General features: G+C 40.0%; 4 protein-coding genes and 1 pseudogene across 5 annotated transcripts; 3 read left to right on the plus strand and 2 right to left on the minus strand.

Annotated features, from left to right (window-relative positions):
* The first annotated feature begins 771 nt into the window (after positions 1-771).
* Positions 772-2,566, plus strand: LOC140942017 (uncharacterized). The gene is made up of 2 exons (XM_073391011.1): positions 772-784; positions 1,101-2,566. Exons 1-2 carry the CDS (start codon positions 772-774, stop codon positions 2,564-2,566), a joined length of 1,479 nt encoding a protein of 492 aa, XP_073247112.1.
* A 6,835-nt stretch (positions 2,567-9,401) lies between these two features.
* On the plus strand, positions 9,402-16,245 carry LOC140941079 (tryptophanase-like). Of its 2 annotated transcripts, none has more exons than XM_073390040.1 (4): positions 9,402-9,463; positions 12,597-13,746; positions 14,568-14,712; positions 15,214-16,245. In XM_073390040.1, the coding sequence occupies exons 2-4, from the start codon at positions 12,609-12,611 to the stop codon at positions 15,434-15,436; spliced, it is 1,506 nt and encodes a 501-aa protein (XP_073246141.1). In that variant the 5' UTR covers positions 9,402-9,463; positions 12,597-12,608; the 3' UTR covers positions 15,437-16,245. The 2 variants fall into 2 exon arrangements, with proteins under 2 accessions (XP_073246141.1, XP_073246143.1); XM_073390042.1 differs by lacking the exon at positions 9,402-9,463 and adding an exon at positions 10,022-10,080.
* Positions 16,246-18,604: 2,359 nt separating this feature from the next.
* LOC140941757 (tryptophanase-like) lies at positions 18,605-24,461 on the minus strand. Its single transcript, XM_073390774.1, has 3 exons — positions 24,457-24,461; positions 20,228-21,541; positions 18,605-19,329 (listed from the first exon to the last, which is right to left on the minus strand). The coding sequence occupies exons 2-3, from the start codon at positions 21,535-21,537 to the stop codon at positions 19,098-19,100; spliced, it is 1,542 nt and encodes a 513-aa protein (XP_073246875.1). The 5' UTR covers positions 21,538-21,541; positions 24,457-24,461; the 3' UTR covers positions 18,605-19,097.
* Positions 24,462-40,656: 16,195 nt separating this feature from the next.
* Positions 40,657-44,192, plus strand: LOC140942018 (uncharacterized; annotated as a pseudogene).
* Positions 44,193-46,810: 2,618 nt separating this feature from the next.
* Positions 46,811-60,703, minus strand: LOC140941306 (tryptophanase-like). The gene is made up of 3 exons (XM_073390288.1): positions 60,528-60,703; positions 48,755-50,113; positions 46,811-47,746 (listed from the first exon to the last, which is right to left on the minus strand). Exons 2-3 carry the CDS (start codon positions 50,086-50,088, stop codon positions 47,515-47,517), a joined length of 1,566 nt encoding a protein of 521 aa, XP_073246389.1. The 5' UTR covers positions 50,089-50,113; positions 60,528-60,703; the 3' UTR covers positions 46,811-47,514.
* Positions 60,704-60,976: the final 273 nt, after the last annotated feature.

The following is a 60,976-nucleotide window of genomic DNA, read 5'->3' on the forward strand; positions in this document are numbered from 1 at the left end:
ACCAGAATGCAGCCATATGAACAAGTCCTACCCAGTCTCCAGAGGAAATATAATGAGCCATATACCAAACCACACCATAACAGACACCAACAGCTTGACGCTATCCATCACCTTGCCTTTCCATGCACAGTTTTCCATCAGAGATGCTTGACATTGAGTTCAGTCATGAATGTAGATCATTCTCGTTATTGTTCAGCTGATATTAGTAACCTCCAAGTCCAGCGTCTATGCAGTCCATTTTCTATACCAGCTGCCAGGAGTTCAATGTTGAATGTACCACTTATTTCCTTATTGTTGCAATGCTGCCGTCTAGTTCAAAATCCATTTACCAAGAGCTATACCTTTGTTGTACCACCAATAACAGGACCATGTTGTATCCTCTAATATGACACTATTGTTGTTGCCTTCGTTACTTGGTTTACCACCATCACATTCCCTTTCTGCCTGAGAAAAGAAACATAACTCATTTTGATTCACTAAATATATGATTTTTTTACGTATTTATTATTAGATAAACCTGACTACTGAAAGCTCACTCAAATCAGAGGTGTACCAAGCTTTTCAACTAGTTGTAGGCCTACAGTGTCCTCACCAACACCTTAAGCTTTTTAGCTCACCCCCAAAATGCATAATTTATTACAAGAGAGAGTGATCAAACCACAAATTTGTAGGCCAACAGGTTTATAGGCTGGCTACACCCCTGCAATTTTATCTTAAAAAACATCATGCAATACCAGTTTTTTTTTTGCAATAAAAAATGAACATCAAGAGATGGTGCATGCTTGTAAGAATCAAGAATTACTGGCCAGGTTCAGAAAATCACTCCTTCCCAGGGGTGTAGCTAGCTCAATGCATGGTATAAATGTGCATATCAAAATAGTTGAAGAGAAAATAAAACTATGCAAGGTTTCAACCCAGAGTCATTTCATAAGTAGGTTGAGTATGATCCTTTGGGTGAACATAGTTCTGAAAAGGACTGTTGTTGTTTTGGAAACTGTTAAGCTGTGATTGACATTTAATTAGCTTTCTGTCACTTTGTTCACAATGTAGAGTTTTATAAGTGGAAATTCTGCGTTTCACCCGAGTGGTGTTCGGTTTAGCCCCGTCCCCGGTCCAGCTAAACAGAGTTATCCAGCAACACCTTGAACTGTGGAGACCACGCCTCCCAGAAAGTATCAGAGAAGCATTAAAGAGCCTGTACATAGATGACTTTATCTCAGGTGACCCCACCGTGACAGACGCAAAGAAGTTGAAACGTGAAACGGCTGAAGTTTTTGTTGACGCAAGGTTTGAACTCCACAAATGGCACTCAAATGTACCAGACCTAGAGACGACTTCCAGCGATGACGAACCCACCTTTGCCAAGCAGCAACTTGAAAACAAATTGAATCAAGGGAAGAGTAAACTCCTTGGAATCCCATGGGACAAAGTCCAAGACACGTTAGGAGTAGTCTTTCCTGCTGAAACAGCTGAGTTGACGAAGCGTGGAGTTCTTGCAAATTTGGCCAAAGTCTACGACCCACTTGGATTGGTGTTGCCTGTAATGCTGGAGGGAAAATTGATCTACAGAGAAATTTGCAACCAAAAACTCGCTTGGGATGCTCTGTTGCCAGATGTTTGCGCAAATCAATGGAAAAACTGGGAACACAAATTGCCAAACAGGGTCACTCTGCCGCACAGTTTGGCAACCTATCAAGAACGGATCAAAGAAATGAAGTTACACACCTTCGGGGATGCCAGTGGACATGGCGTGAGTGCTGCGCTTTATGCTGTTACGCAAGAATCTGGCATTACACAAGGTCTGGTTGATGCCAAGTTTCGTCTTGCCAAACAACGGCTGACCATTCCCCATCTCAAACTGATATCAGGACACATGGCTGTCAATCTGGTGACAAACGTACACAAAGCATTGGAAGGGTTTCCGCTCACAACCGACATCCAGTGCTGGTTGGATAGCACAGTTGCATTACACTGGTTGCGTGACCAGGGTGAATATCGTCAGTTCGTCACAAATCACGTGCAAAAGATTCAAAGTCATCCAAACACTCAATGGCGTCACGTACCTTCTACTGAGAATCCTGCAGACCTCGGTAGCCGCGGTGGGAGTGTGACAGATGTACAGCTGTGGTGGAGAGGCCCAGAGTTGTTTGCAGACCTAACAAGCTGGCCAGAAGATATCGTGATGCAAGCGAGCCAACAAAGTGATGCAGAAAGGAAAGTTCAACGAGAGATCTTCGCAGCGGCAATCAAAATCAGTGATGACCTTGATCGTGTCCTAGAGAAGTTTGACCTGCACAAAGACCTCAGAGTTTGCAAATGGGCCTCACGTTTCATTCACAACTGCCAGCACCCTTTGGAGAAGATCCAAGGCCCCCTGTCGACACAGGAAATCACCTCAAGCAGACTCTTCTGGATTAAACGAGTGCAACAGCAAGTGATCAGTGACGACCACTTCCAAGAGGACAAGTTACAACTAAACCTACGGAGAAATGCCAATGGGGTGTTGAAATGCTGGGGACGCATTCAGGGAGAATACCCCATTTTCCTGCTGGATTCTGCCCTTTAAACCATCAAAGTAGTTCAGTGCGCCCATGTAACCACTTTGCACGGGGGAGTGGGACTTACAATGGCGATGGTTCGTGAAGTCCAATGGGTACCTCGCCTTTGCAAACTCACCAAACGAGTTCTTAGGAACTGTTGGGGCTGTAAAAGGTTTCAAGCCGTGGCTGCTTCTCGTCCACCAGCCGGACCCCTGCCAAGGGACAGAACTGAAGGAGACAATCCCTTCAGCATTATTGGAGTAGACTTCACCCGACCAGTAAAGTATCTGCAGTGGAAATCAAAGAAGGAAGAGAAGGTGTACATCGTGATATATTCTTGCAGCTAAACCGGTGCAGTATTCTTGAAATTGCTACCAAGCGTGGAAACGGGAGAATTTATCAAAAGCGTCAAACGCCTGATAGCGAGAAGAGGGAGGCCGACAAAGATTTACTCGGACAACGGGAGAAGGTTCATCGCCACAGCTAACTGATTGAAAAAAGTACGCAAAGATGAAAGGCTTAACACCTTTCTCGGCACTCACGAAATAACCTGGCAGTTTAATTTGAGCTGCGCCCCTTGGTGGGGCGGACAGTTCGAACGACTCATCGGAGTAATGAAGGGTGCCTTCTAGATACAAGACAGTGGGACAAGGTGAACTATCCTGGGAGAAGCTCAGAAGGGCGCTCCTGGACGTTGAGATAGTACTGAACAACCGCCCCCTCAGTTACGCAGAAGATGACATACAGGTACCCATGCTGATGCCGAAGGCCCTGTTGTTCATCAAGTCCAACATTTTGCCAGAACTGCAGTCATATCATCTGAAAGAAAAGGACCTCAGGAAATGAGCGAAATTCCTTCAAAGGAGTAAAGATGCAATTTGGCGCCGTTGGTCCTCTGAATATCTACGAGCACTACGAGAACGACACCGCCTGAAGTATGGAAATTCAAAGAATCCTCTGTCAGTAGGGGATGTGGTGATATTGAAGTCAGAAGAACAAAACCGAAACTACTGGCCACTTGGGATCATAGAGAAGCTAATTGTGGGGCGTGATGGCGTAGTTTGTGCAGCTAAGGTGCGAACTCGGAAGACCGTCCTAGAGAGAGCCATACAACATTTGTACCTTCTGGAATTGTCGTGCGACAGATCAAATGACACCATGCCTCTCAACCCTACCGCGCCACCATTCAGACCCAGACGGGATGCAGCAGAGCAGCATTGCTAATGATGACCAGTGACATTGAATTTGAGACACTCATATAGACTGAACTTTGAACCGAACATTTCATTTGTTGCGTTACTCGATCAATGTTGTTTAGCCTTTTTTTTCACTTTTCGTTAAAACTCAGTTTCCTCAAATATTACATATGCCACGTAAATGAGCCATATGGGGGGAGTGTGTTTTGGAAACTGTTAAGCCGTGATTGACATTTAATTAGCTTTCTGTCACTTTGTTCACAATGTAGAGTTTTATAATGGACATTTGATCTTTGGAATTTGATCTTGTTACGCAATCGATATTAGAACACGTTTTTACTTCGAGACTAGCTTTTTTCAGAACAACATCAGGACTAGTGTATATCTTTGAGTATTGTGAAATAAACGGGATTTTGACTGTGATTACTGAGTGTTGGAAGTTACCACACGAAGGCAATTTTCGACACTGAGATGAGTAGGGGTGACTGAGATGACTAGTGGTATGACTAGGATAACTAAAAGGACTGGGATGACAAAGAATAACAGGGATGACTGGGATCACTAGGATGGTTGGGATAAATGAGATGAATGGGATAACTGGGATGGCTAGGGATGAATAGGATGACAGGGAGGACTGGGACTCTGGGGTGACTACGGATGACTGCAAGTGAGTGGGAGGACTGGGATGATAATAATAATAATAAGAAGAAGAAGAAGAAGAAGAAGAAGAAGAAGAACATGTTTATAGCGCCTATTCAGTAATAGATCTAGGCGCTTGACTAAGGAGGTTAAAAAAACGACTGGGATGAGTAGGAATGACCGTGGTGACTAAGGATGACTATTAAGGATGGCTAGGATGACTGTAGATACAGGATGACTGGAGATGACTAGAAATGAATGGGATAACTAGGATGACTGGGATTAATGATATGACTGGGATGACTGAGATGACTAGAAATGACTGGGATGACTGGGATGACTAAGGATGAATAAGGATGACAGGGAGAACTGGGATGACTACCAATGACAACAAATGACAGGGAAGACTGGGATGACTAAGGATAACTGAAATGCCCACAATAACTGGGATGAAAAGAGATGACTGGGATCATTGGGATGACTAGGGAAGAATGGAATGACTCAGATAACTAAGGATGGCTGGGATGACTGGTATGACTAGGAGGACTGAGATGACTCAGAATAACTGGTATGACTAAGAACGAGTAGGGATGACGGGGGATAATAGGGTTCACTGGATGACTGAGATGATTGGGATGACCAGGGTTGACTGGCATGACTAGGATGACTGTGAATGACTAGGATTGAATGGGATGACTAGAGATAAGTGGGATGACAGGGATGCCCGGGTGCCAGGGATGACTGGGATGACTTGTTTGACCACTAACTAGGGATAACTGAGATGACAGGGATGACTGGGATGCTATAAAAGGGAACTACCCTTTCTTGGAGGACTAGGATTACTTGGATGACGTGGAGGAACTGAGACCTAAAATTCTACATAAGCAAGGAGACTATTGATATTGAATGTTAATATCTTAACTTTCAGGGCTCGAAATTAAAAAAATCCTCAGATCGCCTTTTGGCGACCAACTGGAGAAATATAGTCGCCAGATGTAAATTTTTAGTCGCCAGTTTGTATATGACGCAGCTCATAGTCAGGGCTTCTGATATTTCGCGACGTCAAAACACGCAAAATACCGCAAAATTCGGTAGAAATCTTAGCAAATACATGTCTGTACAACATATTTGAAACTTTTCTCAGCTATTGGGGCTATTTACTTGCCCGTAAACGTGTAAATTTATCTTGAAACTTAAACGTGCAAACAACGTCCCGAAACTCCGAAACTACTAGGCTTAGATTATGTTGCAAAAAATTGGGCACTAGCCATGATATTAAAGGCTTTGCCATTGCTTCTGTTCCGGAGCGTATTGTTGCTGAAAGAGCAAATGATGACCTCTGTTAGAAAAACATTAAAAACGCTGGTCTGGTCAGCGCAAAACCGATCAATCTCTAACGAAATTTTCCCTGAAAATAACCACAAAATCGGCCTTTTTTGACCAATTGATTTTCGGCTAAGTTTGACCCAAATCCTGCGAAATCGGTCGATTCTCCCGCGAATTTGCCCCTAAAAATCCCGCGAAATTTGACTTTTTTTCTGCGACCTATCAGAAGCCCTGCATAGTATGATGCGATCCATCAGATTTGAAAGTATCGTGGATAGAAGTCGGTATAAACTTGGAGGTAAACTGGCTCTGTTTATGCGATTTGGCACATTTTTTAGGATGAAAGCAAAGCAAGATAAGATGAAATGTTTGTTTTAACTTTACTCTTTTAATTTAAATCTAAATCATAGAGAAATCTAGTCGCCAGTTTGGCGACTAAACTAGAATTTTTAGTCGCCAAGGAGAAAATATTAGTCGCATTGGCGACCGTATCAGTCACAATTTCGAGCCCTGACTTTGGAGCCTACTCCACTAGTTTCCAGTCATCAACAGCTATAGTTGACTGGAGTTACCAAACGTTTAGCCATGAAAGACTTTATTTGTAAAGGCATGACCTGAGACAAGAGCCCTTGACATGTAAATGCCTTGTGCATTAACTCATGAACCATGACAAGCAAGCTAGATTTAATTTGATTGAGTCTCCCATAAACAGAAATGAGGGATTGCAATGTTCTCCGTGGAATCTAGAGGTGTGTATTGGACAACCAAAACTAAGGGAAGGATTCATAAGCCTATTACAAGGAAGAGAAGATAATGGCTAATACCTTCCTCAAACATTAGGGAGCTTTAGCAACGACAACAGCAACGTAACGTTAACGTAACGTAACGTTTTTTTCAGCAACGTTTGGAACATAAGTCACAGAGTCAAAAAAACTTTGCAATTTTGTGCCTAAAGCCTTGTAAAGTCATGTTAGAATTTTAATATATCGAATGTGGTCTATTAATCTTGTGCCCAGATTGAGGGGGGCATAAGGGAGTACAGATACTGCAAAACGGCACAGGAATATGTATAAACACCGCACAGAATAACATAACAAACCGCAAACTACTTGGTTTTTTAAAACCGCAATATGGCAACTAAAAATAAAAATTTCCGCAAAACAGCACCAAAAATCGAGCAAAACTGCATCACCGCAAACCCTTATGCTCCCCTCCAGATCTCCAGTTTTGCACAACAGACATCATGTACTGTGCATTACATCTACTATGTCATGTATTATCCCATCCTTATCAATTCTCAATGTTTGAAGACACGGAGATAATCCATATAATCCGGGACACTCCAGATTTTGCACAGTATCTCCCAGTCTACAGGTTAGAGTCTAGAGTCTCTATGCTAGAATTTCCAACAATAAAATTTCAAATATTTTGCTTTGTTTGAGCTGTTTAACTTTTGACATCAAACATTTCCTCATAAACTCTGGTACGCCATTGTAATAATTATAAGCAATAATGTGTATGGTGGGAAGTAAACCAATCAGGTGAAAGTTAATTAATGTTACAATGCCAACAACATCTTTTTCACGTGTTTTTTGGCATCACAGATTCCTGATGATTGGAGTCAACCAGGTTTATATGCATGAATGATGTCAGGTGTTGTACATTATGACGTAATCATTTGTGTGGGGTTGACATCCCTACATACTGTATTTTCAAAACATCATAATTCCCTTTCATTAAGTCTAATCTTTAATATTTTGACCTTAATGAATAGGAAAAACATGAAATAAAGAAGCACCTTTAAGTCAACGAGCTAAATAAAAACTATTTTGTATTAGGATATTAAAAAGTACCCTTTGTCTCCACAAACATTTGAGGAAAATATATCATTTTCGACCGAAGTTTAAGTAGGCGGCTTTTTGGAGGCAGCCTCTTACATTAATCTATATAAAATACCTGTATTACAGTACTACATACCTTTAAGACACCGCTGAAAACACTGAAAAAAAACAACCAAGCTTGGTTAACCACCTTTGGTCGCCATATTGAAAAATATCATTTGTTCCCAGGACTTTGTGTTTTCGCGGTACTCGCTCCTTTACGACTGGGAAGCAGGGGGAAACTGGGATCAAGACTCACACTAGTGAAACTCGGGGAGCTCAGGGGTTCCCATGGGGGAACGAAGCGATGGTCCCGCCTCTGTTTCTTTACGTGTATTTCGTTGACTCCGTTGACCGTCCACAAAATTTGGCGCTCCCCCGAAAAAAAATAGAATGACTGATACATGACGATCGCTTGTGCGTGAAACTCCGAGTTACAACTCCATTTTTTAAAAAAATTCCATCCGTTGTATTTGAATTACTGGTACCAGTGGTACATGTAGATTGCAAGTTAGGTACAACAATAGGAGTTATTATTGTTATTCACACATTAGAATGGCACTCTGAGCAATTGGAGCTCATTCTGTCTTGAACAATTCTACTTTTGCTCAAGGAACAGTGAGGGAACCTGTCAGTTCCCACAAAATATACTTTATGGCCAGTAGTTTGAACTTTTTACGGCCAGTTAAGTATGTCTTTCATTTACGTTAGTAGGGCAGCTGGTAGGGGATAAATGATTTATACTGACAGGATTAGGGGCTCACCTTATTGTCGGCCTATCGGTTAAAAAACAGAATGGACTGCTTTGTTTCAGGACTGGCGATTAGATTTGGATTTGGGTCCGTTAATCGGGACTTTCGAGAAACGGGTCCCAATCTCCAGCCTTTTAAAAGTATGTTGGAAAGCTCTTCTCAGAGAATTAGCAGAAGGGAAGCCAATAAAGTTTTCTACTGGATAGAAGATTCTAGTAAAACTAGTAATAACCAAAGGTTACAGAGTGCGGGCGACAACGAAACGCTTTTTCTCCATCGCTATGCTTCGCGTAAGTTTCACATGATAGATAGTCAAAACACGCGTGATCAGATTACGAGCGATAGAGGGTCCAAAAGCGTGTCATTAAATTGCGTTATCTGCATTCCATTCATTATTAGTTGAAGTCTAAATGAATGTTGGCAACATAAATGCGACGCATGCGCAATAACAACCTAGAGATTAGGTTTTTCGTTTGTCGCCCGCAATAAAAAATAATGCGTCGCACGTGGGCAAGGTGCTGGACATACTGTCATACGTGTGTTCCGCTAACAACCACACGTAAAGTTCTGAATGTAAGGGCATCCCTGAGAACCCGAACAAGAATATACCTTGCGTATCAGGCGCGTTTTTCAGGAAAAAGGGAGAAATCTCGCTCGAAGACGCAGGTGTGTGCGAGTGCATTGGAGAAAGGGCCTTGAGCCTATTTTCGCCTTCTCTCGTTACTCTCACTCGCTCTATAAAAACTAACGTCAAATAATCTAGCCAGCATCGCCACAATCATTATAGAGCTCAGTAGCTTTTAGCTTTTAAAATAGTGCTCAGTGTTTTTGTAACAAGGCCGAGCTAAAGTTGAGATCCATCTTAAATGAGGTGAGTAAAATGAAGAACTTTGCAAATACCAAAGCGTCAAGATTTGTCAACATGTTTAGCTGCTTACAAAAGCAATGATAATCATACATTTAAGAAAAAACAGAAACGATTCTTTTTCGTTTATTTTTTTACAGTCTTGACAGAAAATTTCCGGTAAAACAAAGATGCCCTTGTTAAAACATCAGTGGTACGAGAAGTCATCAGTGTTAATGTTAATGGTGAAGTTGACGTAAGCGAACACAGCATAAAAGATTTAGATGTGAGTAATCTTTTTCGTTAAGTTATGCTGGTAATTTAAGTTATATTCTATATCTGGTTCGCGCTATTTGTTGCATTCTTATATCAGTCCTATTTAATTTATATGGTTTTGCATAAAATTATGGAGAAAAAGCTCAATTAGGGGATACAATCCTTTTGGGTGACTTTAGCCTCAAGGAAATACATTCCTTTGTTACCCCTGATCTACCTGAGTTTCACTCGTGTGAGTCTTAATCCCAGTACGAGTTCGACTTTCACAATCAAACATTGCACATTCTGCTACGAAACACTGCAGTCATTTCCCGCTGACATATTTTGTGGGTGTCCTCTTTAGTTTTGCTGATCACGTTTTAAGTGATTTTACCATAATCATAAGTTATAAAAGTTAGTTCCTTGGCACTATTCTGTTAAACTCTATGAAGAAGCTAAACCTGTATCATCGATCAGACGAAACCGGTCGCAGAAATAAAACCAGTTAACGAGCCACTCGCGTTGCATCGTGCTGCTCACTAGTGTTCATTGTAAGAATTTTTTAAAATTTTGAAAACTTCAGCGATGTGGGAAGTTACTGCTAATGGTGAAGTTGACGTAGACGACCACAGCAAAGAAGATTTAGATGTAAGCAATCTTTTTAGTATAGTTAATGCTTTTTATTTTTTTTTTTTTGCGTTCTTTATTTTGTTCATGTGTTAGTTGCTGATTTCCCATCTCCTGTTTGACTTTTTACCGGAAAATGTCACTTCATTTGCGGAGCACGGAGGGAATTGCACAAATATTAAATATGCGTTATTGACCAAACGTCAGATGGCTGGATGTTGGCCAAGAATTTTGTGTTTTGATTACCAAGACGAAGTCGTGGTCATTAAATACGCATAAACCTTGGCCAATATACAGCATCTTGTCCGAACAAGCTTTATCGAAAAAGGAATTATTATATGGCCATAAAAATAACTTTCTCTTGCGGGGCCAACGCGAGAAATCCCGAGCGGGCAACACGGGCCCATCTTATCCACTCGGGTAGCCAATCAGAACGCAGGATTCGCTTTATTTTCCCGCTCACAGACTCAACCACACAATAGTAGGTGCCGTGACTACATGATTTAAGCGAAGGCCTGCCCGAGATTACTTTCTGTGGTACTATATTTATTTGTATGTATGTAAAGAAATTTAATGAGCAAAGTTTAGGTCACTTGTTTACTTACAAACTGAATAACAAATGATGCTTGACAAATATTTAAACTTGCTCGACGTGCCAATCCGGCACAATTAAAAAATATGATCAGAACAACAAGCAAATCACAAAATCAGTCAATGTTTACGAGGGAAATGTCGAGTATTTTCTCTTCCCCTACTCCAAATTCACTTATAATTTAAATAAGTGAAATAATATTGTGTTGTCGTTAACACTGTATCTTTTATTGCCCTTTTTCACTGTTCAAAGTTTGCTCAATGAATCCATCAACAAACGGTCAACAATAGCTCTAATTTACCAGGAGTAAAATTGAGACAAATATTTGGATTTTCAATTTGAAAGCAAGCAGACAATAGTGTTTTCCCTCTATGGGCTATTCCTGGCGTGCTACTGTGCGCGTAGTTATGAACAGTACAGACTTTTTTGACGAAGAATCATCTCTCTTCTTGTTCGAAGCAATGTTTTCTTAGTCAAAATAATATAATGGCTGCCCTCTGGAAAATTAAAAGCGATAACAGACAATTTTCTCGTAACCTGGTTTCACTTAATTGCTATGGAAAAACGGTCGAATTTTGGAAATAATTACGGTCCCGTCCCTGATTTGTGATATAAAGGAGGCTAAATAAAACAACAATTTACTGGCGCAACCTCAAAGTGTTTCTTCTCCTATTGCTGACTCGACCCATTTTTTGTAAATGAAAAAACAAAATATAAGAATTTTCTTTTGACTAATTCAAGAGAACGGATACCTTTCTATTGGAAAACAAACGTACTATACTTTAAATTTGGAATTAAACAGTAAAATTTCCTTTTGTTTATCATTTTGTAATGTTACCACATATCGTATGCATATCTACCGATATGCATATATTTTAGACAGTGGTTTACGTTCAAAGTTAAGAGCCTTCGTAATTTTATTCACTCCAATCTTAGTTTTCCGGTAAAGTAGTTAGTTAGTTTGTCCGTTCGTTCTTTTAGTCAAAGTTGTTGGCCATTTAAAACTATTTTCAGCAAGATCTCCACTGCTCCACAAATGACGATGTAAAGGTAACACATCGCCAAAGTGCAGGTTGTTCATCTTCCATTACTGCTTGAATTGAAATTTGTAAATGATGGTTTTTAAAGAGAGGGGAAAAACCAGAGTAGCTGGAGAAAAACCTCTCTGAGCAAAGGAGAGAACCAACAACAAACTCAACCCACATATGGCGCCGACGCCGGGATTTAAACCCAGGCCTTATTGGTGGGAAGGGACTGCTCTCTTCACTTCGCCACCATAGCTCCGAGCCTTACATACCATGCTATTTTTTTTGTTCTAAGCGCTCTTTCCTCCCTCTTCCTTCCTCAAAGAGAGAATCATACAGCAATGTTGATGACGCAATGACCCTATTCAATTTCTCGCCCTGGTAGGGGTTGGTTACTCTAAGTAACCAATCATGAGCAGTCGAATACATGCTTTCCACTTGTAGCAATCACGTGACTTTTTTAATGGAGGTGGAACAATCATCCGAGGTTCTAAGACTGGAAACTAAGTAGAGCTTCAAAGACATGCAGGCCTAATTTATAATGAAGTTAACTAAAATATTTATTTAACACAGTTAACAACAAGGAGCGCCGGCGTGGTCAGCGGTCAGTCGTTTGGCTCAAGAGCGGTCAGCATTGCTTGCATCACCTCTACGTGCTCAGTACAGCGTTTTCCTGACTGCCACTCTCTTCGTTTAGCCTTCTATTAGTTGTTTTTAAAAGCATTTTACTAACGCTGGGATTAAAAAGAGCGAGATAACGGTTTCAGGTCTTTTAGTCAAACCGAAAACCGTGACATCTAGACATTGTTACATTAAGAATTTCATTTATGAACCATATATTGTCTCCATCGCCCGCCAAAAATATTAAGCTCACTGATTATCACTTACAATATTTTGAGGTCTTATTTTTCTGCCTGTAGATCTTACCATTAATGGAGTGGGAACATCGTTTTCAAACATTTTTTGAGCCATTCCGGATAAAAACGGTTGAGAAAATCAAGCGCACAACCAGAGCTCAAAGAATTCAACGACTTCAAGAAGCGAACTACAATCCATTCTTGTTGAACTCGGAAGATATAACCATTGACTTGCTAACAGATTCGGGGACTGGTGCGATGAGTGCTGATCAATGGGCTGTCATAATGAAAGGCGATGAATCGTACGCTGGTTCTCCGAGCTACCGGAAGTTTGAGCAAGTTGTCAAAGACATTTGTGGCTTCCGGCACGTGATTCCCACGCATCAAGGCCGGGCTGCTGAGCGCATTTTGTTTCAGTGCAGTGTTGGGAAAGGTGATGTGGTGCCCAGCAACGCGCATTTTGACACCACACAAGCTAATGTTCTAAAACATGGAGGCAAGCCTGTGAATCTTCCAATTCCCGAGGCAATGGAACAAAACAAGAAGGCTCTTTTTAAGGGGAACATCGACCTTAGCAAACTGAAAGAGTTGTTGTCAGAGGAACAGAAAGGTAGGATCTCTATGGTGATGATCACTGTAACTAACAACGCCGTTGGTGGAGAACCAGTCAGTATGGAAAATATCAAACTGGTTTCCAAGCTCTGTCAACAACATGGAGTCCCATTCTTCCTGGACGCGTGCCGTTTCGCGGAGAACGCGTGGTTTATTAAAGCACGCGAGGAGGGCTACGCGCATCGAACGCCCCTTCAAATTGCGCGCGAGATGTTCTCGTACGCTGACGGCTGTACCATGTCTGCGAAAAAAGACGGTCTCGTAAATATCGGTGGATTCCTTGCAATGAACAACGAAGAACTCGCGGATAAGTGCCGCAGGGAACTAATCATATCCGAGGGGTTTCTAACCTATGGAGGACTCGCTGGAAGAGACCTTGAGGCCATGGCTGTTGGATTTCGCGAGGTGCTTAACGAGGACTATCTCAGATACCAAGTGGGTTTTGTCAAATTGCTGGCAGATATGTTGAAAGATCGCAACATCCCCGTGTTGACTCCCCCTGGGGGACATGCAGTTTACATCGATGCTGCCGCAATGTTATCTCACATCCCTAAAGAACAGTTTCCTGCTTGGGCCTTGGGATGTGCACTATATGTGGAAGGTATGATATCTTCTATACACTAAAAGTACAAAGGATATAGTTCGTCTAAACGCATAATGCGTCTTGTGCCCGTCTTTACACTCGTGACGTATAACAAAACGAACTACAAATGTTTGCCCAACTTCGCTCAGACGGATAATGGGACTTAAGTATAAAAACGGCCATTTAGTGGGTCGGTGGGCCCAGGAAAAGAAAAAAATAACGGTCATCATGGGAAGTCTATCTGTGCGTCAGTGGGCGCATGCGTATAAAAAACCACAAAAAAATGTCGATGGTTAGTAAACAGAAACAAAACTGAAGATCAAAGCAACATACATACGGGAGATAAGCAATTTTAAAAAGGAAGCCATCGACTGTGTAACTCTGGTTTATCTGTTTACACTGTTTAGAAATAATTGTTCAAAACAAAATTCAGCGTATTTCCTCGTTTTTGCAACACGCGAAGGCTTTATAATAATCAACTGCTGCTTTCAGTCCACGATCCTACCACTTAACGGAAGTTTATTACCTCAGCATGAATGGCAATGTAAATCAAGTCACCTGCTTCAAGACGATTTGAGAGAAAGGGTGCAGAGGATTCAGAGAAATGTGCGCACCTCTTGAAAATTCCTAGTTACACCCCTGGTTAAAAAGGATTGCAGGAAAATCCCGCTTAAAAAAGGGAATATTATTTTTTGGGAAAGAAAATTAACATACTAAGCTATGTTTGTTTTCAAACGAGCCCTATGATCCTATGATATAATTTGAAATGTAAACTAAGAGATTGGTTAATAAGCCTTTTAAATTTCATGTATATTTAAAAGAAGGTCTTTTCGTCATAGGTGGAATTCGTTGTGGTGAGTTAGGTGGGGTGATGCATGGGAAAGATCCTGAATTACCAGAGGATGGCAACGAATTTGAAGCAGACAGGGCGGAACTTCTCCGTCTTGCCATTCCACGCCGTACATATACAGAATCACACATGAAGTAAGTAATCAGATTTAATCGTTTTAATTCGGGAAGATTTTAAAAGATTTCACCTATTTTCGTTATCTACGAGTTTGAAACCTACAAATGGGTCAAAAAGGGCTGTTTATGACAATCAACGCCATATTTCAAGTCGTACCTTCTTTCCCTTTTTTCTCGGTCATGTCAGTAATACTTTTATGACTATTTTCATAACTGTTTAATTAATCCGTAATCATCAATCCATGTGTTGCTCATCAAAACTCCTACCAATGCTCGCCTTTAACCTCGTTGGAACTTTGGACAAAGAAGCTTTGGGGGTTTTATGTTTTCAAGGACTCCTGTCAAGGCGTTTCCACCGAACAGTTTATTTTCAGAACAATTTTCGTTTGAATTAAGAATATCTTTTTTCGTCTCACAAACCAGTCTGGTACATTCAAAATGGTACATAGCATTGGCGCTCCGAGGTCAGGGGCTCGAGGGATAACTCGATTGATATCTAAACGATTTATCACTTAACAGATATGTCGCTGAAGTCTTGGAGTATGTTAATACTAAGAAGAAGATGGTCAGCGGATATAAGATCACGTGGGCGCCTACTGTATTACGTCACTTCAGTGCTCATCTAGAACCCCTTCCCATTCCCGTTCAGGAGGAAAAGGATGGCGAAATTGACGAAATCGAGGACTTTGCACCACGCATGCGTGGAATGTCCTTCCGTCGACCATCATATCAGTTCGTATAGCACTTAGATAACAGCAGAAAGGAGAAAAATATGCAAATTTCCTGAAAAAGTTTCACCAAGAACGATAAAAGCTGCTTGAATTTTTTTTGCTTGTAAAAGGTTTCCCAAAGTTCCTCTAATTATCGTAGTTTTTTTGCAGAATGTTTGTAAAACTTAACAATTTGTACTGAGCCCCTTTTTCCTATCTGGCCTGGTTAAGACTGTTTTGTGTCTCACTGTCGACGCCACCTCTTGTTACACCTTGTTTGCACGCGAAATGACATCGACGTCTGTGAAACGAGCGCAGATATTCCACCATTCCATTCTGATGGCCCGGGGGGTACTCCGGATTTCAAATAACAGGGATGATCGAATGGGGGCCTAGGGCTTGAAACAAAACCCCCAAAAATCCCTGGACCAAACTTTAACCCCCAAAAAATCGCATGCCGAATTTCCCAGCCATAAAAATTTCCAGGGGAACTACGCAGCCCGGATACGAGGGAACCATCTCGAATCTTCAGATTGTTTTGAATACCCCAAAAAATCCCTACTTAAATCAAGCTACCCAAAAAATACTTGCCAAAATTTTCTTAAGCAAAAAATCCCGAAATCGAAAATTTCAAACCCCCCCAAAATCCTTCGATCTTCCCTGTCACTTGAAATCCTGAGTACCCCCTCCCCTCTCCCCCTGGGACTGATGGAGCGACATTACCCAGATCTGGGTAGTGCTTCTGAGTGGTCGTACTACATGGGAAATTTGCTTCAACCAATCAGAAGCTCTACTTAGATCTGGGTAGTTACACGTAATCAGTATGGAACTTCTGCACTCGTTTCTCAGTCGTCATTTCGCAGAGAAACCAGTGGTGGCGTCACAAAATGTCTGCTGTTTTCTCTGGTAAATATAAAACAACAACAACAACAACAACAGAAATCAGTTATTTTGTTTTCAACTTCTCAAAAAAAGACTTCAATCCCAATTACTGTCTGATTAACATTTTTAAAAGTTTTACTATTTCCTCAGATAACTCTACGACTTAAACTTGTAATTCGGTACTATTGATATTTACAGAAACACTTCCCTCTCTGTTTCTGATCTTTTTACTTTTCTTTAAAAAAATGTTGAGACTGAATCGAAAGCAACAGAGTTACTTCAGTTTTTTGGCTCAATGTAATTTGGGACCTCTTATTTATTTATTTATTTATTTATTTATTTATTTATTTATTTATGATGATTTATTTATGTAACTGCCAAGAGCAAATAAAGTTTATCTGAAATCTGCTATTTTAGATTGAAAATAGCTGTTTAAACAAAAACAGGTGTTTAGCAAGTGCAGAGTGCAAGAAATCAGCTATTTATACAAAATCAGGTGTTTAGGAAGCACAGAGGGCTCAAAATCGGCTATTTTAGATGGGAAACAGCTGTTTCCAGTCTATGTACACAGACTTAAGTTCTATCCGATCGCCACCATGCATCGTCTCGTCCTCTCCATCCAGCATTGCATGGTTGGTGTCTCCACATATGATGGCGTATTCGCCGTTTGCATTTATTTTCAGACTACTCGAAGGATCAACGCCGTTCCGACGATTTTATGAAAACCAGGGTTAAGATTAGTATTGACAGAATAACTTTTTGGCACTTGAGGCCTTCTTTATATAATCGCGAATTCAAAAAACGTGAAATACTTGTAGGCCTTTTGCACGATGATGGCTTTTTACTACTAAGACCAGAATTCATTTTGTTTTTTCTTCCAAATTTAAATTTGATAATACCAGTGATGTTTAAATAACAAAAGACATTATTTGCACAAGAAAGCAAAACCGTGAAGGATTCTTGTGGTATACGTAGTACTGACGCCATCGTGCAAATGGCCTATTAAGTACTCTTAAGTTATTTGCTGCTTGCCTGGGAGGGAAGAAAAGTGTGTGATGATGATGATGATGATGATGATGATGATGATGATGATGATGATGATGATGATGATGATGATAGCGTTTATCAAAATATCAAGATCAAAGAGCTTTAGAACAAGCCAAATAATATCCAGGTATAAATACACTAGTAAATTCCAATTAAAAAGATAAAAATGATTCACACGTTATGATAAGCAGTCCTACATAGATGTGACTTGAGCTTTGTTTTAAATCAGCTTCTAGAACACTGTTCCATAATCTAGGAGCGGCAACAGAAAACAGTCCTTGCAACCATTCGTCTTGAGTTTATATTCCAATACAAAAGGAAGGTTATCACCGCTAGATCTAAGATTCTTTAGAGGAATATTATTGTTTAAATGTTTCACTAGATACCTAGGCCCTATTTAATTTAAACCCCCTAACTTTATAGCCTTACTGATCTCTGTTTCATGAATTAGGGAACTTCAGCCGAGGCGTTTTTAAGCTTCGCACGTGAAAACAAAATTGAGACCTTTTCCGTTTTCCCGCTTTTTGTTATTCAAAGATATAACGGGTGAAACAAAATTAGTCTTGCTGCAAGAACCAAGAATGCGCTTCTGGTTGGCACATTTATAGAAACGGGTGATGTCAGCGTGAGTGGCGCTATCAAATTTATCTTAAGTCTTGAATGCAAACAGTCCACTCCTAGCTGAAGAACGATGCTTAAAAACGCCTTTACTTGAAAAGCAGTGGAATACATTCACTTCTCCCTTTTCCTTTTAGCGTTCTCTTTCTCCGTACCTTTTAAACGCCTGCAGGCTAGTCTTGGTCAGCTCTAAATAGGCTACTAAACTAGGCCAACAATTTCTTTTAAAATCTTCAAAAAAAAATTACGGTGTAGAATAACCAAGAAAAACTCGAAACCGTGATAAGGATAGATATAACAATACTAGAATATATGAACAAACTAAAGAGAATGGCGAAAATGCAATAAACGGGACTAAAGTGTTACAAAATTATAACAGTTAGACTTCCCTATTTTGCTGAACGTACTATAAAATTCACTGGGCTAATTCCCACCAGAAAAGATGAAACGGTGAATGTTAGACATTAGTTGCTACATCTAACAGCGTCAGCAGAATCGGTATGAGCTTTCACAGGCTAAAAGATTTCTGGGATCAACGTCACCAAATGGGTGGACAACATAACAATGACTGGGTAAAGACCAATTTCGATAGTACTTGGCTCCAAGGCTTGGTGGGGCGGGGGGGGGGGGGGGAAGAAAGGAAAAAATTAATCAATCCCTGAGCCCCAAGACGATTTCTTTTGTTTTATGCCTCGAAGCCTTGCAGCAAAGTATGAATTAGCCTGTTCCAGACATTCAGATAGTAGAGTGCGGCGCAAAGGTAAGAGATCGGGAAAAAAGAAATAAGGGAGAGAGAGGTGGGGGCAGAGGGAGAGGGGAGGGAACTTCCTTTGCTCTTACCCCCTACCCCACCCCCTCGCTGTTTTTTTTTTACGCTCACATCTCTTTGCGTAGTCCTCACGATCTAAACGCCTGGAACAGGCTAAGTATGAATTTTAATATATCGAAATTGGTCCATCGAAAAAATACCGAATTAAAATCGTTTGTCAAGAAAGCCTGCGCTCATTCTCTTTGTAAGTTCTTTATGCATGTTACAGGTTGTAAAAGAATATCAATACCATTATGTTACTACTCACACACAAAAATATTGGTAATAGAGAATGGAAAAATCTTTCAAGGCTCGGTTGATTCGGCTTCGTTTTGACCTCAGCTAAATTGCATCAAGGAATTCTTTCTTCGCCTTAATCCCTGACCCGTGGACACTTTTCTGGTTGGTCGATGGCTAACTTGAGTGGATTCTTCTGGTGCTTTAAATGGAAGAGGAAGAGGCTCCAGGTGGGCAGTGAAATGACGTAACATAGGTGGCTCCCACGTGATTTGGTAACCACAAACCTTTGCGCGGTTCTTGTACACATGCGCACAGACTTCAGCGACATACCTGTAGGAAAGATGTACGCGGAACATAGTTAACAGTCTATCAACGTCAAGGAAATGTTAAATGTTAATAGAGCAATTAGAAAAGAAACTTGTACAAGCACAACAGCAGTAGCAGTAAATGTCAAGAAATTATAGGTTTAGTCAGGTTTTGGAACAGCTCTCATTCGTTCTATCCTCAAAACCTTGTTCCCGACTAAGGGGAAAAGCCCTGGGGACGATTTTACCTCGTTCCCAGGGTGACCCTGGGAACGCAACTTTTATTTCGGAACAAGACATCGAGGGTCAATTATCAGCATTTCAGTTGGAATAAGGTGTATAAGCTTTAATTCTGACCGTACTGGTAAACATTCCTAGCAAACCATTACGCCTAAAATCCAAAAAGGCAAACAACAACAACTACAATTGTATTCTTGCATGCACTAGAAGTTAAATAGCTTTCACCGCAAATAGCTGGAAAGCTAGTCGTAATCATTAAAAAAGTCGGTAGATGCAAATAGATATACTTGTTAAATTTTTAATCTTTGATTTTCCTTTTTTGTGTTTTTCATCTTAAAGAGTAACTCCTTATTTTAATGAATTGTTGTATTAGTCAATTAAGTACGTCAGTAAGTACTGATCGAGTTTATGATTAGACCACCAAGCGTTTTTAAACCATTACTGTATGAGCCTGCGAGTAAGCTCTCCATTTGGAAGAGTGGCCAGAAGTTACTCGAGAGGCGCATGCGCAAGGAAAGCCATTGCGAGGGGCGGTTAAAGAGGGGCGGGAAAGAGAAGTCACACCACGCATCATTTTCCTCCGCACCTAGCGGCGTCGCCGCTCGTTCGCACGTTCTCTCTTGGCTCGCTTTTCGCGGTTATTAGAGACCTTGCTCGCAGGCTATAAAAGTAGAAGCCTTTACCTTAAATGAGACTCAGTGTATGTACGGCGGGGAATAGCCAGGCGAAACAATTCTTCGTGTTCATAATCGTCTCCGAAGGCGCCTTCATCAACGCCATTTCCATTTTCCAATTTTTCCGTTTCCTGCTTCTCGTGACTTCCTAACATCACGGCACCAACTTCCGCCCCACGGATCCCTCCCTCCATGTAAAGCGCGCAGCCAAGAGCCCACGCGGGGAACTGTTCGCGGGGAATGTGCGGAAGCATTGCGCCTGCGTCGATATACACCGCGTGACCACCGGGTGGGGTCACAATGGGCACGTGGTTCTGGACGAGTAAATCCGCCAGGAACTTAACATATCCGATTTGATAGCGCAGGTAATCTTCTTCAACCACTTCATTCAAACCTACTGCAATCGCTTCCAAGTCGCGTCCTGCTAAGCCGCCATAAGTGGTGAATCCTTCGGTTATCAACAGCTCCTTGCGGCATTTTGCAGCAAGCTCTTCGTCGTTGACTGCCAAAAACCCGCCGATATTGGCCAGGCCATCCTTCTTCGCCGACATAGTGCAGCCATCGCCGTAAGAGAAAATCTCTCGCGCGATTTCTTTCGGTGTGCGGTTCGCATAACCTTCTTCTTTGATCTTTATGAACCAAGCATTTTCAGCGAAGCGGCAGGCATCAAAAAACAACGGAATACCGTGTGCGCGACAAATTTTAGACACCGCCTTTATATTCTCCATGCTGACTGGCTCACCGCCCACCATATTATTTGTAATGGTTATCATAACAAGTGGAATTTTATCTCGACACTTTGTGATTGTCTGTTTCAGCTTTTCGATGTTCATATTTCCTTTAAATGGCACATCTGTACTGGGCTCCATAGCCTCAGGAGTCAAAAAATTAATCGCCTTTGCACCTTGGGCTTCGATGTTCGCCATGGTTGTCGCAAAATGTGCGTTGTTTGGAACGACATTGTCTTCTTTCACTGCGCACCTGAAAAGAATGCGCTCTGCCGCGCGCCCTTGGTGCGTAGGGATCACGTGACGATATCCAAAGATTTCCTCGACCACAGCTTCAAACTTCCGGTAACTCGGAGAGCCAGCATACGACTCATCTCCAATCATAACCGCAGCCCACTGTTCAGAAGACATCGCTCCAGTCCCTGAGTCTGTTAGCAGGTCAATCAAGATGTTGTCCGAGTCCAAGAGATACAAGTTGTAATTAGCTTGTTTTAGATACTTCATTCGTTCGTCTCGTGTTGTTGTCTTTAGTTTCTCTATGGATTTGATCCTGAAAGGCTCGAAAAACGTTGTGAATTTGTGTTCTTCCATGATGCTATAATGTGAAAAGAGAAATGCCTTAGTACCCGCTGGAGTATCGTTAAAATGCTGATTAAACGTTTTCGATTCTGAGTATTTAGAGCTTTTATGACAGCGGCGCCTTTGAACACGATAGCTGTTAAAGAGTTGATTAACCTTTGATTCAGTTATTCGGATGATCTTAATGTCTAACTAGGAACTGTGAATAATTGTCAGGAGGAGGCGAGGAGGGCTGAAAAATGATTAAATCGTGCAAAAATTTATGTTAAGCTCTAAACCACCACCTGATCAGTCTTTACATTCATTTCTGAATCATTTGATTGTGAATCGGATTCAATATAACAGACAATAATTATATCATAACCGTGGACATTAAAACCTCTTTCAACTAAAACAATACGGCAAAGGGGTAATTTATTTGCAAAGGGCTAATTTATTTGCAAAGAGCTAATTTATTTGAGGCCCATATTTCGTCTAACAAAATTAACCTCCCTCAGGGCCAGAGCTACACTGAAAGAGAATACTATAACGGTTCCTAAGATTTGAATTTAAATTTATATGAGAGGCTAATGAAAAACTACAAATGAAAACAATAGATAACGTGATGATAGCTAGGTAAATAATTATACAAATTTTAGGAGACGTTATATAGTGTTCCCTTTCAGTGTAGCTCTGGCCCTGAGGAAGGCTAATTTTGTTAGCCGTAATATTGGCCTCAAATAAATCAGCTCAGTTAGCCTTATTCCCAGCCTTGCATTCAGTTTTGTTTTAATTCCCACTTTAAGTGACGTCTGACATTATATTAGGATCTCTACTTTAGAGATCTGGCAAGAAAGAACCAATCGGTTTTATTTACACGTTGAGTGGACCACTGCATTCAAAGGTTTTTAGCCTTTCACCTGTCCCGGATCCCCTCTATTCTTTAGATTTCTCTCTGATGGCCCAGAGCCAAAATAACATCAATAAATGCAAATAAAAAGCGAGGTGGATGAAATCAAGATGAAGCTTTAAGAAATAGCCATTCTATAGTTATGTATTTTCTGATCTGCCTTTGAGTGAAAGCAAGGCTGGAGTTGACTTTTTTACATTTACAGACCTTAATGCTTTTCAAATCTAGATCTGGCAACCTAGAATGATCGAGAACAAGACTATTCATTATATGATATCTGTTGTGTTTTCGTTTAATTGTTATTAACTCAGGTTTCTTTTCTTTTCTATTATCAAGTTCTTATTCATTTATTTATTTAATTTTGCTCTTTCTGGTTCATTGCCTGCATTTGCTTTCAACATAATTGGTATTATGGTGGCCAACTAGAAAACCTAATGGTTCACTCAGCCATCATATTCAATCTTTCATATCAGTTCTATAGCAACATTTTCCAGTAACCTGTCAAGTCTGTAACCTAGCATAAGGTAGTCAAAATATTGAGGGAAATAAACTGATTTGAAAAGCAGGATGGTTTGTATCAAAACAAAGTCAGTGCCCACCTCTCTTCCACTCGTAAAGGACAAAACTCAGCTGACAACTGTAAAATAGGCTATTAAAGATAATTACAATCAAACCCCGCTTAATACAGACATCTCATTATTACGGATAGTTTGCTTTGTCCTTGGAGAAAGAAAGCCCTTACATTTTCAAAGTCAACCCGCATAATATGGACACTCCGTTAATACAGGCACCCTCTATGGAACCCTTAGTGCCGTATTAACGGCGTTTGACCGTACAGTGAAATACACTGCACATGCTGCAGAAAGAACAGGAACAAAAAAAATCGTCCCTTGAAAATTTTTGTGACGGTTCTTAAATCTCAGTTTAATATTGATGGTAATGATTTTCAAGTACGAATGGGAAAGGTCTCCCAAGTCATCAGTCGAGTATGTAGGCGGCGCACAAGAAACCGAGTAAATCGCGTCGGCATATTCCTCGTGCGCCCAACCAGGCACCCACCCGGATACCTGATCCAGAAGTCCAAAAATTAAATTCTGTACTGAAGAAAGGTTTTGCTGACAATTTAGCAAAATTTGACTCAATATCAGAGCTAGGAGTCCATTGTCCCCCTCTAAATTCGCCCTTGAGTAAATACGTAAAAAATGCGCACAAGCCGTCTCACAAGCCCTTGCACATGTAATAAATCTGTGGGACGTTAAAGAACCCACACACTCTTCGTAAAGAGTAGGGCACGTAGTGCCCGGTGTAGTGGTCTATCTCACTTTCACACTCATGTATGGGGGCATCATTAGTCATTCCTGCATTACTTGTAAACTGCACCTTAAGCAGTCTGGCAAAGCCCCCCAACCAGTATTGTAAATTATCCCTGAAAAGCCCTGTCGGGAGTGGATAATAAGATATTTACAATTTACAATCAAATAAGTAAGTCTTTGCAAGATTACTTAGTGGATGGAAAAGCTACTCAAGTAGATTCACAGGCCCGATTTACACATGGCTCCAAAGCCTGGAAGAGGACTAGTGAATATCAAAACGTAATCTTGTAAACAATTATAAATTGCTTCTCGGATTATTTGGTATTAATAAATTTCAATGTGACTACCAGAGGTACGTTTTCGAATTTTAATATCCCAGAATACTGAAGGCGTAACCCTAAGTTTCTGTTCATAAAAGTGATACCCATCAGTGCGGGGGCAGAGCTCGACAATGACAGCAATACTTGACCATTTTTTGGATTGCTCAATTTGAAGGGTCTCTGCGTTTTTCGACCTTCAGGCTGATTTAAGGGGAAGTTTCAGATTGTTATAAGAAGTTAAGAATGCGTATTATGTACAGTCATACAAGCTAAATGCAGATGCATTTTCATGTCAAATATTGATCTACAAAAAATTCTGATACCCAAGAAGATCCTCCGAGTGCACGGCCCTAATTAAGTTCTAAGGTCAAATCTTTTGAATGTCATTATATAAAGACGATTGTCTTACCAAAGTCACGCCAAGCCAATATTCGCAAAAAGAATAGTAACGGCGTCGAACGCTTGCAAGGCTTGGTAGGCTTTCAAAACACTGAGACTGTAATGAACGCGAGTGACCAAACTCGTCGCTATTGTCGAAGTGCAGTTGGTTGTTATGAGATTAGATATAAGGCGTTATGAAAAGTTTCCTGTCTAATCTTAGATTTCTACTTCATGCGGAAATAGCAGGCGAGATCTACTAATCTCAGAAAAAACCCGAGAAAACTATTGGATCGGCGACCCTACGTATCCATTTAATCTTGGGTGTCGCCTTTTAAGCCACACCTAAAAATACTGAAAAACAAATAGAATAACTTGAAAGTACTGCCAAAGAGATTTAAACTCATTGTTTACGTCACTGGATTTCATCCACAGACTGAAAATATTATGACTTTAACCAGAAACGAATTAGGCAAACAGAGGTACATGCCTTTCGTAAACATTATCAAAAAAATGAATAGTTCAGCAACTCATCATTATATAATGCGACCGCAACTTCTAGCCAATATTTTTTAACCGCTTAAGGCTTAAGGCTGTGCTTGAAGAAATCAAAAGAGCAGAAGACAAAAAGAAAAAGAAAAAAGCGATAAATAACAACGCCTTCATCGCATACAGTTCTAATTTGGTTGTCTAGGGTCAAACACTGAACCTGAACTACGCCCAGTATTAGACTCCTTTGGGGTTTTATTTCGGCCCCATTAACTTCACATGGAAGTTTCCCCCCTCCCCTTCAGTAACGTCTCTATGATCTCCATAAAAATCTATGGCGTTTAAAGTCAAATATAGGAAAATACGTCCTACCGACATTTAACCTGGTACGCGTTGTGAAATCTCTCCTGCTTTTTAACCTATACCTACCATATTTACATTTAGGGACACATGTTATCATATCTAATGCTTAGAAGGTCTAAGCACATGTAAAGCCTCAAAAAGGCCGCAAGGCGAGCATACCGCCCACAAAAGCGACAGTTTAGAAGGATTAAGGGTCTTGAAAATAGCTTTGTAAAACATTTATTTTGTTTATCTTCTGTGACTGCACGTAAGTCAAAATTTTAAGGTAGGAATTGAAAAAATAATTCACCGTTGACAAAGAAACTAGAGCCTCTCGAATTCACAAACGGTCTCTTTCGCCCAGCTTTAAACTTTGCAAAACCAGTAGTCTACAAAATCTTGCTTAAAGTAAACGCTTTGCGGATGATATAAGAAACAAAAAACAAATCTATCAGATGTCCTGTCCTTAACCCGAGGGTCTTTCACAATAAAGCGGATTTAATTCTTTAAACTCCCAAGATTCCCGAAAACCAAATTTCAAGATATTTTCCTAAATTTTATCTGGCAAAATATATCTTTAAATAATGTGCGTGTCAAGCTGCTACTTAAGGGCTTTCATTGCATGAATTTTGCTTAGGTAGAGCCGCAATCTTAATTTCAGGGCAAAATGTGCTAACTTTGTTGCGTGAATGTGGGAGAATATGGTACGCATTACAAGGGTCGGAATGTAAACCTGCCTGCCCCAAAATACTGTCTAACACCACTGTCATTAAACTTCCTCTACTTTCACGGGGGTGGGGGGGGGGGATTCCTTAAAAAAAATTGCAGGGACGCTCGTCAAAAAATAATAATAATAAAAAAAAAAACTCCTGAGACATAGAAAAATCCCCTCTTTTAGGCGTGACTTAAAACTTCTCAAGATCCATTTCAACGTAACCCCCAAGAGAGGGTGCTAATGGGACTGTCCAATTCTCAGTTAACTATACTAATATCAAGGTATAAATTGCATAAATTCACATTAACTCCGCCACTAGTATGTCTGGTATGATTTATAAGTAACAGAACATAATATAGAAAAGAACAGAATCTATATTACCAAAGTAGTTAAAATGAGTAAGCTATACGTATAGCAAATTTAAAAGCTTCCTGTTAACTCCGGTGTTCGCTGACCGACCTCATAGATCATAGATCCAGACGCACAAATACCTTTCCAGCTCTTCCCGACCTGGTAGTTCATGTCTTGCTAACTATTCAAGATCATCTTCCTCGTCACTTTCCGTATCTGAATCAGTGCCGTGCTCATGTTGTTGGCCTAACTTCTGGCTCATCTCCTATGTAGTATAATTTATTACTCGTAGCTGACGTATAACAAAGAAAACAAAACAACCTTACCAATAAACCTAACCCTGACAATAGTCCATAAAACAAAGAAAACGAATAAATTATATTTCACCGGGGATGGCCCTAACTTCTTCCATGGTATAGATGGAGTGGAATACCGTCATGAATCCCGGTTATAAATGTTATCAACCTCGGCCTTCAGCCTCGGTGGGCAACATCCTCCTCGACCTGCATAATTTATCACATCCTACTCAGCCCCATATAATAATTGCTAAATAAACTGAACTGAACTGAACTGTTTGGAAAAACTTTGTTGCTTTCATGATCATCAACGATCGTATTCAGCATCATGATTTACAAAATGTCACTTAACTGTTAACTTTTCATTTATCAGTTAACTACTCATTTTTAGGGCAATTATCAGTTAACTGCTAACCTTAATGGCACCCTCGTCCGAGTCTTTACTGCTAGTTTTAACGTTTATTACTTTTCGTAGTGTAAATCTATAGCGCCTCACATTTTCTCAGTGAATGCACAGCACAGCACAGCACAACTCGACACTGTACTGCGTAGTTTGTTTAGACTACAGAACTATAGTCATTTGTTAGAGTGGTTTTCGTTTGAGTGTCGTAAAACCAAAACCAAAGTAATTACTCTGGCCAATCACAAAGGACACAGACAATACATTGAACCAATCAAAATTCGAAGTAATTACATGTGGCTGACGCAAAGCGCGGGAAAATGCATGCGAGCGCGTCATAATTGGCTTTGGTTTTACTTCTGATTGGATGAAAAGGTGGCGCGAGTCTTTTAAGCCAATCGCATCGTGTAGAAAGTGCAAAACCAATTACTTTTCGACACTCAAATGAAAACCGCTCTAAAGAAAGTTGTAATACGATATTTACGTTTTTCAGCCTTGTCTCCAGAGGAAACAAACAGTACATTATAGTACTAGTTACCATCAGATATTGTGATATAGCCAGTTATATAATTACATGTATGTAAATCAGCCCGTTTTGGCAGTCAGGTCCAGCCTTTACTTAGACAGAAAGATCAACCCCAGCGCTCATACCCTGTGAGTGGTTTTGGCAACATTAAATTGAGGGCTGACCAATACCCTCGCAAAGGAATGTGATTGAGTTTTCGGTGATATCAGAGCAAGAATTCTTTTCCAAGCCTACTAATGTGATCGAACTTGATTACTATTGATTTTTTTGCCGTAAATATAATAGTTTTAGTCCGATGGAGGATTTTTTTATTGTAGGTCCTTTTGTGGGTTTTCTTTTTTTCTTAAATCGATCACCCAACCCCTTGATCAAAAGGTAAATGTAACGCTCCTGAAGTTAAAAATAGATTTACGGATTTTTTAGTCATGGCCTAAAATTTATTGGTTTAAAGTTCATCGCCTTCAAGAGAGATGATATATGTATATATAAACGGAAGTTTCGTTTCTGGCTAAATCTATACTTACATTGAGGTGTTTTGCAAAAAGCAGCACATGTACCTTAAGGCAAATGAGACCTTGACAGCTGCGTCCAAAACTTAAAGAAGATTTCTTAGTTTTTAAAACTTTATAAATATCAGTTTATAATTTTTCCAGAAACCGCAACGAGTTTTCTATCGTTTCTTTTTTAGACTTAAATATTCATTGGTTTTTCTTTTGCCTAGTGACACACTAAAAGTGAAACCCATACGAAAAAACAGAACAAAGGCAGGAAGAAAGCGAAGAAATGAGTGGGCTCTTTCGATAAGGCAACTTACTGGGCAACATGTACCTTAAGGCAAATGAGACCTTAACAGCTGTATCCAAGAGCTAAGAATATTTCTTAGTTTTTAAACTTTATAAATATCAGTTGATAAATTTTCCGTAAACCGCAAGGAGTTTTCTTTCGTTTGTTTTTTAGACTTAAATATTCATTGGTTTTTCTTTGGCCTAGTGACACACTAAAAGTGAAACCCATGCGAAAAAACAAAAAAAAAGGAAGGAAGAAAACGAAGAAATGATTGGGCTCTTTCGATAAGGCAACTTTCTTGGCAACTCGGGTTTTCAATTTCGAGTCATTAAATAACTCAGCTGAATTAACGTTATTTGTTTAGTTCGACTTGTTTTTCTTTTTTGTGCGCAGTGTCTGATAACTCTGAGAGTAAATATTAAGTCTCACAAAAAAAGAAACAAGCGCAAGCATCTCTTACCCTCAGCCAGGCAGGTTTCATGGCACAAAGGGAAGAAATGTGTACAAATGAAATGTCAATCCAGTGCTTTTCAAACCGGTTATTTTTTTATAACCTCTGATTTTTTTTAACCACAAATTATCTGATTTCTCAACCAAACACTATTAACTCAGCTTTTTTTTCACAAGCTTTTTAAGATTCCAGTATAATTTGAGTTGACAGGTCAGAATTATTTTACAACGATCGAACAATAAATCGCTTCCAGGAAACAAAAAAAAATTGTTTTTTTTTTACAGATTTCAGCTGTACACACGGGCGTATGTGCGTATATGGACGCTACGCTCCATGGCCTGATGTCCCCCGGATGTTGCCGACAGAACAATATTTAGATTTAGATTTAATTGATTTCAAAGATTTTTGTTTATCGTTGTCTAGTAATATCGATTTTACTCAAAACTACATTTTGGCAAATTTCAATCTAAGGTCAGTTAGTAGTGAAAATTTTATGGCGATCGTAGAAGGATAAAATCACTTTTAAAAATAGCGGTATTATGGTCTCCGAAAAACTGTATCGAAACACCTTAAAAGTTTATTGGCTTGAAGTTTATACCTTTGTTTTAAATATGTATAGGGAAGTTTCGATTTTTTGGCCTAGCTAAATCTTCATCTTAGACTTTTTGCAAGAAAGGAGCACATTTACTTAAAGAGATTGTAGCTAAGATGCACATTTACTGATCAAACATGAGCAAAGAGACTCTACCAGCTGAGGTCAATCAATACGTCAGTGTAGATTTCTAGTTTTGAAACTTTAAAAATATTACTTGATATATTTCCGTACTGCCATAAGTTTTTTATCGTTTCTTTGTTTAGACTTCAATATTCATTCGCCTTTCTTTGCCCTTGTGACACTCTGAAAGTGAAACCCATCTCAAAAAAACAAAACAAAGCAAAACGAGAAAAGGAAGAAAAAGACGAAATGATTGGGCTCTTTCACGTAAGGCAACTTCCTGGACAACTAAAGTTTTCAGTTTCGAATGTTAAATAACTCTGCTGAATTAACTTTATTTGCTTACTTCGACTTAGTTCCCTTTTTCACCTAGTGACTACTCTGAAAATAAATGCTAAGTGTTGACAAAGAAACATGCCCAAGCATATCCTACCCTCAGACAGGTTTCATAGCACAAAGGGGAGGAAAGTCGACAAATTAAGTGTCAATCCAGTGTTTTTCAACCGGTTATGTTTTTTAAACTTGCAAATATTTGAACCACAAATTGTATACTTTCTCACCCTGAAAAAATTAATTCATCCCTTCAGATTCTTCCCTAAGTTCTAAGATTCCAATAATAGAATAGATATTTCATCATGTACTCTCTTTCACGTTCAATTTCTTAATTTCCGTTTCGAGGTCGGACTACTTCGATGAAAACATGTATTAATAACAAGCCTCAATCTGTTCAATATCAAGAAATAGTCTTATGACGTCTAAAAAACGTTTTCAGTATCTTGGTATATAAGGAAAGATTTCAAACGTAGATTAATTTCTCAAGGAGGATAAAAAACGGCGTCATGGTAAGTACAATCTATTTTTCTCTTTATTTTGTGGGCTTAGTTTTTGTCATATTATAAAAGCAAGCTGAACTTTCGTTCGTTCGACTGATAAACTGAGTAACAGATAGAAAAAAAAGTGGATTGTATATGTTGCTACGCAGCCGTTAATTGGGATTTAATGGCGATACCCACGCTGACGTCACCTTAGCTATTTCTATAAATGTGCCAACCAGAAGCCCATTGGTTCTTGAAACAAAAGACTCTATTGTATCATTCGTTATAAATTTGAATAATAATAGCAATGTTTTAAACAGTGATGTCTCCCATAGTGTCAGAGGAGACTAATTGTAAAAAATGATGCCGGCACAAATCAAAGATGAGGACAATGGTGCTGCTGTTTATGTTGGGAGCTCCCTGACCATGGGACAATCTTTTGATTCTTTTTTTTTTTTTTTTTTTTCACACATTGTAAATAAATTTCTATTGGCTAGGTAGTTAAAAATGTTAGCAATGCTACTGAAAGTAACAGCTTCATTTTGTGTCGCTTACTTCGCCAATAACAAAGGGGAAAAATAACATGTGGTCGCAACAGTCCCGCGTGGCTTCCCGCACTTTTTATCAAGCAACTGATGGTGTCGATGAGATTGAAGAGGTTTCGTAAAAAAGAGTTGTGTCATCAATTTTACCAAAATTCAGACAAAAGTAACTAGCCACTTAATTGGGCGAAGTAGAAAAGGAACGACTTGAAACATTGAAAGAAGGTTTCTAAAAAAACACAACAAATACAAAAGACGAAGGCACAGATCATGAAAAAAACTCCAATAGATTGACGCGAATTGCCATGGGACGTTTTAACGCCCATAAGACTGAAAATAGTACCGTCTTTTTTTTTTTTGCTGTCCCTATTATCATTAAACCCCCATTTTTAAATATATAAATCGTAAGCGGTGCAATCTTTGGATGAGTGTTGGGAAAAAAAAAAAAAACTAAAGAAAATTTTGCATCGCGATATCACAGTAGTCGGGATATGGTCATTGCATGACAAACACTAGAATTTATTTTACACGAATGAGTACTCAATTTACTCTTCTTTTCCCTTAGGTGTCTTGTAATGTTGCGTCTCTCTCGAACACTTTCTGCATTCGTTTACCACCGCTGAGCGGTTGTGGGAGCGGATCAATTGATTGTAAGTTCTTTGTACATAAACATTAGTTTGAAAGAGAAGAGCTGTTTTTGTAGTCGTCGTCGTCGTCGTCGTTGTTTTTTTAACCTGTTAAAAGCCACGAAATATGCAAAAACAAGCGTGCAAAACATCTAAGACCCAGAGGGAAAAAGCTGAATGGGTAAAGATGAAAGGCATGCACAAAAATAGCAAAAACGCCGGTAAGGCATGAAAATACATATAAAACAAGGAAGGCGAGGGCAAAAGAAAAAGTAAAACGAGAAATTTTTAACGCCCATAAGACTGAAAATAAACGATACATTGTGATTACGAAAGGCAAGACTGCCAAAGAAACCTGATCTGAGGTGCTATGAAATTTGTACCTAGGGGAACTTGAGTCTTTTCGAAATTACAAGGGCTTCAGAATTATTTTTCCGAAAATTTTAGATGCAAATTAACGTATTACGTAATTTGAGAATTTTTCTAATTCCTTTCTGCATCACAATTTGAATCCGAAAATTTTAGGTTTCCTTTTTCTGTACGAAAAAAAACATAACCTGGAGAGCAAAATGTGAAAAATGAAACTTCAGAAAATCGTAGGGAATTTATGACATAAGCTTCGAAAATTGCACATGAATGGATCCATCATCTAGAAATGTTTAGTCGTCCTCAGGTAATAGAAAATTCTAGGCAACACTTGCTTCTCCGAACAGCCATTTACAGAAAACAGTCGTTGGGTGCCCCTGAAGCCTATAAAGGCAACACGTCCTCAGCAGGGCAAAAAAAATATCCAGCTACATGAAATAAAATGCACCGAAATACGTAAATTCGTGCAAAGCCTAGAAAAGGCAATACGTTCTCAGCAAGACATTTGTACACACTCAGGGGCGGATCCAGGATTTTTTTTAGGAGGGGGTGCTCTCGTCTCTTGCTCTACTTCAACACCAATAAACCACATCGTTTTTTTTTTTTTTTGCAGAATACCAGTTGTATTAGAAAACGGCAGGTCATCTCGGGGGGGGGGGGGGGTGCGCACCCCCTGCACCCTCCCCCTAGATCCGCCCCTGACACTAACAGAATTTATTATTCAACTTCACTCAGTAGAGTACAAATAACGCTAAAAGAAGAGTGCAGATGAAATATCTCATGTTATTTGTACACCATAAGAACAGTTTGACCGGCAGTTGAATAATCTACAAACGTTTCGTTTTCTGAAGAAAATAACGGAATAGGAGCCAAACTGTAAGCTTAAATAAAACCAAGTCTCCAGAGTAAAGTCGCCAGAACAAAAATGAAATGTCTAAGTTCAAGATTAAAAATAGACAGAACGTACAAACGTTATAAGCTCAAGATACAACAGAGAAGATGAAAACAGACCTGAAATGTTGTAGCGACAATCCGTGAAACAGACAAGTCAAACAACGTCCATTAAATCTAAAAATCCCCACCGAGAAACTGAACAGTCTTCGCCTCTAGTTCTTTTAAAATGTGAGAAAACTTGACATGGTAGACTTTAGACGCTCTCATTTTGTTAGTATCATATGGAGAAGATGAGTTTTCAGTCCTTTGTTTAAGCGAAGCTCTTTGAAACTCCTTGAATATGTGGGAGAGCTTCGTCATCCCAATTTTCTCTGCTCAGTTTTAAGCCTCACAATTACTTGTCATCCCATATCTGTTTTCCAAGCAATTTTTTGAAAGATAGAACCTTGAAGCTCCATGAAAACGGCGGCGGGTACAGGTCACCATGATAAATTAATAGCATTTAAAGGGTCTCCTAGCCCTAGTCTCGTAGCAAAATGCTTTATTAGTTCGAGGGGAATCTGTGTGGTTTGAATCTGTGTGTCTCTTGTATTTTGACTCGCCCCACGGGTTCTCCAAAATGCAGCGTGACTAGTAAAAATGTCCCACGATACTACACACTAAACCGTCCAATATATTTACCGTCCAGAAGACTGAAAATAGGCGATACATTTTGAGTAAGAAATGCAAGACATAGTGAAAGAAAACCTGAAATAATATATTTGACGATGAATAATATATAGATTTAGCCAGGACTAAAAGCAAAGCTCTCGCTAACTTAATACTTATAAACAAAAAAATAAAATCGTGTAATACTGAACGGCGACGGCAATGAGAACGGCAACAGAATCAATAGATCTAATTAGCAATAAAGAAACAAATTTGCACGTGCAGCACACTTTTTTATACATTTCTTTGCCGTTTTTTTGCAATCTCTACAATGCCGTTTTGCACGACTAAGTAACGTGAAACTTCCTAGTTACACATTATTTTTAATGGAGGAATTGTCGTATGTGCTCACCAAAAATTTTTTTGCTTGTGTTCCTGTTCGCTTTCATTTTTTTCTGCCGCTCATTTTTATCTTGCTGGCCGCTCTTTGCTGGCCGCTAGCATTTCCCATTTTCTCACCGCCGCTATGAAATTTTCATGTTTTTTTTTCTAACGAAATTGTTCTCCTTTGTTTTTAATCACTCGAGAGTGTAGACATGAAAAATAACATTGAACAAGACTCGACTTTGTTGTTGTTTTGCTCTCTAAAAGTCCGGGTGGCAATGCGATTCACCACCAAAAATCCCTCGAGTTACCTGCAGTGTCATACCTGTTAATTGAGTTTTTTTACATTGGTATTCCTGTGGTGGGGACGGACGATCGGTCGGACGGGCGTACAGTCACGTGATTACCAAAATTTCTCGGATGGATGGATTACCAATTTTATATTACTACATGAGAAATTTGTGCGATTTGATTGGCTTAGAGCAGTGATATTTCAACTTAATTTGAAATACCTACATGTGAAAATTACAAACCTTTTGTGGGTTGTAATATTTAACAATTATTCGCCCAAGGCGAAGTTAATATTGCTGAATAATCCCCAAGACGAAGTCGAGGGGATTATTCAACAATATTATCTGAGCCTGAGGTTAGTATATACACACGAAGTGATCTCAACGGAATCAGAAAGGAAATTATGAAAAAAACGACAAGTGAATTCATGCGTGAACATGTAACCGTAAACAGGAGATGAACAACAGTAGGATCTTTACAGTATTTTCAAACATGGCAAATCATAGTTTTAATTTTTTTTTGTAAGTTTTAGCATCAATGATTGAAAAGAAAACGTTGAAAGTTTAAATAACTCCCCTTTCTGAGAAGAAACACAGAGCTTTATTTTCTTCTGTCAACTCACCGTGAATGAGACAGTTTTTTTTTGTCGCTTCTTGCAAATGCTGTCAACAGCGGCTACGATCGAGGTGAGCGATGTTTATCTGCAGTGCAGTGTTCCTTGCCATGTTAACTCGCTGGCACGTACAGTTTTCGAAAATATTTGCTTTCCTTTTTATCTCCATAAATTAACGTCTATTTTCAGGCAAAGTTGATCGTGCGAGGAAATCCCAAAGCTATCCCAAGTTCACAAAACAGTGACAATAGCGGCCGCGTTTTCCTCTGAGTGGTCAATAAAAACATTGCTTCGAGCGTATGAAAGTCAACTACAGTAAATCACTTCGCAATGAAATCACGCTGTTTAAAAACCATGAATCTTTTCTTACCTTCAAAATCATCAACTCTGGGACATTCTTTTATCTCAAAAAAGTTCTTACTCTGAAACTTGGCAAAACACCCAGTTCACGACAGCGATTTTGTTTTGCTTTAAATTCACCGCCCAGCGCGGTGAATATAACGTCATAGTCCGAGATAGCGAACCAATCAGATTGCTTGAATCACCAAGATCACTGAGTGTGTATAAACTAGAAACAAATAATAGCATGATTTGCAAGTGATATTTGGTATAAACACCAATTGTGATATTTCAAAGTTGCCTCAAATTTCACTCGCCTAACGGCTCATGAAATTACGTATAACATTTCGAAATATCACTCGTGGTATTTATGCAAATATCACTACAAATCATGCTATTATCTATTCAAATTTTCTTAGGTATGGGGCTTCGCTTGTGGGCGCTTCGTGCGCGCGTGGAGCTTCGCTAAAATACACAAAGTACACACATGCCCGCGAAGCCTATAAAGGCAATACGTTCTGAGTAGAGCAAAATACAGACGCGACTACCAATGAAAAGAAAATGCACCGAAAAGCATAAAGGCCTGTAAAGCCTAGAAAAGGAAATACGTTCAATGAAGGCAATAACATAGGAAGTTCAATCTTTTATATGCCTGCAAAGGCTAAGAAAGACAATACGTTCTCGGCAAGGCAAAGACATAGGAAAATCAAACTTATAAATACCCGCAAAGCCTACAAAAGGCAATACGTTCTCAGGAATCTCAGCAGGACAAAATAAAGAAGCGACTGCATAAAAAAGAAAATGCACCGAAAAGCACAAACGCCTGCAAAACCTAGAAAAAAGCAACACGTTCTCAGCAAGGCAATAACATAGGAAATTCAAACTGTTGAAGCCCTGAAAGGCCTAGGAGAAGGCAATACGTTCTCAGCAAGGCAGCAACGTAGGAAATTCAAGCTCATAAATGCCCGCAAAGCCTATAATAGGCAATACGTTCTTAGCACGGCGAAATAAAAAGATATGACTAGATGAAATAAAATTCATGCCTGCAAAGCTTAGAAAAGGCAATACGTTCTCAGCAGGGCAATTACAAAGAATATGAAAATAAACAAAAAGATCAACAAAGCCCGCAAAGTCTGTGAGAAAGGCAAAACGTCGGTAGCAGGGTAACAACGTCAGAAATTAACAGAGGCAAAACGCTAAAAGCAAGGCGATAACATAAGTAGAGAAATAAACTAAAAAAATTAAAAATGCCCTCAAAATATGCAGAAAATTAAGATTTTGGAAAACCTACGAAAGAGGCGGTAAATGTAGCAAGGCAAATGATAAAAGATATTGCAAAAGTCACGAGCCAAAAGCTTAAGTACAGGGCCCGCGGAGCAGTTTTTAAAGTGCGGTGGCCGGTGACCTCCTCTTTTGAAGTGGGGGATGGGGGTGGAGGGGCAAATCTGGCTGTTCTCTCTTAAGTAATAGTTGAGCGGAGTCATGTTTATAAATTTCAAGCCGCTGAAAAGTACCTTTCTACTGCTGAGCCTGATAGCATATGCTGGATCCACCACTAGAAGTTTGCAAGTCATGATATTACACTTTATAAAATAACTGAGATAGTACGCGTGATCTGATTGGTCAAAAACCTATGGTTTATTATACCGGTAAACCCATAGAAAAGGGCATCCGGACCAAGAGCCATAAACAAAACCGGCTATTGATCTGCAAACAACGATTTTAGAAAGGCTAAAAAAAAACATAACAAGTTACTTACCCAGTCCTTCTTAATATTAAAATAGTTGGTTTCCATATTTTATTACTGAGCATTACAATTCGCTACTGCCATAGCTTCAGAAGTTATAAAGTACAAAGCTGGAAAGCAGTTTACATTTCACGACGATGCCAAATCGCAGAGAAAGACAACAACTGTGTGAATTTCTGGTGTAGAAAGTCTCTAGGAAAACTTAACCACGTGCCAACCAGCAACAAAACGGATAGTTTTAGCATTCTCGATTTATTTTATTTCAAAATTAAATTCCTTAATCAAAGAAATTGTTTCAAAAAGAGATCTCTGATCAAGATATGGTACAAAATCGGCCGCTGGAGGTTGTAAACAAGCTGCCAACGATGATGAAAGATGTCAGAGTTTCGGGCTAGTTTTTTCCAACATTTGCACAAATTATTCGATGATATCGATGCCATGACCTACCTCACACCACCTGACTTCACAAATCGACAAATATTAACGCCAATATGTGGCTACGGCAAAGAAACCTTTCTCCACCACTGACATATTTCCATCGGTCGCTGTACGTGCATATAAAGTTACATGCGACAACTTCGCAAATGCAGCCACGTCGTTACCGCAGCATTTCTTGATCATAATAAAGTCCAGGAAACAGATCTTAAACCACTGCGGCTTGTAAAAAGTGAAGTCCTCCATTACAATAGCTGCCAGTTTCCTCTGTAAGCACGAAATTCTTACGGATCGACTCAACAAAATACAGCTGCGTACAGTCTGATGTTCAGTCAATTTCTACTTCTGTAGTAAACAAACCATGAACGTATTCTTTCATTGTACGTTCGCATGAATATGTGTTGACTTTTCCTGTAAAACAGCTTTCATAAGTTATCATGTAATGAGTGCAAAAACTCGTGTTTTGAAGTGCTGCTGTTTGTTGTTTGACTGAACTGAGTTTTGAGAAAGTTTAGCGTTTTAAATCGTGAGTCGTGATTGGCTTATGATGACTTTAGAGAGAAGACATGACTTGATCACGGTACTAAAATCATATTTTTTACCTAAAAGACTCCATTTTATTAAAAGTTATCTTATAAAAGCAATAGACCACACTTTCTATGGGTTTACCGGCGTGATAACCCACTTGGGATGTTGGGAGAACACTCGAAAAGCTTGTAAATCACTCGCCTTCGGCTCGTGATCTACAAGCTTTTCTCGTGTTCTCCCAACATCCCGCGTGGGTTATCACGCCGGTAAACCCATAGAAAGTGTGGTCTATTGCTTAAGTAGGTTCCTGTAACCCTTTCATTTTGTCTAGTATGTCATTGAAATGTGTCAGAGACCATCATCAGCCGATATAATTCGTTTTAAGAAACCGTAGTTCGTGGAGTAGTCTTTAGATTTAATCGAGAACGTTGATCAAAAAAGACTATTCCGCATTGTTGCAAATGCTACATAGCCTTGTTGGTTTGAAAACGCAGAAGTCTAGTACTAAGTGCCGTTTTGTATGAAAATGTATATTACAGTGGAACCTCTATAATGAAGTCCTCGGTCTAACGAACTAGTTTTTTTGACTCCAGTAATAGTAAGATATAGGGCAATATGAAAAAGAGCCTCGATATAAGTTACATGTAACGAGCCTTGTTATAACCAACATATTTTGCCAGTCCCTTGGCCCTTTGTTATATCCAGGTTCCACTGTTCTTGATTTTATTTATTTATTTTTCAAAAGGTTGGGGGGGCTGGCCCCCAGCCCCTCCCCCTGCGCGGGCCCTGAAGTAGACATAATAAGAGCGCGAAGGAATAACACGAAGACGAGAGAATACATACGAAAAGAAACATGTTTAAAAACAGGCTAGTATAAAACCCAAAAAGGATGAAAATTTAAAAATGCAAACAGGCAAAAACGGTAGCGGAGTAACAAAAGCCAGCTGGACAAACGTAAGGGGAATAAAAGGAGGGAACAGGGCAAATGTAAAATGCTAAAACAACAAGGTACAAGGAAAACACGTGGCATAAGGAAGAAACAAACAAAACTCCAAGGTAATTTCTTAGGCTTGGGCCACTTCTTGCGGCTGAAGGACAGCATTACCTTGTACGGGCACTGCAGGCGGAGGCGCGTTATTCGCAGGAAAAATAGCCTGGTCTTCCCGAACGTTATCCGCAGTTATCTGAGTGTCAGCTGGCTGATTGCCTATCTCTCGTGAGTGATTGAAGTACGATTAGATTCGCAGCTTCGAGAAAAAAAGTGTATTTTATTCAGTCACTTTTCTCACGTGCGAGGTGAAACCGCTGACAATTGTACCAGGTTCCGTAATACGTCCGGCTTCACATTCCGGCGTTTGACCTAAACCACATACAATAAGGTATAAAGCCTTTCAATACTTTCCTTTCAACTGTCTTAGAAGACCTACAAAGAGTCAAAATTTCTTGTGGAGAACTTGAAAAGATATAGAAAAGCTGATGACTATCACGGTAAAGTTCCCAAAGTAACGACCCCTCTGAAAGTAGCGACCCTCCGAAAATAACGACCTTCTTGCTAGAAATAACGGAAATTATAGTTACAACAAGCTTTACCAAACTGATCCGAGATATATTTTTTAACGGTTATAGCGATCTTTGACATTCCTTTATTTAACTCAAAAGGCAAATTACATCTTTTTTTCGGCAAAAAAGCTTCCTTTCGTCTGTGAATACCCACACCGTAATCAAACAATTCTTTTGAATATTTATTTAAAAAGCAATAAGATGAAATAAGTTTCTCCAAATAAAAAGTGTGGATGTTTTCTCAATTGTCGCGATATTGTTATTGTAACTTCGTACGGACCATGTACGATACACGTTTTAGCTAACCGAAAGTAGCGACCTCCTGAAAGTAGCGATCCTCCGAAAGTAGCGATAGGAAAAGGCTGTAAGTTACTGTCATTTTTGACTTTACGGTAAAACAATAGAGTTTAAAGACTAAGGTTTAATAAAAACGTGATTTATTTACGACGCCACGTTCAGAAATTCATCAATAATTCATTAAGATAATACAAAGGAATTAATGTTTAATGAGTGTCCTTATATCTGACAAAGACACGGCTAGATTTTACGTCCAATTTTATTGGCCAAAATAACTTAAAGTCTAAATGTCAGTGCAAGAATGAAAAGATCTACATCAGACTGAGGTTTTGGAAGCCGTTTAAGTAATTTTAATAAGTCGCAGTTCGTGCTTTATCACGTCTAAAACACACCTGCTCGTTTATTAAACATTACTTAAACACCGGATGCGGCATTGAAAGTAAGAAAAAGTAAGTTACTGTCATTTTTGAATTTTCTTTCTTAGTTCTGGTTTGTTTTCTCCCTCTTTTTTAGCAGTTATTAAGAAGACTCGGTCATGAACGTCACAGAAGAAGTTCTGCTACGAGCCACCATATCCTTGGCAGATCAAATTTCTTCGTACCTTTATGAAACAAATCGTGTTCTAAAAGCCATCGAGTTAAGCAAAGAACAGTTGTTTCTTCTTGACCACAAGTCACTGAAAAATGCTGAAAAGGAGCTTGTCGTTATCCCTAAGCTAAAAGCATATACATATATATTCTTAGGGTACTCTTGTACCAATCAGACTAGGCTTGCAATCGATTATGGCAGAAAGCTTCTGGACTTAACACGACAGAATAACTTGCGAGAAGTAGAAGGAGCGGTAAGCTTCGCACTAGCGGAACAGTACTTGGATGACCGTCACGTTAATGAAGCAAAAGAGTTGTGTTTAAAAGCACTTAGCATCGCGACAGAAACTGGACGAAAAGAAAATGAAAGCGAGTGCTATGCTACTACTTATCTTTATTCACTTCGGTGAACGTTTCACGGCTAAAGAATATGCGAAAAAGCAATTGCAATCGCCCAAAAAATTGGCAAGAAGACACGCACAGAATTTATGTGCTATGACCTCCTTGGAAACATCTCTCATGTAAACGGAGAATACGTCAAGGCTAAGGAATATAAAGAAAAAGCACTTGAAATCGCCCAAGAAATCGGTGATAGGAAACTTGAAGCAACATGCTACGCAAGCATAGCGAAAACATTGTTGTCGGACAATGATCATGAATATGTCAAGGCTAAAGAATTTCAAGAAAAAGCGCTTGCAATCGCTCAAGAAATCGGCGACAAGGAAACAGAAGCCGAATGCTATGTGTTGCTGGGAACATTTTTTCCTATTCGCGAGGTTCCCGGTAAGGACATTGTCAAGGCTAAACACTATCTTGAAAGAGCGCTAGTGTTGAGAAGAGAGACTGGGAATATGAAAGGGGAGGCAAAAGTTCACATGTATATTTCAGGAATTTGCCTTTTGGAAGGCAACCTCCCAGAGGCTAAATTACATTGTTTAGCCTGCATTAAACAAGGAGAGCTTTTTCGAAGTTTTCTGAACGGTGACGACCAAATAGTGTATTTTGACAGCATCAGTAGTGTCTTCCAATTTATCAGTATTATGCTTTGCCGTTCTGGGAATCCTCATGAAGGTCTTTATACAGAGGAGATTGGACGAGCCAGAGCCCTGGAGGACTTAATGTCAGCCCAGTACTCTATAGAAAACGAAATCTCAGTCAGTTCAGAGACATGGGTTGGTATTGAAAAGATCATGAAGAAAGAAAGCAATTGTGTTTGTCTTTACATTTCATACTTTAAACACATTATAACTTTGTTTGTTGTTAAGGCGGACAAACAAGTAATCGCAAAGCACGTGGACATCACTGACTATTTTGCTGGGAAAGGATCAGAAAGCAGAGTGGATGATTTTTTTTGTAGCGACATTTACAGAAAGGTACGTTGCTTAGCTCCAGAGCTGTGCGAAGATCGATCCTGGTTTCCTTCAAATGTTCAGCAGGAGCGAAAGGGCGAGCCATCTCAAGGAAATAGTCCCACTGCGGCCCGCCTTTGTTCTGAAGAGGATGAAAACACAGACGACCAACAGCCCATCCTAACTCTTGCTGATGGTTACAAAATGATCATGGCTCCTGTAGCCCACGAGTTTGATAAACCCGAAATCATCATTGTTCCTTATCGTTCGTTTTTCAAACTTCCATTTGCAGCCTTAAAGGACGAAAGAGGAAGGTGTTTATCACAGTCTTTCAGGATCCGCATTGCTCCCTCATTGACGACTCTCCAGCTCATTCAGGACAGTCCATCAGACTATCACAGCCAGACTGGTGCACTGATAGTGGGAGACCCTGATGTTGGTGAGGTCCTTTACAAGGAAAATCTTCACCGGATAAAGAGACTGCCTTTTGCAGGTGAGGAAGCAAAGATGGTTGGAGAACTTATCGGTACTCAACCTTTGCTGGGGAAACAAGCAACAAAGCAGATTGTTCTGCAAAGAATAAACTCAGTGTCTTTGATACACTTTGCTTGTCACGGTGACGCTGAGAGGGGCGAAATTATCCTTGCCTCTCCACCCCTCACTGATAGGAAACCTAACGAAAAAGACTACTTACTTACGATGGGTGAAATTTCCAAAGTTCGACTGCGAGCCAAACTGGTGGTCCTTAGTTGTTGCCACAGTGCATGCACAAGGACAGATAAGTTCAGAGGGAGTGGTTGGAATTGCTCGAGCCTTTTTAGGATCCGGCGCACGGTCAGTGTTGGTGGCATTGTGGGCCATACAAGACGAAGCAGCAAAGCAGTTCATGAGTTGTTTCTACAAGCACCTTGTTCGCGGGGAAAGTGCTAGTGAATCTCTTCACCAGGCCATGAAGTGGATGAGAGAAAACAAATTCTCTGATGTGGAGCAGTGGGCGCCATTTATGCTGGTTGGAGATAATGTAACACTGGATTTTCAAAAGTTAAGGTTAGTTGCTGAAATGTACGGTGACATCACTGGGTTTAAGTTAATGATGGACAATGCATTCCCGGCTTATCGAGGTATCAACTTAATATGGGTAAAGAGGTTAGTTTCTACAGAAACTTTGGCGCTGCATTGGCCGGGTTCGGGAGGAAGGTGGTGAAACACAAAAATGTGGTTTTATCAAACGTGTCCTTCCTTCGTAGCTTTTAGCTCCAACAAAATTAAAAGTCAGGCGTAAGATGCGGTTCGAATGATACATGTTTATTGTAGAGGGGGAGCTTGAATCTTTTGGTCAAAACAAACACACGAAGTCAATGACGACTGTATTACACTTGCAATTTACAACAATGATTTCCGAAGCTCTTCCGTATTGTAAGAGAAAAGGACTCAGAGAAAATTGACCGGAAGTTAATCATTCTTCTCCGTACCTCATTTTCACGTGATTTGTTGAAATCGAGCGCTGCGAGCTGAGAAAACAATTAAGTATAATACATATAAAGAAGAAGTGTCCATCATTATATTTTGGAATTTAGGATGCTAAGACTGAAAGCCCTTGTGCACAGAAATGTTATTAAATTGTCAAGAAAAGAGGAATATGTTGTTAAAATAAGGGAGGGCGTGTTCGAATTAGAAAGATCATCATCATCATCATTATTATTTTTACCATTATCATTATTACTGTTTTTGTTTTCTTTCTTTCAGAGCTGCAAGTCATGAATCGCAACTCAATTTCAGGTAGCCAAGTACAAGAAATGATAGAGCTGGATGGGAACTTCTTAAGCCATCAGTCGATACCACGAACACTTGAGCATGATGATAAGCGAAACAAGCGAACACCCAAATTGGCAATATAACATAATGTATATAATACATAAAGGTAAATTAAATAATGTATATATCACATTGGATATTTTTTACCCTAAAAACCAAAAGAATTAGGGTCGAGTGAACAGTAGTAGTTGACCAACATTTTGATCATTGTTATTGCAATCATCTTAGTTAAGGAACTGTATATAGTTAAAAGTTTACTGATCTCGGTTCGCATGAATGTTTTATAGTCTAAACGGGACTCCCGAACGATAGTTACAATGAACTAAAAGCTCCTGAAGTGTAAAACCAATTTGTGCAAAGTCCGTACATTCTTGACTTGAAATATGTTTCTTGTTGCTTATCAAGCATTTACTGCGCTAGTCATATTTAACATTTTTTTACAGGGAAAAGTTAAGTGTTGCATCTTCACGAGTATCTCTTTTCGTTAATATTTTTACATGCAATTCAGTTGTAGGACAAAGCACGGGGAAAAGGATTACAAGGGTAGGCGGAGCATAGCCTCTTCCCTTTAGGCCGAGAGTTCCCCTTTAATTGATTCTAAATAATTTTCAATTAATGCCAGTCAAATGGTCTGCAAAAGATAGTTTAAGCAATAGTAACTGAAAGAGATTGTTAGACAGTGTGCGATGGCTTTGCTCACACTCTGTTGTACGAAGTATTGTTGTGATAAATCGTATTGATCAGATATCCAGTGAACGATTCCATATATTTAAGGGGCAGTGTCACCAAGATTCTGTGCTAGTCGAAAATCTTGCGCGAGTTTTTATCTCAGTCGAAACCGCTAAATAGACTGCTTATACGAGAAAGGTAAACTGAATGTTTGGGAAAAGAGCTTCTTTGGCTATCACCGGGAGTGTCGTCCATATACACAACATGTATCGTGAAAGTGGAGATTCAAGCGGTGCAACTCGTAAGAGTGGGAAAAGTTGTGAGAAAAAGCCCGTTTATTCTTAAACAAGATTTTCGGTTAATACAAAGGTAGAAATTTATTATCCCTTTACAGCAAAGGTGGGGGCAAAAACCACCCATTAAAATTTCACTCGATAGAAACTAGGGAGGGACTGGAAGAGGAAAAAACCCTTGCTCACAGCCGGTGTGAAGACAAAGAGGCTTGTTACCCAGCTTGCTTCAACTTGTATATCACTCTGATCACTCTGGTCCTTGATGCTAACTATTATTCACTTGATCTAACATTAAACTCCCCCAAGCCTGACTAACCAGGATGCATAAAATCATCGACTCCCCAAGAGAGTAAATTTCCTTTATGCCTCATGGTCGTTCTCCCACTCATTCTATAATATTTGGTTCAAGTACATTGCTATGGCTGAGCTCTGTTTGCTGTAATGAATGCAATTCACGACACAAAAATATGCTATATTTTGGCCACTTGAGTGGCCGTTTATTTTTAAACGAGATTTCCCGGTTAATACAAGTAATACAAGGAAGAAACAAATTACCCCTTTACAGCAACGGTGAAGGAAAAAGCCGTCAAAGCTCTGAGGGAGTCTGAGAGAGTCTGAAAGACAGCAGCCCCAGGTACACTCGAAGCCACTGCAATGTACAGGACCCCAACATGTAACATGAAAAAGTATGATAAGCTGGTACTAACATGTAGCCCTTGTTCACATAGAACTAAGACATCTCTAACACTGTATACAATAGAACACCCCCTGGCACTTAAAGACATGTGTTTGAGCGATGGAAACAAATTACCTCGAGTTTTTTCAAGTACAGTGAAATTTCAGTAAGGCGTTTTCAAATCTGACAGTGTTATTTGGAAGAAAATGTTCAAACACAGTTGACTGTGGTTTAGGCTTCTGTCACATGGTACCGGTCGAATTTTCGACCTGTTGAAAAATTTGACCAGACACTTAGTTCACAAGGAACCGTTCGATATTTTCGTGCTGTTGAATTTTAGATTGTGTCAGAGATTTTAACATCTGCCAATGCGTGGAGCGCTACATTAGCAAGTCTAAAATGGCGTTTCTCAGCTGAGTAACCACGCCTTTGCCGTTCAAAAATTTAGCCGGTCACACCTCGTCGTTCAAATTTTCGACCGTACAGGTAAAAAATTGACCTCCATTTTAGTGTTCAAATTTCTGAACGGTTAGATGTTCAAATTTTCGTACGGTTAACGTGGCTCTGTGTGTGGACGTGGCCTTCATCACACCTTTGAACTTTGCGTTGCTGTTCACTGGCCTTTTTGTACACCAGCGAGTGTATTTTTATAATATCCTTTGCACTAAAACGTAGGAGAATTGTCAGGATATTGCCCTTTAATTTTCCATGGAGCTTGCTAAAGGTACGAACGTATTTTTGTATAATAGCCATGCTACAGTTTTTAGACAATGTGAAGTTGATTATTTTCAACATTAAAATTAATTATTTTTAACAATAAAAAAGGCAAGGAACGTATTGTCACGATAATGTATCGATATTTTTTAAAAAAATAAATTTATCCAGTTGCTTTTAACAAATATTCTCTCATTTTAGATTCTTTACATTTTCATCCTTATTATTTGGTCGGGTTCCTCTCTGCTACCAGCCATTAAAATTTGATACCTTCATGTTGCACTGTCATTTCCTCTCCTTAGTCCCTCGCCCCGCCCATCTCAAGGGAATTTTTAAAAGTTTTCTTTGATCTCATGCATACAGCATTTCCCCTAGCAACTGCGTCGGGGAAAAGGACCAATATATAAATGGTGGTCATTCGTTCGTTTGACGAGATTTTGAGCAAAATTATTCGTTTCCATGGACGTTTCCAATCCATGGAGACATAGACCGTGCCAAGACAGCGAAACTTTCCTTTTAACTGGGGTTTGTAGCTTAGGCAAATGTTGAGAACGGTCTTTGGCGTGCTCCTTCGAAATTGTGGTTTTTCTTTCTCCGTTTTCGTGAGTAGAAAAAGTGTTATTTTTTTACGAATTTTCATATATTTTCCTCAGTCTACTGTTTGCTTGGCTTGTTCGAAAAAGGTCAAAGCTTTGCAAAATTTAAACCATTTTCAAGGACGACCCTAAGTTACTCTGAATTTGCGAATACTCCCCTCTGGGATCGTTGAGGTCAGCAGTGGTTTCGCTATCCTTAAAAGTATATAACAAGATTACGCCCACCTACCTCTCCCCTGACTCAAAAATTGCCCTTACCGAGAAGTAAGTGTTAAAGTTGGATTAGGGGAGGGGTAGGTGAATAGATTGCCAGAATCATTTACTGATCCGTTATCACAAAGTCGATGATATTACGACAGAATTTTTGTAATTTTGCCTTTGAGAGGAGAAGTGTACGAAATGGTTTACGATCCTAAAGATTTCCTCCTCATCCAGGAGCACAATTTGGTACAACAAGGGAAAACAGAGCGTAAATGCATGTACTGTGCTGCATTTTTCAACTTTCATTGAGTAACCACGCTATGGATATGTTCAAATAAAAGCGGTCTTGGAGATGAAACTTTATTTCCTTTGAAGGGATCAAAGGCTTTTCCTATGCCTTCTTGATTGGTGCGTCGTCATGCCCGCGGGTAGCTATTTTCAGGGCACTCAATGCACTGATCGTCAGCGTATCCCGCGGTTAGAGAACCTTTGGTTCTTTTGTCTTAAGTCCTCTACAGAAAACATGAAAGAACAAGTATCTCGAAAGAAAGACGGTCTTGTAAGGCGAAGAACTCCACAACAACTTCTGTAGGACTTTTCCTAAAGGCAGAGAGTCATTTCTCTATTAAAGGGACACCTCTGGATTACTGTCTGTACTTGCGACCTTCGTGTAGTTAACGCTACATACCCAAAAGAAACCAAAAACTAAATTCTGGTGTACAAGGAGAACAAAGCAAATATTTTAAGAGTTTATATCCGTTGACTCATTGACGCATAGTAAAGGGCGAATTAGTTGAAAAAATTCGAACAAGAAACAACTTTTTTTAAAGAAATACCTTGAAATGAAAATATGAAATGAATAAGTCAAATAGTCAAATTCAAAACCGGCTTAAATGCGCATATTCTTGGCGCAAAAACTCCCCGCAGAGTAAGAGAATTTCAAAACGTTAACGATGCTTGCACACTTAAAAATGTAATAGTAATGGATATAAAAAGTCATCTGCGACTCTGTTAAAATTGACTTCACTTAACATTAACTAAACTGCAACGAGGAGTTCCTTCTTCGCCTTAAAACGTGACCGCTGGACACCTTCTTAGCTGACAGATGGCGAACTCGCGTGGAATCATCTTGCGATTTAATCGGAGAAGGAATGGGCACCAGGTGGGCGGTAAAATGACGTAACATGGGCGGTTCCCATGTGATTTGGTAACCACAGACTTTTGCGCGGTTCTTGTACACATGCGCACAGACTTCAGAAACATACCTGTAAGAAGCATAAAGGTAGTGTCAAGGCCATTTGACAAACATCCTGACAAAATTTGTAAACGGCTGTTGGTAGCTTAAGTGATTAGGGGACTTAGGCGACCACGCCTGCGGAACGGAACGAAAATATTAAATTGGCCATTACTGTAGGAAGTAGATACTTTTAGACTATAAGTTCTCGTACTTGCAATTGTAGTCGAAATTAGATGGTCAGGCGCCTATGGAAATACAGGACGTGAAAAAGATTATCATACGACAAACATGTTACGACACCCATAAGAGGGTCTGAATGGGGTTAACCGACTGGCTACAAACGGCGAAAAATAAAAATAACTACCAACAAAACGAGAAAAAAATTAACTGACTACCAACAAAACTATAAAAAAAATACCGACTACCGACAGGAAAGAAATTAACCGACAACCGACGTGGTATTTTATTTTGTTTTTTATTTCGCTGTTTTGTCAAACGCATTTTGCTTGATTTGTTTCCAGCACAGGAAAGGTCTTTTAGTTAGCTCTATTTCAGATTGGAGGTAAATCACTTTAAAATTCCAGTTTCGTTACTTATAGAATTGCCTGTCATTAAATTACTTTGTAAAATTGTCATAAAATCCAAGTCGTGTAGGTTCGATTTCCGCCTCTCTCTCGGCATGCATAAAGGAATGCCTAACCCGTGCCTGCACTTCCTTCAAAACTCATTTCAGACCCTTCAAATGGTGTGTCTTTGTCCCTCTTCCTTTTCTGGGGAAATCAAGGAAAGTGCGCACTCATTCCCCGAACAGCGGGTGGCAATCGAGCCCACGAGACGTGCTAATGCAGTATTTGCACTACGTGCTATTTATCCATGCTCGAGGCATGAGCAAATATCATAAAAGTGATGGTAAGTTTCTTTCGAAACGGTTAGAAGGTCGTAATCGAGAGCCACCGAGGTACGAGAATTTTGATCTTAAACCATTATAAGAGCTACCTAAACCGAAAAATTGAGGGCCACATTAAGAACAGCTTACCTCATATGTGATTCAGTGTATGTACGGCGGGGAATAGCCAGCCTAAATAGCTCCTCATGTTCAGGTTCGTCTTCAAAGACATCATCATTATCATCATTGTCATCTTCGGGACTTTCCGCTTCCACCGATGAATCCACGCCGTCGTCGTGCTTTTCAAGACCCCCCAACATCACCGCACCAACTTCCGCCCCGCGGATCCCTCCTTCCACGTAAAGCGCGCAGCCAAGAGCCCACGCGGGAAATTGCTCGCGGGGAATGTGCGGAAGCATTGCGCCTGCGTCAATGTATACAGCGTGACCTCCGGGTGGGGTAACAATGGGCACGTGATTCTGGACAAGTAAATCGGCCAGGAACTTAACGAAACCAACTTGGTAGCGCAAGTAATCTTCTTCAACCACTTCATTCAAACCTACTGCAATCGCTTCCAAATCGCGTCCTGCCAAGCCCCCATAAGTGGTGAATCCCTCGGTTATTAACAGCTCCTTGCGGCACTTCGCAGCGAGCTCTGAGTCATTGACTGCCAAGAATCCACCGATGTTGGCCAGGCCATCCTTCTTCGCCGACATCGTGCAGCCATCCCCGTAAGAGAAAATCTCTCGCGCGATTTCTTTCGGTGTGCGGTTCGCATAACCTTCCTCTTTGATCTTTATGAACCAAGCATTTTCAGCGAAGCGGCAGGCATCAAAAAACAACGGAATACCGTGTGCGCGACAAATTTTAGACACCGCCTTTATATTCTCCATGCTGACTGGCTCACCTCCCACCATATTATTTGTTATGGTTATCATGACAAGTGGAATTTTAGCTCGAAATTTTGAGATCGTCTGCTCTAACTTTTCAACGTTCATATTTCCTTTAAATGGCACATCTGTACTGGGCTCCATAGCTTCAGGGGTTAAAAAATTAATCGCTTTTCCACCTTGAGCTTCTATGTTCGCCATCGTAGTTGCAAAATGCGCGTTGTTTGGAACTACGTCGCCTTCTTTCACTGCGCAAGTGAAAAGGATGCGCTCTGCCGCGCGCCCTTGGTGCGTAGGGATCACATGACGGTATCCAAAGATCTCCTTGACAACTGCTTCAAATTTCCGGTAACTCGGAGAGCCGGCATACGACTCATCTCCAATCATAACTGCAGCCCACTGTTCAGAACTCATCGCCCCAGTCCCCGAGTCTGTTAGCAGATCGATCAAAATGTTTTCTGAGTCCAAGAGATACAAGTTGTAATTGGCTTGTTTCAAATGCTTGATTCGTTCATCTCGTGTTGTTTGTTTGAGTTTCTCCACGGATTTGATTCTGAACGGCTCAAAAAACGTTGTGAATTTGTGTTCTTCCATGTTGCTATGACGGCTTCGTTTCAAACTGAAGAGAGAAGAAAGATGCTTTAACATCGGTGAGGTCTCAAGTTCAGTGCTGTTAGTCCGCTATAGATTACAACAACAAAGATTTCCACTAATTACGGGGCATCCGTTCTTAACTAGAAATACGTGTCTCGCATACCCTTGCAAAACTCGGTTTTAAATAGCGCCACTCAAGTTAAGCCATGTTGGGCGGGGTTTGGAACTGGACCAGGGTGAGGGGTCTTTAAGACAGGATATTCGCTGCGGGTACTTCTTTCTTTCTTTTCTTCATCTTCTTTTTATGTTTTTTTCCAGTTTTATTCTTAAATGCATACGGTAAAGCATATTAAGCATTATTTTGGCCGCCGGATTTAAAAAAAAAATATATATATATATATATATATATATATATATATAGAAATCAAACAAACAAGGTGGGTTCATTGGGTAGGAAGCTGAAAACGGTCTTTGATCCATCGGTAGGGAAAGTGCTAAGTTAATTCTTGGTTTGCCTCATTATCACAAGAATTTCAAGCTCCATTTCCGAGTGGAAGCAAGGTTTTCCTGGTTTTGACAGTAAAAGGCCAAACTGAAATGCACTTCCGAGTTCCGACACGCATAGCCGTCGGTCCAAATTGCTTCAATTTTCTCTGTAAAAAACTTCTGCCGGCGAAATTCATCGCAAAAGCATTTTACGATCGCCAAAAAGGCTGCAAAAACAGCGGCCCAAGCTATATTGATGACGTCATTGCGGATACCAAGAGATACATAGAAATATTTAACAATTAGTTCATGCGTCAGCGTGCGTATGTCGAGATATTGAGCACGCGGAAAGTTTGGAGAGCAAGAAAGAGGCGTAAGAGTTGCACGAGGCGCAGCCGAGCGCAACTCTAGCCTTTTGAGTGCTCTCCAAACTTCCCAAGTGCTCAATATCTCGACGTACGCACAGCTGCAGCATGAACTAATTAATTTATAACATTATCAAAGCGATCAATGCAGCAGTTAATTTAAAATTTTATTATTGTAGGACGCGCTCAAAGCAGTACGCGTCAATGTTTACGTGACTTTAAGCTTATGTTTTTATCCTGAAACTGAGAGAAAGTCTACTCTAAAATGATTGTAAAATCCATATTTAGGTGCCGGAAAACTATTAATTTACCGAAAAATTATTATTGAGAGAAAACAAGTTTGTAAAGAATGAGCTCACGCCATAGTCCGCACAGCTCGCGGAGATGACAACAACAACAACAACAACAACACTCACCTCTTTTCCTTATAGTCCATCACCTAGGACCCGAAAATTTGGGTCTAATACTCATCTCAGGAGAATAAGCGAAACCTGTCCAACATGAAAGTTTATCTTTTAAGCTTTCAAAAAATGTCTTGCCGGACATTCAGAGTGGTAGCTTTCCTGTAGAAATTCGACTTTGAAGAGACGTCACTGGAAGCTACCGAATGACGCCATTTTACCAAATCCGGCTCTCGATACGAAGGCCGACTCTTAATAACATGAACCAAAACACATGCAAAGTTGTTTGAAAGTTGTTTTATCCTTAGTAAATCCTAAATGTGTGTCTTATACTATCTTCTGATACATTCGATATTTTTTCTTTGATTTTTATCGAAAAGATTTCAGGTATCAATCCTGTCTCAACTTCGGCTGTCAGTCTAAGCGTCATTGTCAAATTCAAATTCCGCGTTTAGTCGAAACTTTTTAGTGATGAAATGTGAATCCGAAAATAGAGCTCATATAATGATGAAGAATTTGACTACAAACACGTATGTTTTTGCATTGCTCGAAATTTCTAGTGTGGGTGCTTATTTGTAATGAGTTTAGTAAAGCAATAACAACAAGCCGTCGTGTATTAATTTGATTTCGCTCCACGTATACGTACAGCATTCAACAAAACGGAAGTCACGCAACGATCACATTGACTGTGTAAGAATTGCCGTTATGAAGCAGGTTTTCAAAGTTTTTAAATTCTTCTTTCAAAATTAACTAGAAAAGATGTCATTGCAGAGCATCATAAGACAAGCTGCAAAAATAGAAATATTGCAGAATGCGTTAAACTCACGCGACTACTTATAGACCTTATACTGTAGAATATAAGTTGAGTGTTAAACGAAAATATATCCAGATATGCTATGGATCCGAGTAAAGAAAATAAACGCCGGCCATTAAAGTAAATCATTAATTGTAGATATATTTTTTAATGCAGCAACAGTAATCGTGAACGCTTTACATCATTTGCCAAAGATTATATCCTAATACAAAGTACAACTTAAAAAGCCTGATTGCACGATACTAACTACGGTAATGTAAACATCTAATTTGATGTTAATGCACGGAAATTAGGTAGATATATTTAATTAATAATGTTGGTACAATACATTTTCGCAGATACGACGAGTCATGATAAAGAAACTAATGCAGATATTGCTCTTGCCAATACTTGCTTGGTAACCAAACTTGTACTTACAGCTAAATAGGGTGCGTTCTTTTGAGATGATTCGAATCAGGATTAGTGATCCCAGATCACTCGGATCATGTTAGACCATTCGAACTGATTAATCCACTCTCGACAAGGATTTATCGGTCCACTTGATCTACCATGGTCCGAGTGATCTGGGATCACCGATCCTGATCTGGATCATCCCATAGAAAGTGCAGTCTATTTTGTTGTGCATATGCATGAGTTATCTTTGTGATCAGTCTTATTCTTCCATAAGAACTGAGCTAGGAAATTTGTGTGGTCTGTAGCGAGAATGTTGTGTGATCTGTAGCGAGAGCGATGGGCGTCTGATGCAATGTAAAGACGCAGAGTCGTGGGCGAGGTTCTATCGTGTTGGGCTGATCAAGCAACACCGTCAAATTCTAGATCTATCAACAGGAGAACAGGATTTCCCTCAGTCACCTGTGTGGTACCAAGCTAGAACACAGAAGAAGTTGCGTAGCGTCGAAGCATTTAGAGCAGATGAAGGGCAACAAAAAGCGCTTCGTTGCACCTGAAAGTGAACACTAACATGATTTCTATTGCTGCTGAGATTTCTCGCATCTGTGCTAAGGATTTGATAGGCAGTGAAGCAAGATATCGTTCTTTCAATAACGCATTTTGCGCATAGTAGTGATGCAACCACCGAGAGCTTAGCCTGCGTAGCATGGCGGTTTTGTCGAGCCGGGCGCAGGAGCGGCGTAGCCGCGAAATTCGCGCGCGAAGCGCGCGAGAACGAGCGGCGAAGCCGCGAGAAAAATAAAAACCGCCTGCCCGGATTCGTGGCCTTTTCAACTGCCGCCCCCTTCAACTCATTTTGACATCCTGTTGACTACTTGTTTGGTTTCAGTTTTCCCAGCCAATAAGAATTAAAGTGTTGACAGCCTAAACACGACACAAAGGCTCGTAATATAGTGTAAAACGTGACCTTGGCCGGAATTGGAGTTTGCTTGAACAAACACAGGTTTTTTTCTTTGTGGATATCTCGCGTATAGGTGACTACACTGCGTTCTAAACTTGACTGAGTAGATCTTGTTTTTGCTGCGCTAAGTCTTACATTTATTTAGAGGTCATGAAGTTGGTATGTTTAATCCGTATTGAGTAATTATTTCCTGTGGTTAATGTTATTTTCGCTAATTAGAATTTGTTGATCTCAGATGCAGTTGTAAAGTACTAATTTCTTTGACCACTCTTAAAGCCTAAAGCTTTTTATTACGGTTAAATAAATATTTTAGTTTCTTTGGTCTTTTCCGACTAAAATGCCTGGATCTGGACAACTACAAACCAAGGAGCCTTGGTTTGTAGTTTCTTTGTCACTGCTTTGTCCGTGAATGTTTTGACGCTGGACCCGGCTTTTTAAGTGTTGTTTGCAGGATGTTGTATTTTTACGTATAGCGCGATCTTCAGATTTGAGTTGTAGCTTAAACTTAAGCTACACCAAGCAAAAAAGTATGGAGAATTACGCTGTGCGTCTTTCTTCTTCTGTATGCCATTCATCGACCACAATCGCGGACACCGTGCGATGTATTGCGCTGGAGTGCGTTATTCTGTAACACCGAGTAATAGAGAAAATTGAGGTGAACTTTCTCGAATCACTGAAATTTACTGTTTCTGTCATAAGGTCCATTGCTTTACAGCTCAGCGACAACATTTCAGATATCTGGTCGTCGATAGTACTTTTTAGAGGGGAAATTGTGATCATACAGGTTTTCGATGAGGATATTTCTTCTTTGGCCATAGCAAAGACAGTAAAGATCATGCTCTTGCCAAATCTTGTTGACAAAATTTTCATGACATCTCTCCTTTGAAGAAGACTGTAAATGGCCATTTCCTGTTTAGGCTTCAATACAATTGCCCTGTTTTCCCGTCAAATATTCAAGATCGACGACGCTCCGGTCAACGCTTTGATATTTTGATTTTGTTTTGCGGAGATGATTTGTTCAGTCCCTCGAAACTCTCCCATGGGAGATAACCAAAATATTTGATTGACAGGCGAACATTCCGAACCAATCGGAACGATCCGTACGCTGGCGTACGGACCGACTCAAAAAAGCCCCCCGTCCGTGCAGGCGGTTTTTCAAGTTGCTTCCGACCCAATCTCCTCGCGGTTTCTCTGCCCTCGCCCGCCTTTATTACTTAGCGCGCCCAACCAAAACCGCCATGCTACGCAGGCTACCGAGAGCTGGACCGAAACTTCCGGAAACAATTAAGGGACAGAGAAGGTTTACTGACGCTGTGTATTCTTTCAGTGACACCTTAATATCAAACGGCTCAGGGTATTAGAATTTATAATTAAACAAATAAGGAACTGTAAATGTACTGGCAGAGACGAGGCAGAGGCGGAGAATGGGCACGGATTTAAGAAAATTCCAATACAAAAACTTGTTGAGAAAGGCCTGGTCCTAGGGTTACCCTAGCAAGAGGCCGGGTTCAAGGTACCCTGGTTAAAAGCAAAATTTCCAAGGAAGTAGACGCAAGTCAAACCAGTTAACCGGCTTAACTGATGTGTTTCGTCATGTGAAGACTAAACTAACATGCCTTGTAACGTCCAAGATTTGGACGAAATCTTGAATTCTCCATTTTAAACACGTTATACGGAAAAAAGGTCAGGTATTATCATCGCATAAAGAAAATACATAATATTGTTCAGATGTTTAAAATCTAGCAAGAAAACTTGGTTAACTCATTCAAATTTTCATTAGTTACTGGTCATGAGTTATCCCTTAGCAGAGCGTTTACAAGGCAGGTACATTTAGGGTAACCCTCTTGCTAGGGCAACCCTATCTGGATGCCATGTAAACACGTCGCGTAAAAATAATAAGTAGAAATGTGCGAGCACTAGTTTAACCCTCTTGCTGTTTGGGTTACCCTCCCTCCTTGTAAACAGGCCCTAACAGAATTGGTATTTTTTAATTATCAGCGAAATAATATCGTTGTATATCCATCCACCTTGTAGATAACTTTGAGTTTAAACGTCAAAAAAAAAAAAACGCGGCCAACCAAATGTTTTTGAACTGATGAGACAAATCTGTTTTAAATCTAGCGAAACTTCTTAATAAGAAAATAAAAAACTCGTTCCATTGAGCTGCCATGGCCATCCGAGGAGAAGAATCTCTGCTACAAGTGGCTGACTCCCGAAATTACTAGGTACCTTTGAAGGCCTTTTGCAACATTCCTATGCGGAAAGGGACAAGAGCAGGTCTGACCCAGAAATAAACTTTTGCCCGCAGTTTCCAGAGGTTAGACTGATAAAAAAGTGCGGCCATGGGATCAGTTATAACCTGTTTAAGGAGGTCGAGACAGAATTTGGGCTGAAAGTAATCAATGAGCAAACTTTAAATCGCGTGCTTATCCCAAACGAATGTAATCAACCCAACAATCCACCCGTGGCACTCATGGTAGTAGAATGCACATTCAGCGGGGCCGGGTCAATTTGATCCTTTTCCCGAAGCAAGACACGAAGAGGGATGACGGAAGAGAACCTTGGAAACAGCGGAGAATCACCTGAACACCCCCCGGCTTAAACGGAGGCGTTAGCTTTTTTATTCAACCAAGCGCGGGTAAACGGGGGAGTAACTATGACTCCCTAGTACGATCAACCAGCCTACGAGAGTGGGCCCAATCATGCTACAAGCCTAGGAGTATTTCCTTTGAGGTCCTGGCGTTGAATTGGAGAGGGCCGGCTTCTGGCAACTAGATCAGCTGCGGCTATACGGGCACTAGGACTGAGCGCCTCGTTCTTAAGTCTTATATGATCTGTGACTCTTGAGTGGGGGATGTGGATAGTCAATAAATTCCGGCGCTCGACCTTCACCATTAGGACCAGATGATGGTACCGAGCTACCCGATGTCACCTCTTGGAACGGTCGCTGGCTAAGTGAAAGCTCCATATTAACATCAAAAGAGCGACTATCCTCGATCCTGGAGGGAAAAGTAAGAATGGATAGCGAGACGGGACGTTGTAGTTGTCGCTTGAGAATAGCTTGCTCCATCGCGTCAAGGTAGAAAAGCAACATGACTGAGACTCTCTAGGAGTCGATGATGGAATGGCCAAATGCCTCGTCACCTAATTAGTGACCAGGTGTAATGAAAAAGGACATTCCCGAGTACTTTGTGGAAAGGCGCATTGGTTCTGGAATTCTTTCATAAGTGCAGTATCCCGAAATGCATTACCATGTTTTGTTCTAGCTGCAGCCAAATTTCACCGCTGATGTAAAATAATGTTTACGCAGTTATTACCCATATATCATGCAATATTATTATAAACTATAAATCAATGAATTAACCTTTTTCTAATCATGCGTGCAAGCCAGTTTTTAGTTACAGCACCTTTTAAATGAAAATGATAGTTGCTTAGATATTACAAGTTGTGTCGCTAAAATATTAAAATTTTAAAACACTAAGTCAAGTTCTGAAGACTAAACTCAGGACGGAGTGTATATATTGAGGAGTTAAGGGCAAGGGAAATCATAAAGAATATTTATAAGATACAGATAAATACGGATAAACAAATATAATTTCTGATGTAATTTGTAATGACCTCTACAAATAACACTTTAAATGTAACTCTCCACAGAGCTTTCGTTACAGCTAAATTTTGAGTCTAAATTCTGTGCAAAATCCTCCAAAAACTTTCCAAATTACATTTAATATTACAATTCACTCTAAACAAATCAACTTAAATCTACTTTGAAAAAATATATTGGCTTTTAAAGGTCTTCGAAGTAGTTTATTTGTATGTTTTCATTTTCTTGGGGTTCCCGGCTAGGAAAAAAAATGGCGGCCGTCGGCGGCTTCCAATAGCGTATCTTCAAAGTCTAATTTCTACCGGAAAGCTACCACTCAGAATGTCCGGCAAGACATTTTTGGAAAGGTAAATAGATAATCTTTCATTTGGGATCAGTCTCGTTTATTCTCCTGAGATGAGTGTTAGAACCCCCTCAGGTGATGGACTATTACTATCGGTTAGCAAATTCAAACGTTTCCTCTTAAATTTCCTTATAAAACACTTGGTAAACGCTTCATCGTGTACTGCTGAGTTATGGATGCACTCAGGAGACTCAGGCCTGCTAAGCTCACATTAACAACTCGAGGAATTGAGAATAGTTTATTGACGTCATCAGCGTGCTCAATAGGAATATGAAGCACGCTCGCGCTATTGAATTTGATTAGGCGAATTTTCTAGCTATGTTATAAAGTTAATTAAGTCTTGATTCTGCCTCGCTGTGCAATCCGACAACCGTTTCCCGCGCGATACGAATTTCGACAAATTACAAACCTACAGCCTTCGCTTCGCTAAGAAAATTTTAGAAGTTGATATTCTTACTGTTGAGTATCCCACATGCATGCAGCCTCGACTATCACACAGCCGCATCAAGAAGACCATGGGAAATAGTTTGGGGTCAACAGAACTTGCTCATTTTGAGCCCACATTACCCGGAGTGAAAAACTTCCATGTAGCAAAACCATAGAAAATTTCACCAAGGGTCACCAGGAGCCAACAGGATTTTGGGAGACCGGAGATTTTTAAACAATTTTGGGAGAAATTCTGGAAAGATTTGTGGCCCATTTCCCGGGATTTTTTTTAGCTAGGCCAAAATCGGGCTTGCGAGAACTCGCACCCCTCGCATTTGCGCGAGCGTCTTCCACGCAGGCTATGATAGGATGTTCGAAGCAGAGATTTACCTTAGTCTTAGAAAAAGAAAAAAAGGAGGAAAACAGGGCACATGAGAGGGGAAAGCTGCACGCCCCCCCCCCGGGGGGTCACTCTAGTGGCTGGTGCTTGCGGAAGCGGTACGGATCGTTCAAGCTCTTTAATCTTGGAACTCTACTTATGGGCTCCTAGTTTGGAACAAGAAACCTTATTTTATTACGCAATATAACAACAAAACAGCATAGAAAAACGCCACTGAAGTTTTCCCTGTTCTTCAGACAGTGAAGCCGGCTCCTTCATTATATTTAAGATTTTGCCTTTCCTAGTTCCGCCATCCTGTCACACCAAGAAATTATTCTCTCTTGATCACACCCTTCTTAATGCCAGGGTTATTTTTCCTTTTGATTAACCAGAGAGTCATTAAAATAATTCTTTTCCTTGCGTTCTCTGTCATGTCACAAATATCCTAAAGATTTAATTTAGGGGGATACTCAAAAATGTTTTATACGGGGAGGCACCGCTCCAAAGTCCAACCCCTCAGGGAAAAGATCCCCTGGAACCCGAGGGCGGGGTTCTCCCTTAGATCCTTATATAGGCTATATAGGTATGTGCGGCGCCAGAGGGTATGGTTTTTTTAGCCGTTTTGGTCTGAAATAGGGTATCAGTTTTGACCATTTTGGTCTGAAAAGGTGTTTGGTCTGCCCACTTAAGTCTTGAATTGGGTATGTTTTTGAGAAGAAGCTACTTCTTCATCATAAGGCGATAAGACCATTTCCCTTTTAATGTTTACGCCAACCGTGTACGTGTTTTGAACAAAAGCTGACCGGAAATTATAAACTAAAGCAGGTCTGAAATAGGGTATCAAATTTTTGATCAGGTCTGAAATAGGGTAGGGAAAATCACTGATTTTGGTCTGAAATAGGGTAAGGGTTTCAGGAAGCGTGCCACACCCCCACCCAACTTTTCTGGAAGTACCCCCCCCCCCCCCGGGCCTGGGAATAAAGTTTTTGTATACCATTTTTGAAAAAAAAGATACCCCTTTCGTATACCTTCTTTTGACAAATGGCACCCCTCTCACATACCTACATTTAAGATCTTTCCATCCCTTTCAACTGCTGTAACTGCACTTTCTTTAAAAGATGAATAAATCACTAACCAGAACGTTTTCTAGCCTCTTACACAGCTACAAAATGCATTCTGTTCAGTAGCACTTTTAGGCCCTTTGCAAACCGAAATGATTGATTTCCCTACCCTTTCATATACTTCAACTGGTGAAACCTCTACCCTTTAATATACCTAAAGTCTACAAAAAGTACCCGTTTCGGAGGACCCTCCCCCTGTAGGCCATTATAGGGAGTCCCCCCGGGGCATGGACAAACTCCTTGTTGTGTGACTCAGTCTGGTCATGTCTGGCCGTATCCAGTTAATGATTTCACAAAAGATAACTTATTTAATCTATTTAATCTACTGTTATGACAAAAAATAGTGAATATGCACTGTTCTTTTTTAAAAAACACGAAAGGCCTTGACCGACCTTGACCTTGCTTTTTTCTTTTCAGTCCAAATAAGGGAATGCCCTCCTACGCCCATCCCACGCGAAAACGACGATTACAGTACCTTTTGTCACTGAGAACAGTCAAGATCAAACCACGGCTTTTATTTATTTAGCTATATTTTTGCTTTTCTTCTTTGTGCCCCCTGCTTGCCCCCTTGAATTTCAGAACAAACAAATAAAAGCTTTTTCCCATCATATTTTCACTGTTCGCGATCAATTCAATGGCCTTTGTTCTGAGATGACGCACCAAAACGGGATAAAATTATGCAAGAATTCCGGGTATTGTCAGAATGGCACATTAATTTTACTGTTTTTGTTTTCTGCTCAAGATTGATTAGACTTTGTAATGTGCCATTGCTTGGTTTGATTTCCGCTCCTGGTTCCACGCAAATGATTCTCATTTTATGCGGTATTTTTTAAAACAAAAATAATAATAACCAAAGCCACCAAGAGACAATGCGTTATTTAACACCACGTTGGTTTTGATCTGAATATTGTCGCAATAAATAATCCACAAGTGGGACATCGACCAAACCTTCATACAATTACTGACGATTGATTTCTTGCTTGTCTTCTTGAGTGGCCCAACACAGTGTTTACACACAAATTAACTAAAATACAATTAAGCATGAAACTAAAACTCTTTACAATATATCGCCTAACCTGTTAGCTTGTATCGATTTGTTAGTTTCAAGCAACCGGAAGTGCCGTTTAAGGGAATTTTCCGCTTTCTTACCTTGATCTTCTGGTAGAATTAATCTTTTACAAATACTTCAGTCGAGTTTCTATCCAAATCCGGATGTTCCACGTTACGTAAAAGCTAAGAACTGCACGTCGACTAATGGTCGAGAAATGTATACCACTCTTGGACGGGACGGGACGTCTCACATGACAAACCGGTCTAGTGGGAATATGAACCATTGCGTCACGCATAGTGTTTGAAGCATGTTCCACTGTCCAGGAATGATAAGGCAAAAAGAATGAGACTGTGTGACATCACAAAAGATATGGTTTTTACAGGTAACCCCTAAAAATGTTTCACAATGAATCAGGTAAAATGTGACAGATGAGCAGAAGATCATGTGAGAGGGGTGGGGTTTGGTCTTCTTAAATTACCCCTCTCGGAGGATCTCGAAGTGAGGTTTTCCACCAACCTCGTCCCCAGGACTTTTCCCTTTTTTTAAG

The sequence above is a fragment of the Porites lutea genome, chromosome 6 (assembly GCF_958299795.1).
Source record: "Porites lutea chromosome 6, jaPorLute2.1, whole genome shotgun sequence".
NCBI lineage: Eukaryota > Metazoa > Cnidaria > Anthozoa > Scleractinia > Poritidae > Porites > Porites lutea.

Excerpts from the sequence above, each read along its gene's own strand:
- LOC140941079 (XM_073390040.1), top strand. The coding sequence starts at position 12,609 with ATGGAGTGGGAACATCGTTTTCAAACATTTTTTGAGCCATTCCGGATA. Across the intron at positions 13,747-14,567 it reads ATGTGCACTATATGTGGAAG|GTGGAATTCGTTGTGGTGAG; the intron begins GTATGATATCTT and ends TTTTCGTCATAG. Across the intron at positions 14,713-15,213 it reads TATACAGAATCACACATGAA|ATATGTCGCTGAAGTCTTGG; the intron begins GTAAGTAATCAG and ends ATCACTTAACAG.
- LOC140941757 (XM_073390774.1), bottom strand. The coding sequence starts at position 21,537 with ATGGAAGAACACAAATTCACAACGTTTTTCGAGCCTTTCAGGATCAAA. Across the intron at positions 19,330-20,227 it reads TACACTGAGTCTCATTTAAG|GTATGTCGCTGAAGTCTGTG; the intron begins GTAAAGGCTTCT and ends TCTTTCCTACAG.
- LOC140941306 (XM_073390288.1), bottom strand. The coding sequence starts at position 50,088 with ATGGAAGAACACAAATTCACAACGTTTTTTGAGCCGTTCAGAATCAAA. Across the intron at positions 47,747-48,754 it reads TACACTGAATCACATATGAG|GTATGTTTCTGAAGTCTGTG; the intron begins GTAAGCTGTTCT and ends TGCTTCTTACAG.